Consider the following 72089-nt stretch of genomic DNA (forward strand, 5'->3'; position numbering starts at 1 on the left):
ATGATCAGGACTAACCACTTCCATCAAAATACATGGGAGCCCCTCCACCTGAACTCGACCAACCCTTCACCACATCTGAAATCCGAAGGGTGTTGAGTGAACTAAATCGAAAGTCAGCCCCTGGTCCTGATGGAGTAACAAACAGATCCCTCAGCAATCTCGACGAGTCCTCAATTGAATCACTAACAGACATCATCAATGAAGCATGGAGCTCAGACGAAGTTCCAGAAGAATGGAAAACCTCATAAGTTATACTAATACCGAAACCGGGTATACGGTTCGGTATTGGAGCTTGGAGAACTGCAATGAAGGACACATACAGGATGCTCTTACTGAAGCGATCAGGACGGTGGAGGAATACCTGAGACCCAGTGGACTCAGGTGCTCCCCACACAAATCGGAGTTGCTACTCTATAGACGTGAAAAAGGGGGTATGCCTAAGGGCTGGAAACCTATCGGAAAGCGATATACACCTACTCACAGAAAATGGTGTCCATATACCCAGAGTCAACGTCATCAAGGTACTAGGCTTTTTCATTGACGCAAACGGTGGAAACAATACGGAGCTCAAGAAAATCACCCTTAAAACGAATATAGCGTACAGGATGATCAGGCACCTGGCAGGAAGACACAAGGGCACGAAAGAAGATAGCCTCATCTTGGTTAATCAACTCTTTCCTACTCTGTCATATTTCATACACCGCTGCCATGTACAAATGGACGCAGGTTCAACTCAAGAAGCTTGACACGCAAATCAAGAAGGTTCCAAAATGTGCATTGGGGCTCGCATTTCGAACCAGTACTGAAACATTGCTTATGTTAGGAATACACAACATGACCACGGAGATATCAGAAATATCACAAATAGCGATAATATCTACAACCAGCACGGGAGGATCAATCTTAGACAGCATCATGATCAACCCCCTCACGGATCTATAGCAGTACACTAAAATTCAACAAGAATTCACCAGCAACATAATTCGCAGCGCTACCCCGGAATATGCACCCAACACATAACATCAACACGAGGGTTGCATGAGCCAGAGCATTAATCAAGAAAATGGATAAAGGGGGCAGAGAAGCCTGCTTTGTTGTTTCGGCTGCCTACAAGGGTCGCACTAAGTTCGCGGCGGTGGTAGTGGGTCACCAGGGCGAATGCATCAAATGCGCCACGGTTTGCACTAGTAAACCTGAAGTCGCTGAATAAGTGGTCATGCATTAGCACGAACGGACGATAGGTACACAGAAATATATATTGACACCAAAACAGCTATTAGAGCTTTCAACAGGAGCAAGATTGCCCCACAGGCTAAGAGGATAATTAACACAAAACAAACAAATGTTACACATTACATCTATTGGTTCCCAGCGCCCCTTGGTTGACTTGATGACATTACCGTCAATCCAAATGAATCGGCCATAAGTGTCGCCCGCGAACTTACAGACCGGGCCGCTTTCACATATGGCTTTGATTCTGCTGGATTGGAGAACCTACAGAGAGATATGCTCGTGATATACAATGTAATTACAAGACATAACTGCATGGCAAGGAGGCAGTTTGCAACCCCTCGCTATAGACTAAATAGAGCACAAGCAGTTACACTTAGGCAATTATAAACACTGTCCTATTATTCACCTGCACAAATGAAGGAAAGGTATAACACTGCAGACATGAATATTATATGCAAAGCATGCAAAAAGAGGTACGTATGCTCGAACATATGCTCCGGGAGTGTGGATCGTACGGCTCTGGCATTTCCTGGAATCGGTTTTCAAGAATGATCAAATCCCACGATCGTACCCTTCAAGTTCTAGCTGTCCAGTACGCGCGTGATAAGGCTAGGAGGCTTGACCTCCCGGTCCCAACATGGCACTAGCCAGGTAGGTGGCAACACTTTGTACAGGACCTGAATAAAGTTTTTTTTTTCCTCCCCCTCCTCCTCCGAGCACACTAAAATTACCACGTCGCAACCATTTTTAAAAGATACAGTGCCTTCAAAGTTAAACTATCAAATTTTTTTTTTCAAAATTCGGCAGCAAAGCTCCTGAAACATGCGAAGGAGAACGCATGCTGCACGCTTGGTAATGCACCGTCTCGCATCGTTGCCTTGCTGCTTTCGCAGTTCGGCTTCTTCGGCTCGTTTTCGACGCTTAGCTCAAACTCGCGCCAACGATATTTCTCTTCGACTTAACGTTGCATCCTCTCAGCAGGGTATTGAAACGTATGCTGTTCTGTGCGTTGTACGGGTGATTTCGATGGGGAGCGGCGCTTGTGAGCTGTTGCTTACGGTGGTATGAGCCATTGAGAAGGTCACGTGGTTTTTTGTACCAATCGCCTAGACGCCGCGTTTCTGTACGTTGTATGCGTGATTGTAATGAATGTATGCACTGTACGCGTCACTTTGCTGAGTGTTTCTAGCCTCTGCATTGCAAAAGGACTGAGCAATTGCATTTTTTGCTTGCTTAGAGGGGTATGAGCCATTTGTGATGATAGTGTTTGTACCTTTGGAACGGACGGCGTGTTTTTTCCAACGCCATGACGGTATGAGCTACTTAAGGCTTTCGCCTTAATAAAAAATGTCATGCCGGCTTTAGCGTCCACTTAGTGGATAATTGTGTCCACTTTAGTGGACGTACAATTTTCGCAAGCAAGTGAATGTCACGACTCAGCGTCGATGCGTTAGCTTCTCCTGAGTAGTGGCATAAGGGGGTGGAGTCTGGTGCCTGGCTTTCGCCAATTACCGTCGTGAAAGAGACAAAGGCCTGATGAAATCAAGTAAAGGCAGTGGTTTAATGTGATTGCTCAGCGACAAAAGAAATTGGCGTTATTAAGTATAGTGGATATGAATATGTTAGACGGAAACAGTGAAGTGACAATTTCAAAGAAGAGGTGTAACCAAGTTAAACAATTACTATGTGCAATCGCAACATGAACAATGAACATCAGTTCTAACTAGATTCCTAAACAGTAATCGAGAAGGCAAATATTTAGAGTCCCCAGACCACAGAATCAAAAGCGACATACAGTCAACCGGGCGCGCCGGCACTCCGTCCCAACCGATGCAGCCCGTAAGTGACCCTCAAAGTCGGCGCCTCGACGTCGGCGGCTGGCGGTGTTCGCTGTCGGGGCGTGATGTCGGCAGCTTATTTGCCCGGGAGTTGCTCGGCGTTCGTTTATCGTCCCCGGAGCAGACTGGTGAAGTGTAGGATCGGCGCGCTTTTATAAACCTCTCGAGGCGCCGGCGTTCACCTCTTGTCGTCCAGACATGGATCACACACGCGCACACTGGTTCTCGACGTAGTTCGGGCTCCACTGGCGGTCACCTTCACCGGCAATCAATTTAATCACACACAAAACAATAGCTGCGGACGAAGACGGCTTCACCTATAGGCCAGGCTTGCTTCCACCATGATTTAGACTCTGCTAGCGGTCACCTTCACTGGCAAGCAATTTAATAACCCACAAAACAACAGCCACGGATGCACCCGGCCTCACGTAGCCCGGGTGTGTAGCCACCACGGTTTCAACCCTACCAGCGGTCACCTTCTTCGGCGAACACATTAATCACACACATTACACTAGTCACGAACACACATAGCTCAACGTGCTCTGGATGTACACAAGATCACGTTCTCCACCGTTTTCGAAACTGTGCGGCACGTAGGCTTGCGGCCCACTCTTAAAGAAGCGATGCTTAATAGGCGACTATACATAGGATGCGGGGGCAGAGAATTGAAGAAATAACGCGACTTTTGTGACACAAGTGCACTCAACAAATACATAATTATCAAACATTTGTCAAATAGTTATTCTAATTTCTCGATTATGGCATATGCTCTGTGGGGATTTACGAGTTTGCCGGCGCCATCGCGCGGGCGCATTCACCTGTTCTGCCATCCCTATGCATCACCCCCTTTTCACCCGCAACCGGCTGTCAGCGGTGGCGCTCCACTCACGATGGTTCGCGGTGAAGGCGGGGCATTATTTTCGTGGCGGGAGCGTGTCTCTTCTCTCTTTAGACTGCGCCGGGTACGTACACGCTTCCTCTCGTCCGCCGACACCTTTGTGACTAAGGGCGGCTTGCACGAACATTTAATACCGAAAATAGTAACGGATTTAGGAACGCGTTCTTAAATGTTCCATAGACAACGCCTAGTCCGCACAAGAACGCGTTCATAAATTAGTTATTATTTTGAGTGTTAAGTGTTTGTGTAAGTCGCCCTAGAACTCGAGCTCGCGCACAGTGCCTTTGCCTTTGTGGGGAGCACGTACCTCGTGTTGATTCTGCCCGGACGCAAAGTCGAAGAACGGGTGCCTAGTGCTCGCGCGAGGTCGTACCACGCCGAGCCGCACTCATCGGAGGCCCAAGCCGAAGGAGATTGCCCGAGCTCTCGCGAGTTGGCCCTTTGGTTATCGCGAGAGCAAGTAGCATAGCCGCCGGCACTTTTCCTAGCGGCGTGTCGCAGCTTGAGCCTGTGCTCTCGCAGCGACGTGCTATAGGCGCCTCTGGCTGTTATTTTCGCCCTTGAGGCGGGACCCGTTTGGTTCCCTGTCGCCCCGAGACCGGGCGTTCGTGCAGTGTTGGGTGCTGTTGGAGACAATAAACGGTTTCCGTCAACTTAGGGCATTACTGTGTTCTTGCGTGCGTCGCTCGGTAGCCCCTTGCGGCCTGAGCTCGCGCGCAGCGGCGCGCTAGAGGCTGACGCGGCCCTGAGGCCAGCTAAGCTCGAGCCCGAGTGACCGGTAGTCCTGTGACACCTAGAGACCCCACAGCTTATATCAGAAACTTGAAGACAATAGTATTCGAGGATAACTGCATTTTCTCTTATACTTCCGGACCACCTGCTCTGTGCCGAGACATGAATCGTAAAATTTGGCACTGAGTACGCTAATTTGGCATTCACAGGAAGATTTCTCGACACAAAGGCTAGCCCCCTTCCCCTCATGGCATAAAGCTCATTCCTCATTGGACGTTTCACTCTAAAGAAACAGCGGAGCTAATAGCAGCTACGCTTCCTCTTTCGGCATGGCAAAAACAAAACTGACTTCCAGCTTTACCTCGCGATTAGCTTGTGTAGCGTTGGAGAGTTTGTCTTTGTGTCGAGACTGCGCGTCTGAATGAAAAATCAGTGTATTGAGTGCCAAATTTAATTATGAATATCCTGAAACAAAAGTTTTCTGGGAGCATTAAAAGAATGGAGCTGTTTTCGAATTCGATTGTCAAGTTTCGAATACAAGTATATAGCATAATCACGGAAAAATTAATTAATAATTTCTTTATACGTGTGTATTTACGTACATTATTAGCTGCACTTGCTCGCGAAAGTCGTGTCCACCAAAGCAGAAACAGCACCCTTAGAAGGAGCATTTGCGTAGCTAGTGGAGCTTTTCTTTTTTTTCTTAGTAAACCTAGTTTAACTTTGAAGGCCCTATACGTACATTCATATTATAGTAGAAAGCTACCTAGTGACTGAACGTATTATGTGTGGCCATATGTACACAGAAAACAAAATAGTGAAACATTTTGGTCCAGCTGCCACCAGCATATTCCGTTCATTCATGCAGTGAGCGCTTAATTTCACCCTAAATTCTGTTCATTCTTTCCAGATATATACTTTCAGGTACCGAATCTACAACAGAAAGGAATAGGGAAAGTAAAAAAAAAGGGACATGCAGCTAGCGGTATCAAATACATAAAAAAAAGATGCAGGGCTTTTTGCAAGGCGTTCTTGAATTGTTCAGCACTCATCGAGTTACGGCTTAAATGGTGGCGAGAATGGGGTTCCCTCCGACGCTTCTTTTATAGGGACAAAATAATCATTACACACATCTGTGCGACAAGATTGCAAACCCGCGTTGCAACAGTGATCGGCTGTAGCTAATATGTATAGCAATGGGGATTTAAATAGTGCCTTTGAGAGCACAGTTGTAATGGTAGATTTTATTAAAAACATTCAGGTGATAGAGCTTACCACGGAGGAAAAGTTCAGGTTAATTTAGTGGTAGCTTCATTTGCAGGACGCTATAATAACCTAGACAATTTCATAATATGAAATGTGCTGCCTGATTCGATGTGAACGACTTCCATGGATGCAATTAGTGTAATCCCACTGAGGTCATTTATAGGCGAACGCTTAGAGCACTTAGAACACTTAGAACACTTAGAGTATGCGAACGCACATACTCTAAGTTAGAGCAAATTGGGATTTTTTTTTTATTTTAGGTTCAGAGAGGCTTGCACAGTAGAATAATTCCGACGCAGATAAGTGAGCGCGCGGGTTGAGTTGCTTACCACGCGTTCGAAATGTACATTCCAGGAGAGATGAGAGAAGACGTGAATTCCAGGGTAGTTCTGTAACTGTCGACAGGACGTAACGGAATGTTGTCAAGGAATTAAGTACGCGCGCTTTGGTTAGAATAGTGACGAAAAACACGCATGCCTTTACATTTAGTTGTGTTAAGTATTATGACCCATTGACTGCACCATTCATGTGCACTATCTAGATCATGCTGAAGATTGCGGGCATTCGCGTGGTTAGTAATGTTTCGGTAGGTTACACAATTATATGAGAGAAACCAGGCACTTCAAGAAGAAAGACAAGGAAGGTCATAAATGTAGATTTATGACCTTCCACAACAACAGCCTTCGGTCGAAAACTGACTATATGGTTAGACAGAATTTCTTTAATCTGTGCTAGCGCATCAGGATTAGTTAGCAATAAGCTGACTTAGTTTCAGAATAAGCAAGACATATGAAACCGAGTCAACCGCCTTATCAAAGCAAGTAAATATGCAATCACTGTAAAATTTGATGTTAGCCTGAGTGAACAGGTCGTTAGCAAAACGGCGAAACATCACATATATCAGTTGCGTTTCACATGAAAACGTTTTCTGGAAACACATACTAAGAACTCCTAAAAGATGCATTCGACTGGAAAGAATCAATCAAATTATGAAGTTTTACGGGCCAAAACCACGATCTGATAATGAGGCACGTCGTAATGGGGGACTCCAGAATAATTTGGACCACTTGGGGTTCTTTAACGTGCACCTAAATTCAATATACACGGGTGTTTTCGCAATTTGCCCCATCTAAATGCGGCCACCGTGGCCTGGATTTTATTCCGCGACCTCATGCTTAACAGCTCAACACCAAGTGAGAGAGAGAGCGATAAAAGGAAGGCAGGAATGTTAACCAGTCAAGAATCCGGTTGGCTACCCTGCGCTGGGGAAAGGGGGAAGGGGAATAGAAAGTAGGAAGAGAAAGAGAGCGAAACACTAAAGACACGAAGCAACCACGGCGGGTAGGAAACAATCAATTAAGTTCGAGTGTATTTTCGCCGTTCAACCGGTCGCTCGGTGTGCTTAAGCATAGCATAAAACAGGCACCTAAGCGCGTACACAAACACGTGTGCATTACACTGGTTCGCCCTGAGATCGAATATGATTTTTTCTTTGGGATCTTGACCAAGCATACCCAATCAATGACACCGAATCACTTCAAGATCTTTCTGTACGTTTAATCTTTTAACGTTACTCGCGCAACACCAGTGTATAACATTTTCAAAAGACGTGTCGATTTGGACCTTTTATCAAACCACCGTGAAATCGCTCGTCTTTAGCTCTTCCGTAAATTCTACTATCATTCATCTCTGCGCGATGACATCTTCAAACCAACCTCAACTATCTTTCTGGGTCGCGATCATTCATCACGAATCACTTGTCGCACATCGTCTTTCCCCTGTTCATTCATACTTCGTACCCCAGTTGACTGGAATAATGTACCATTCCATACTGCCACGGAATGTGATGTTACTAAATATCAGGGACTATTGCGCACTCGTGCCGTCTATTACTTTGCTTTAGCCCATGGTATGCCTGTGTATTTTGGTAATTTTTGCGTGTGGTTTTATTTGTTACTATATTGGGGGGAGGGGGTACTCTCACCTATGCTATCTATTGTATAAATATATCATGATATATTACCCTGTAACTTTATTTTGCTGCAGCACTTGTCTCCTGCAATCATCTTGCTATATTTTCTTACTTTTGTTTTATTGTAAAGCACTCCTGTATTGTATGTCTCCCCCCCACCCCTCTTTCTATGTATTATCTTCCCACGAGGGCGTTTAGTATTCTGAATAAATAAATATAAACGAATATAATGTGCTCTACCATTTTGACAGCAATGGAAAATAATGAGACGGGACGGCAGTTGTTGCGAGAATGCGCATCACCCGATTTATGCAAGGCAACCATCTTCTTTACCTTCCAGTCTGAGGGCAAAACGTTTTTGACAGAATTAGTAAAAATAAACTTGCACTTCAGCATTCCTGATGAAATGCAATGTGGACCAATGCGGCAGGGTTTTCCTTTATTTTTTTGACCCCGCTTAATGTTGAAGATTTCTTCGATTGATAGTTCCACCAGCGCCCAATAAACGCCAATACGTGCGCCTTTTACGATGGGCAAAAAAAAAACAGAAATATAATGAAGAGACACGTAGATCCGAACGTCCAAAGCAGTCTACGCTGCAGCGTTCGTATGACAAACGATCAGCACGGAGCCGTCGTTGAAGCGGTGTCGACCGTGCTTGGTGCTGGACTAACGCGGTACGGTGCATGCGACGTTGCAATAAACAATGCGTGATTTCCCTGGGGTCCAACCAGTTACCGTGTATCCGCGTGCCCAAAACAGAAAGTACCCGGTCAAGTTATCTGCACGTATACCTCAGGCTCAGCAAAAAGCGACAAAGTGGTAGGAGGATTGCGTAGGATCGCATAACGACGAAAACCTGACTTTCTTTAAAGTGTACGTGTCTGACGTGCATACGTACGCAGCTGCATTGATGTTGCACTGAGTCAGAAACCACCTGCGTGAAGTGGGGAAAGGAGTTTCGTACTTCTATAGCTATATATGGACATTAAAGCGACAGAAGATCGCGGATCATCAAAGATCTAGGCAGTCGCCGCACTTATCTTTTCACTCTCTCTCTAACTCTCTCTCTCGCTCTCTCGGGCATTTTGTTTGGGTTTGGTTAGGTACAATACGCACAGCTGAGGTAGACTGTCGCTCGATAACTTTAAAGCCCATATACCCCATGTGAGCGATCTGTGCTCGACAGCGACGGGCAACAGCTTCGAGCGACGAAACGGGCCGTCGCGCGAACAGATCGCTCGTTCTTGTCGCTCGATCGCTCGGGTTCGACAAATTTAGAATCCGTCGCTCGTTGCCCAAATGTGCTGTGAGCAACAGGCCAATAGCGCAATGCCGGAACAGTATGTAACATCAGTGATATACTACCGGTTGTCGCACGAAACGAGTAAATGGCCGAACTCTGATACGTGCAAGGATAATGATGAAAAAAAATGACTTACTGCAAGACCTACACAAATATTTTATACTCATCTATATAGCTAATCAGATCAACTTAAATTATTAGAGCACGCGTCACACCACTTTCGGCGCTCATTTGAAGCCCTCAAACCGGCAACAGGTGCACGCGTCGCTTAATGTCGTCGCTCGCTTGGGTTTCGACCTGTAGGCGACGAGTGGACGTGACAGCCATCTCCATCGCGTCGGTTTTCGCGGTCGCGCGCATTATCGCTTACGCGGGGCTTATATTTCAAGCATGTGCTCTCGATTAGCGGTACTGTTTTGTTGATCCACGCACGAGGCCACGAGAAATGTCCGGTCGCTCGGCTTCTGGGCGCATGCAATGACACGTCGGTCGCGAGGGGCACAGCTAGTGATCTCAGGAAGGGAAAGACAAGAAAAGCGGAGGTGGAAAGCGCGCGAGACCCGTTGGCCACGCCCCCGTGTTTTCCCCGTTGTGCAATGCGTGCACAAGAGCGCGGCTCTGGCTTCGGTCCAACACGTGCGCATCGTGGCACGAGCGCGATAAACACGGCGGGAGGCCGGCGAACCCAACCACGCTCTTTCGCCGCTCTCGCGAAATCTGACCACGCGCGTCTCCATTCATTGTTGGCAATGAAAGATTACCTCGCGCCGACGTTTCTGCGACCACTCATCACTAGAAGACGGAACAGTTGCTATATATATATATATATATATATATATATATATATATATATATATATATATATATATATATATATAAACGAGAAGAAAGGGAGTTAACTGAGGGGCCTGTTTGTTGGCTTCATATGATGTGACTAGATATATATATATATATATTGTGGCGGGTAATATGCATGTGGCACTGTGCGGACTGCCACCGCTGCGGCGCGAGACACGAGCGCGGGTTGTTCATGCGAAGCGCTAGGACTCGTGATCTAGAGCTACCTGCGATCCCTCGAACGAGCTACATAAACCCCATTTCATTTGGTGGAGCTGCGGGGTAACCTCGAAAACTGGAACTCCGAAGCCGGACGCTACCGACTGCTGCGACCATGCCCGAAGAAACCACCCAGGAAGATGCACCACAGCCTCCGACGGTCATCGTTTCCGGTGCATTGCGCCAGCGTGATCCTGCCATCTTTAGCGGCACCGATGATCATGACGTGGAGGATTGGTTGTCATCTTACGAAAGCGTGAGCCAGCATAACAAGTGGGACGACGTCACAAAGTTGCACAATGTGCTGTTTTACTTAACCGGCGTCGCGAACCTCTGGTTCCGAAACCACGAACACGATTTCACAACGTGGAGCAGATTCAAGACAAGTTTCACAGAAGTGTTCGGGCGCCCCGCTGTGCGCAAGCTTCGCGCAGAACAACGCTTACGGGGGCGCGCGCAACATCACGGTGAAACGTTGACTAGTTACATCGAAGATGTCATTGACCTGTGTGAGCGCGTGAATCCGTCAATGGCGGAACAGGACAAGATAAAACACATTATGAAAGGCATTGATGAGGACGCATTTCAAATGTTGCTAGCGAAGGATCCGCGTACCGTGGCCGAAGTTATCAACTTGTGCCAAAGTTTTGACGAGCTACGGAAACAACGCATCTTACCTCGGCGCCCACCGCCTACGGAAGATTCGTTAGCAGCATTGGTTATTGGCGACAACCACACAACTTTGCTGACGCAAATAAAAGAATTTGTGCGCGAGGAGGTCGCGCGACAGCTCTCGATTTTGCCGACCACGGAGAAGCTTTCTCAATATTTGGCTCCAGCGATCCGACAGGTAATTCAAGAGCAAGTGACCGAAGGTCTTCCACCTCCGTGTCAGCCGGCTCCCGTGGCCGTGCCTCTGACGTATGCTGAAGCCGCTGCACGGGCGCCTCGTCTGCCGGTATTCCCTCCTCCGCCTTCAGCGCCTCTCCAGCCGGTGTTCTCTCATCCGCCATCGCCTCGCCAGCAGGTCGCTCCCTTTTTCAGCGCACAGCAGCAAGGCACAAATCCTTGGCGTACTCCTGACAACCGCCCAATATGCTATGCCTGCGGTACACCGGGACATGTAGTGCGCTTCTGCCGCCGGCGCTTGCCGGCCATCGTGGGCACCGCGCGACCACCCAGCTCCGGCTTCCGACCATACCGTATGCCTCAGCGACCACCACCGGAAGTCTACGCTGCTGATGACATACCAGCACCGCAGTCACAGCTCTACAATACTCGTCGCTCACCTTCCCCTCGTCGGCGCTCACTCTCACCCATGCGTCGTAGGCCCAGTGCCAGTACTACTGAGGCGGAAAACTGATTTCCGCAGTTCCTGAGGCACGAACTGCGTCATCGTCGGAACATCAAAGTCCTCGTTTTTCCCCCGCTAACTTTATTGAAGTGTCTGTTGATGGCATCAAATGTCTTGCCCTCGTCGATACAGGTGCTGCTGTATCTGTGATTAGTGAGAAACTCTGCCGTGAATTACGGAAAGTGACCATGATGCCTTCAGTATTATTGCTTAGAACAGCCAGTGCACAGCAAGTTCAGCCAGTCGCTATGTGCACTGCCAGGGTGTTGATTCGAGACATTTTGTATCCGATTGATTTCTTTGTGCTAACTTGTTGCTCCCACGATGTGATTCTCGGTTGCGATTTTCTGTCGCGCCATCACGCCGTCATTGACTGTGCACGTGCTGAGGTTCAGTTCTCCGTTCTGTGCGATATGCCATCTCACGACTTTCAAGTTCATGATGTAACCAGGATCTGTGTAGCTTCAGATACTGACCTTCCTCCTCACAGCGCGGTATTTGTCCCTCTTTCATGCGCATCGCTTGCCGAAGCGACGGTCATGTTTTCACCCGCTGCCGTCTTCATTCGCCGCCAGCCTATATTGTTGCCTTTCGCTCTCCTCACGGTTCACCATGGGGCTGCAGAAATACTGATTTCTAACCCAAATTCGTACACTTTGGCTTTGCACTGTGGCGAGACTATTGGTACCTTCCAGACTGTGGACGCTGACGTTATTGTGCATTTCCCTGTTCCCGACGACGTGGATACTGCCAACGTAACAGCACTGGCACCCCATGTGCCATCTAACCGAGTACCACCGGATGTTTTTTGTCGCTCTATTGCCGATGACCTCGAGACGACACAACGTGAGCGGCTTATTACTCTTTTAAATGATTTTCACGCCTCTTTTGACTGCAACCAAGCATCATTAGGCCGCACAAGTACCGTCTCTCACCGCATTGATACGGGACACCACGCACCATTACGCCAGCGTCCGTGCCGCGTGTCATCCACCGAGCGTCGTGTCATCGCCGAGCAAGTTGAAGACATGCTTGAACGTGGTGTTATCAAGCCATCCTGCAGCCCTTGGTCATCTCCTGTAGTACTCATTAAGAAAAAAGATGGCTCGATTCGTTTCTGTGTGGACTATCGTCGCCTCAACAAGATTACACGAAAAGATGTCTATCCTCTACCGCGCATAGATGACGCCCTAGATTGTCTTCATGGTGCCGAATTCTTTTCTTCTTTGGACTTGCGATCGGGCTATTGGCAAGTGCCAGTGGATTAATCCGACCGCTCCAAGACAGCTTTTATTACGCCTGATGGCCTGTATGAGTTTACCGTAATGCCATTCGGCCTCTGCAATGCACCCGCGACATTCGAAAGGATGATGGACAATCTTCTACGAGGCCTCAAATGGAAGACGTACTTGTGTTATTTAGACGACGTGGTAGTTTTCTCCCCTGATTTCACCACTCACCTCTCTCGTTTACGCGAAGTTCTTACTTGCCTTACCACCGCCGGCCTTCAACTTAACTTGAAAAAGTGCCGCTTCGGAGCCCGCCAGCTGACCATACTTGGCCATGTCGTGTCCAAAGACGGCGTCCTTCCCGACCCTGACAAACTTCGTGCTGTCGCAGAATTTCCGCGGCCGACTACAGTGAAAGAGCTCCGCAGTTTCGTCGGTCTTTGCTCTTATTTTCGCCGCTTTGTGCGCAATTTTGCCTGCATCATCGCTCCCCTGACGAAGCTCCTGGCTGGCTCTGGTGCCCTTCGCGACTGGACTCCGGCGTGTGACCAAGCCTTCACCACTTTGCGTCGTCGGCTTACCTCACCGCCTGTTCTACGCCACTACGACCCGAAGTTCATACCGACGCCAGCGGCGTTGGTCTTGGGGCCGTCCTTGCACAACGGAACCCTGGCTTTCCAGAATATGTGGTTGCATATGCGAGTCGTGCTCTCACGAAGGCAGAATCCAATTATTCTGTCACGGAAAAAGAATGTTTAGCTATAGTTTGGGCCTTAAACAAATTTCGTCCTTACTTGTATGGCCGTCCGTTCGACGTTGTGACAGACCACCACGCGCTCTGCTGGCTTGCGTCACTGAAAGACCCGTCGGGGCGTCTTGGACGTTGGGCTCTTCGGATCCAAGAATTTGACATTCGCGTCATTTATCGATCCGGGCGCCAACATTCTGATGCAGATGCGCTCTCCCGTGCGCCCATGCGATCCGACGAAAGGCCACCTTCATCCATAGAGTGCCCGGTTGCTACGCTTGCTGTTACTGACATGCCGTCTGAACAGAGAAAAGATCCGTGAATTGTGTCTCTCATTGACATTCTTAGCAGTTCTTCAACGTCTACATGCCCTCGAGCCATTCGTCGCCAAGCCACCCACTTCGTGCTACGGGACGCAATCTTGTACCGCCGAAACTATCAGCCCGACGGTCGCAAATGGCTACTAGTCATCCCTCGCCATTTGCGTTCCGACGTATGCACGTATTTCCATGCAGACCCACAACAAGCTCATGCTGGCGTCCTGAAAACCTACGAGCGGCTCCGCCAGCGGTACTACTGGCGCGGCATGTATTCTTATGTCCGCAAATACATTCGGTCATGTGCAGCCTGTCAGCGACGCAAGATATCTTCTCATACGACAGGCCCTCTGCAACCTTTACCGTGTCCTGCACGTCCTTTTGATCGGGTTGGCATCGACCTTTATGGGCCTCTTCCATGCAGTGCTACCGGAAATCGTTGGATAATTGTCACAGTAGACCACCTGACAAGATATGCTGAAACTGCTGCCCTTGCTTCGGCTACTGCTCGCGATGTCGCCGCATTCATCTTACGGCATTTCGTCTTACGGCACGGCGCAGCGCGAGAACTGCTCAGTAACCGAGGCCGTGTCTTCTTGTCCGAAGTTATTAATGAGCTACTCGCCGCGTGCCGCACTATTCACCGCACCACTACGGCGTATCACCCACAAACTAACGGTCTAACGGAACGATTCAACCGCACCCTTGGGGACATGCTCACCATGTATGTTGCGTCGGATCATTCCAATTGGGACGATGTCCTCCCTTTTGTGACGTACGCCTACAATACCGCCGTTCAGGCTACCACAGGCTTCTCACCATTTTTCCTTCTTTATGGGCGTGAACCATCCACTACCCTCGACACCGTACTACCATATCACCCGGATGCCTCTGAATTCACCCCTCTTTCCGAAGTTGCTCGCCATGCTGAAGAGTGCCGCCAACTGGCTCGCTCGTTCACGTCGGATACCCAAGGAATCCGCAAAGATCGCCACGACAACGATCAGCCCACACAGTCCTTCGCCGTGGACTCTCACGTCTGGCTTCGGCTGCCCTTCCAAGCTCCAGGCCTTAGCCCAAAGCTTGCCCCGAAATATCAAGGTCCGTACCGGATCGTCGCGTGTACTTCGCCTGTGAGTTATGTGGTCGAACCGGTGACGCCATCTCCGGACAAACGCCGCCGTGGCCGCGAGACTGTTCACGTCAGCCGCCTGAAGCCGTACTACGACCCCCTTATCGTATCATCGCCTTAGGTCGCCAGGATGGCTCCTCTTCGCCCCGGGGGCAGTTGTAGCGGGTAATATGCATGTGGCACTGTGCGGACTGCCACCGCTGCGGCGCGAGACACGAGCGAAGCGCTAGGACTCGTGATCTAGAGCTACCTGCGATCCCTCGAACGAGCTACATAAACCCCATTTCAATATATATATATATATATATATATATATATATATATATATATATATATATATATATATATATATATATATATATATATATATATATATACTCCCACAGGCTCTATGGAGGAAGTCTGCTTTTGGCTCGAAGCCATACCGAGAACTGCCCCCAATCCTTCATGTACACCTGTCGCGACAAAGGACAAGAAAAGGCGTCAGGTGGCGTCCAAGACCGTTTCAGGAAGCTGCCTGGAGCCCGTAAGTTGCTGACCGTCACATGTTCTCGGGCGACGCGTCGGTCGCTTTCCGTAATGTGAAGCAGCAAAACTGCCGGCCAACTCATGCGTATATTTGAGAGTTGCCAGGGACCCAGCATTCTACCACCCTTCTAAAGAAATGTGATCTTCGTCCACTAGTTTCTACCGCCCTTTTGTTGAAATTGCTGCTCTATTCAGTAGAAGAGAAGCAATTATTATAAGGTGGCATAATTTTACGGGCTATAGCGCCCATGTAAATGTAACTGAAACGAAATGATGATGTCAAATATACGGTATTATTAAAAATAGGGTACACGAAACTAGGCTTGGGAGGGAATGCAGACAGTGCAAAACAGTTTGGGTTTTGCGGCAAGCGAAGACAGTTGGAAATGTTTTTTCTTTCTTTTTTGTAAAGCTCCATATTCATCGAGCTTCCCTCTTATTTGATTCACACTCAATTAAATAAGCCTATATTTGCCGCTTTCAGATGTTCGCTTGGGGCTATGGAGGTCTCCAGGATGACACCAGCCACCAAGGCGAAAGATTTATTCGAGCTGCGGCCTCCTGTTCTATTTTTAGAGCGTTACATTTAAACGGTGCATTCGCACCTGTATAGCTGTTTCGCCATGTTTTAATACAACTGAAAGGAGATTCTCTTCTGCAATGGGCACACTTTGCACATATGGAACCTGCTACTGCTCCGCCACGAGGCGCATTGAATTTTTTGTACGAACATAATTTACGATGCCTTATTTTTATGCTCTCTGTCAGTTTGTCATCTTACGTGAAGTGTTGGCCGTTTGTGGAACACATAATATGTGATCCCCTTACGAAATACGTCGTCTTGAGGAACAGCGTATAATTTCTTTTTCGGAACGACGTTATGGGGCTATTGATTTCATAGCCACTCCTGCTGCCTTCATACTGACGTAGGATTTTCAATCTTACGTTTGTGTGAGCCAACAAGACTGTGCGTGTAAGCCTGATAACATGCAGAACCCTTGTTATTCTGCCATCAATTTATGATTAAATAAACTTTCCTGCCATTATTCCAGTTACTCATTTGCGCGCTCTTCTGTTCAGCACGCGTTAGTTTGACTCTGCTTGTGACAAGTACCGTGTATCTGGAACGGCACACATCAGCATTTCTACGGTTGCCATTTTCTGTCATTTTTTTTTATTTTTAGAAATAGAAAACGCGCTGCGTTTGCTTCGACATTCGGAGCCAGTTTGCTATTGTGACATTTGTGTTTCATCAAATTGAGAATTTCGACTATTCGCTAACCCCGTGCGACGGCTCTTACGCTCCGCAAGCATTAGCCCCTCCGCTTCTTTGCGAGCGACTTGTACAGCGTGATAATTCATAATTGAGCGCAAGAAAAAACGAAGCTATTTAATCACACTATTTCACGTGAATTCGTTGGATAATGATATATCATTTGAGCGATGCTGCTGCATTTTTTTTTTCACTTTGCTATACGCGAATAGTATGAGGTTTTCGCAGAATGTAACTTTTTTAATGTTAGGCAAAGCACTCACTTTCAAAAAAAAGAAAGCAGGAACAAATGTACTATGTTTAACGGGACGCTAAAAAAAATAAACCCTTTGGAGTTCAATTAGTAAACTACCATTCTGGATTAACAACAAATCAACTCTTACTTAAGCAGGGGCTTGGCAATACAAAAAAAACAGTAAAAACGAGAGACAGGTGGCGATCCCGTCTTGAACTCCGCGCACAGGCAAGCTGCGACGTCATGGATATCGATGGCGTCATGATGTGACTTAGTGAATTATTTATGGGCGAAGAAGGATTACATTGTATTCTAAAAGATTTAATTGCACGTCGTTATGCACCACAGCCAAATACTGAACTTCGCAAAATTCAAAAGCGTTTACTAAGCCGTATATAACGGCCCAAGTACGAACACAAATTATTTTTATGCTATTACAAAATACTTTGGCTGAATTCATATACAACTCAGGTATTACAGCAAGCACATAATACACACCAAACATCGTGCCTTAAGGCAAGCGTCATCTCACGCAAACACACACAAAAAAAGATGACAAGAATGTTTTTGTTTTTTTCAAATCCACGATGTCGTGCTGACGGTGTCGTGATGAAATATTGCTTACTGCCGTTATATTGTCTATTAATTACTTCATCTACTTAGATTTGTATCTCAATATGTATTATTACTGGAATTGTACCAATTGAGCTGTTGTTGCTTGCTAAATGAACTTTTGTGTTAACCATGAACAGGAGGTCCCAATTGAGTTTTAACTATGGGACCTCCTTGTGTATACTTCTATCTGTATATTATTTTTGTGTAACAATAAAATTGATTGATTGATTGATTGATTGATTGATTGATTGATTGATTGATTGATTGATTGATTGATTGATTGATTGATTGATTGATTGATTGATTGATTGATTGATTGATTGATTGATTGATTGATTTACATACCGGCGCTGCGGGTCCATCCAGAAGTCCGAATAAATGTACCTTCGAGATTAATTTATCTCTTGTAATGGTAAACCTTTTACCGTGTAAAAGCAAAAATAGAGCAGCTTTGTTGTCAACAAAAAGAAGAAGCTTCATCAAGTCAAAATAATTTTGTGTGCTTCTTCGTTGTCCCTTTAACCCTGTAATAAGCAGGATCGTGCATGCTATACACCGAGTTTGGTACCTGCGAATTCTGATTTAACCGCGTGAAACTTAACGCATACTTTATGGTAGCGTTCTTGATTAACGCATCTAGATTCCATACAGCAAATGAATGAATACTTCATTCTCATTTTACGCCGTGGACACGCATCCAGCTTGGCAGTCGCAGTGAAAAGACCTTGTTTTTCTAGAGAAACAAATCTTTGACCGTGTTCCTTGTATTCGATGGTAGCTGTTGAACAATTAGACGTCATTTCCTTCTGTCCTTCGCCGAAATGTACTAACCCTTACGGTATGCATACACCATGCAGGTGTAATCATCGGTAGCTACGTCTTACCCGTTTTCCTCGCACAACCTTCGGGTTAGGTATTCTTTAATCAACTACCCCTAGTGAGAAGAAACTTCTTCGAGATCTTGTGTGCTATTAATTACTGAGCCCGGGAGCAGGAGGGTGGTTAGCCGAATAGCGATTCAGCACTGTTGTTCTTCGCCATCAGGTAAGGCATAGCAGGCTTGGTATAGCGCCGTCGATGCTAGCTTCCACGATATTAAGTAGTGCGAATGCTTCTACTGAAGTCAGTGGAGTTAGGTGTCAGGATTGGGGGCTCAATCCCATCGTCCGTGGTCCTTTGCCAAGATTGGAGTACGGCATGAATTCGGAGGTAGCTGGCCCATGCCGTCGTCCAACTTATTTACGCTGAGATCGTTGATGAAGTGAAGAACTATTTCTCATCGAGAACGAGGAAAAGGGTTTATTTACAGAAATGAAATCAGTCTAACATGACTGCTTGAGAAAAAGAGTATCAGTCCAACATGACTGCATGAGAGAAGAGACTCAGTCTAACATGACTGCTCAAGAGAAGTGTATCAGTCTAACATGACTGCTCAAGAGAAGTGTCCTCAGCATTCGCACAACCACAGTTTTTATACACTCGATCCGCCGGTCATACGACGCGGCGACTGTTCGTTTACTCATCACCAACTCGCCGCTGCTCTGCAGATCAGTTTACGTACACAAAGCCAACCGCGCTCTGATGCCCGACGACGGCGTTGGCGGGGTGCCGTTCCGGGAACTATCGGTGTCGATCGAGGGTCGCTCGTTGTTCCGTGCCACGCCGAAGCGTGAGAAGCACAAAAATACGTCGTTCCCGCGGCAGCTTGTCCATGCGTGTCAAATCAGCTCCGCGTTGGGGAACTCCGGAATCATTGTTCACGCACCGAACTAGTTCCGTCACAATGTCGAAGGGGCTGGAGGAAGGCGGCGGATTCCAGCGCAAAGGCCGCTTCTTCGAACGCCTCCCAGCTGCAGCGACGGAGAGGGAGAGGTGCGCGTCGTGTCGCCCTGTCGTAACTGTGTGGCAATCTTGTTTCGCAGCTCGCCATTCTTAACATAGGTATATGACAAAATGCAGGCGATTTCCTGTTTAGTTAGTTAACGCACTGTAATTTTCTTTCCACAGTTGACATTCGTAGGGATCTACGAAAAGAAAATCGCAACGACATAATGTTGCAAAAACAAAAATTATAGGAAAGAAGCTACAATTTCTTTCCGGCAAAGTTAAAAAGAAGTGCAGATGACAAACGACACATTTGTGCGAGACGTCTTTCTATACTTTTTTTTCTGCGGTAATGAATGATCATGAACAATTTATTGAATGACTCCCTTCTTTTACCACTGTTTTGGTTATAAACTATTACGTTTTCATGACTTTCTTAGCTCCTGCCGGCAACGCAATGTTGATATTTTGTCTCCTAAGGTGCTGGAATCCTGTCTGAACAATAAAGATTGCCGTGATTTTCTGCCAATGTTCATTCTCACAAAACCCTTGGTTTTTGTTTGTTTTTTCCCTTGGAGTCTTCTTCCTTGCCAATGGACAGATAAGGCTGTTAATAAGCAACCTATAACGAAACTTTGACAGGCTTCTGCGCCCGTCATGACAGAAAGCTTTTACGCTAGAATTGTTCGTAAGGGCAAATCCAAGCCAATCCTAATGCTGGCCATATGGTTAGCTAAGGCCACCGGCCAATGGAAAAGATCCCTTAGGAACGGAAAGTTTTGTGAATTGGGCGCCTGACAGTTATTTGCAACCGCATTTCGAGATAGCTACTTAATAACGAGACCAGTGCAACGCACCTAACCCTGACGTTTATGTAGCCTAAAACCTTGTGTTCTGAGAAAGTTTGCAGCAGACGCGTATGTTTCCGAACGACCCGTCATTGTGCGACACATTCCCGCATACGAGCTGCGGTCGTGAACTTTGTTGTATTGATTCTAAAACGTTCGATTTCATTTATGGTCAATCGCATTATAAATGTGATCTGCGTTGTCATTTCAACAGCCTGACCACATCCAAATGGTATATAGTAACACCTACATAAAAAAAAAGAAACGTAAACTGGCCCTTGGCGTTAAATGTGTTGTTGTGCCAAGCCAAGCAAAACACCTGCTGTTAATAATTCAACGGTTTTTAGTAGCAGCACTGAAAGAAAGGCTGTTACTACAGAAAGAGAGAGAGCAACTTACGCTGTCAATATAATAACTCCTTAGAGTTGCCACCAGTCGTCCTCGTGATATGGCGATCTCCAATTTTCAGTGTGAATGCTGTAGGTAGCTCGATTTAATTTTCACGCGCTACGTACAAATTTATTATTTGAAAAATTATATAGAAGTGTCTCCAGCTGCAGCAACAACGGCTGCGTTAGTGCAGTTGAACTGTTTCTCAAGGCCGACCCCAGTACAATTTAGGGATGCTAAGCTCGCAAGTGGTTAATAAACTGACGGCATTGCTTGTCATTAGTTCTATGACGAATGAATTTACTGTATTCCACAATTTTATACGGCATGTCATGAAATCTCGTTCAATGCTCGTTAGCCTATTACGTGCCTCAAACAATACCACAACAATGGAGAGTACTTTTAAGCTGATAACCCCACAAAAAATGTATGAATGGTTTGTGCGACTGGTTGGGTGTTTTGTTTCTTTAAGCAATTTTTCTGCGCGGGGATTTCAGGGAAATTGCGTAGAAGTGGTACATTGCGACACGCGCCTTCCCAGGCGGGCTGCATTACCGAAGTGGCGCAGACGGAGCAGGAAAATGTGAGACCGCGTCGGTTACACCCGACATTCCTACGCGAGGCCAACGCGAAACTGACAATTCGGCTTTGAGTGGAGGCCAACACGAGTGCCTCACTGTGCTGCCCTCAAGGAGCCCAGACGGGCTCGGGCATGTAGCTGAAGGGAAGCTGCATCCTATTCTAGGTGCATTTAATTGCCAAGCGCCACTAAATGCGTCTGTTAGTCGCCATCGTGCCTGCCAAACTTGCAGGAGGTACAGTTCGTAGAAAAAAAAAAGACAAGAATAAATGGGGTTTACGCTTGTCAAACGCTATTAGGTTCTAAACACGCACGAGATTATGAAGCGAGCGCTCTAACATAACGTCATCAAGTCAGCTGGGCCCAAGCAGCATTTCCTGTCAATCTACCCAAGTAGATTGACAGGAAGTGCACTAGAAAAGAATGAATTAGGTACAACCCTGTTGTAAGGTCACTGGTGATAGCGTACCGAAAGTTCATATCAATTGACATAATAAAGTTTACACGAGGCAGCAGTTTAAATTTTAAAAATACTAACCTGCAGTTTCCCTGATACAGTCAACTCGTAGGATGCTGAGAGTTACCATGCATCTTTACAGGACAGTTCTCTGTGAACACAGATAGCAAACTGGTATCCTGCATCCCTTCGCGGGTGAATTTATACTGGTCAACATTGTTTTTGTCGCCAACGCTTCCGTGCAGTGTGGTAGCATGTTTAGAAGATGAAAAAGAAGTTGTTGAACAGAGCCCGATTGGCCAACTGCAGGCGGTGAAACATTTGGCCAGCTGTTCTGAAATACGCAGCTCCAGTGCTGATCGTAAAGGTCTAATGACATAGCCGCGCGATTTCTGACTGAGGAGCCAGTCTACCGGCATTGTTTTTCTCGGCGCTGTCCAATTGACTTCGCAGACGCGGGTGAACATGGAAGGCGGTGGCACCGTCGGCGGGGGCCACACAGTGTCCGGCACGGTCGAGCATTACATCTACCACAGCGCCAATGGTACCACCGTGACCGGATGGGGCCATGGATCGCGGTCGGGTCACATGGGTCACATGGGCCAAGTTGGCATCCGCATCGCCATCCCCATCGGTGGCAACCGGCATCGCCATCGAAACGTCACCAACAGGCGGTGAGGACCGGATATGATCGGGAAAAGCACTGTCCTCACGCTATTTAATAAACCCGGCCTAATTATATTTTCATTCTCATTATAATTTACCATGTGATTTCTGACTTGATCCTAACATCGACCCCAGCCTGGTTGATAAGCCGCGTCGGTGGAACTGGGGCTTAGGGCAACACCAACTACTGCGAGTTCCAGCGAAGCAATAAAGAAACCCAATAATGGGTCATACATGCTTGCGCTGACCATCCAGTGATCATTGGCAGCCGCTGTACACCAATATCTCAACGATTTTCAGAAAGAAGCACAAAGTCCCAATAGTTTGAGAAACGAAGACGTTCTTTGGGTAAAGGATATGCTATAGGCAACACAAAGACCACATTAATACAATTTGTTTCATGAAGCCAAGATTATAAAGCCGAGCAATCAGGAATAACAAAACGTTACGAAGTAAGATGATAGTATCTTTCATCTCTTCATCCTTGTTCTTCTTCTTGCTTCTGTTGTAATTGTTGGTATTTTCGAAAAGTACATATTGTTGCTTATATAAGTTTACTTGTGTTTTTGTGTTTCTGCGGCGAAGTATAGGCGAGTGTTGTGTTAGGAATGTGGCACTCGAAAAATACCTCATTTGCAACTGCCCAACGTTTTTATTTTGTGAACAGTCATATGTGTTGTACGCCGACATTGGAAGTGATGTCCCTGTGGTTTTTTTTTTCGTTTTTTTTCTAATCGTTGTTTCTGTTATGTCCATTATCAGCACTTATTCCATGTTACAGAAGACGAATAGTCGACGCGTGTTCTTACCTACACCTAATCATAATAATATAAAAAAGCATAAGGGATCTCTACTGAATTTCCAAAGGGAATGTAGAAGTTTTAGGGAAATGAAAGTGAACGAAACGACAACTTGTGGGAACCGAACCAACAATCTCCTCGTGACGCCTGCGAGGCTCCAGCCTTTAACTGCTGCGGCGGCTGCTCCTCTGTGTACCTTCTTTGGTGTTTCTGTAAGTTTAAAAGACCACGTCTTCGGAGTGCTAGCCAGCGCCACTCAACACTATGGCGGCAGACGTGGTGCATCATTTCAACCACGTGCGTATATTGAAATTAGGCGCAGGTCCCTCGATTACCCAGATTCTTGCTTAGGTGGTGCAGTGAGTAGTGCTTTCTGGTGCATGCTTCTTTAGGCGGCGCGAGATCCTCGTGTAATTCATTATCATTATCATGATCATCACTATTATTATTATTATTATTATTATTATTATTATTATTATTATTATTATTAACGTAACCATGTAATTTTATGTTACCGGTCGTGCTCACCAATTTTCGTGCTGTGTTCTGTTACATTACATTAAGAAACTGTGCTAAACCTTACGAAAATATACGCGCACTTAGCCTCCTACAACTAATGGCAACTGTTCTCCGAGTTCGCTCAAGGTCACGGTGCTGAAGGGCCTGCAGCGGTGGACGGAGAACCGTTTCATGCCACTTTGCATGATATCGCCCATACAATGGCACTTAACTGGCGCCGCTGTGTGAGGGCCGTTTAAAGATATGAGATCAAGCTGTAACCTCTGTGACTGCTGGCGTACTATGGCATTAGCAATCTCTGAGGCTATTATTTTTGTCAAAAAGTTTGGCGTACTGGTCAGTAGATGTCGCGCAATGCCCGCGTTAGTTTTCAGCTCGTGCATCTCGCGGCTGAGCGCATCGGAACACTACTCTGCCTGTGCGTTATGCATCGTGTATGTATCCTTAGAAAGTGTGCAACGATCTTGAGCATCAGCAACTGCGTCTTAAGTGCGTAAGCGTTCCTATGCCTTCACAACGAGCATACGTGTCCGTCCGTCCGTAACGTAAAACGAATCGCTATGCAGGAATGAATGTATAAAACAAAATACATACTAAAGGAAAAGCGTTGTCGATAGCAATTAGAGAAACTACAGAACTCAAGCTCATAACCCGAGTGTCTTGCCACGAACCCATGCTTACAGAAGATGAATACATCTGAACCATATCAATGTGTTGTACCGGTGGTACAAAACAAATGCCAAAAGAGAGCAGTTTCTATGAAGCCTTTCTGGAAAGATTTGGTGATAGTGGAAGAAAAGCCATCTCTAGGACCACAGCTAGTGTCGACTTCGAGCATTGTAGACATTGTAGACATTGTAGGCATTGGAGAAAAATTCCGATTTTGCGGTGTGGATCAGAGAAGGGTGTGGATCAGAGAGCAAACGGGGATAGCCGATATTCTAATTGACATTAAGAGAAAAAATAGAGTTGGCCAGGTCATGTAATGCGTAGGGTAGATAACCAGTGGACCATTAAGATTACAGAATGGGTACCAAGAAAAGGGAAGCTCAGTGGAGGACGGCAGAAAGCTAGGTGACTAGGCGCTAGTTGGAATCGGTTCGTGCAGGACAGGGGTAATTGGAGATCGCAGGGAGAGGCCTTCGTCCTGCAGTGGACATAAAATATCCTAATGATGACGATGATGATGATGACGCCACATCCACGATGATGATGACACGACATGTGTTTCAGTGGTCGAGGGATGCGCCTCCCATTGTGGCGTTGCTTCACCGCCCGAAATGACACCGATCCGATCTCTGACACCGGTCATCGATCTCCGACGTCGGTGACACCGATCACCGACGTCGCGCCACGGAGATAGATGAGCAGTCAGGGAGTTGATAAGGAGTGATGAAGGGTTATATGGCTCATATCACGGTTGATAATGGTTCGGCTCGAATGGATATGGTGCTAAAGAGTGATAAGGGCTTATAATGGTCTGAGCAATTCTGATAAGGGTAATAATACTGATAAAGTCGTATCAAGTCCGGTAAGGACCGATAAGAGCTGATAAGGGTGGAAAGTGTTCGGTATTGTTAATAAGGACAGATAAGAGTTGATAAGAGTCGTATTCAGTCCGATAAGGTTGATAGGGACTGATAAAGGTTTATAATGGTTCATACTGGTCGGACCAAGAAATATGGGGCTTTACGTACCAAAACAACTTTATGAGGCACGCTGTAGTACTGGACGGCCGAAAATTTGACCATTTTGCGTTATTTAACGTACACCTAAATTTAAGTACACAGTCGCGGCCGCCGTGACCGGGATTCGATCCCTCGGCCTCTTGCGTGGCAGGCCAACACCATAGCCACTAAGCAACCACGGTGGGTCTGGTCGCACCTAATTTCATAACATTGACAATGAGACAGGGCTGTGTGGAGGTGAGCAAGTGACACAATGTTAACGCATATTCAGACAACTTCCAGAGGAGTTTATCCGTGAATTTTTTTTCGCGCTCGTTGCTACAGTTTTTTCTATTATTGAAATCGCACAATAACGACATCCTGCAACTTTTGGTTACGTTGTACAGTACTCACGAGTTCCTACATACATTACACCCTTCAGTGCGTAATTTTTTATGTTGCACAACAATCTTTAAAAAAAGAAGAAAAAAAAGTGTGCACCCTTTGGGTTTTATATTGTCCCACAACGATAATCGTCGTCTACATTGCTTGCGTTTCCTTTCTTAAACTCCGCGTTAGCTACTTTCTTCTTGATAGTCGTATGTCACGTTGATACCCCGCGTGCCGTTCGTGACGTGGAAGTACCGGGCATGCAGTGTTGAAGAAAGGAACTGTAGACAAGATAGATGAGAATAATTGTTGTGGGACAAGATAAGCCTCAAAAGCTGCAAACGTCAATTATTGTTGTGGGACAAAATAAGCCTCAAAAGGTCCAAACGTTTTTCAGAATGAACGACGACCATCATCACTCTTTCGAGCATTTCTTTGACGGGGTGTGCCTGCTACTTTCTTGTCAGGAACGCTGTGGGATTCTCGCACGAACATGGCGTTCCTAAGAGCACGGTACCGGGCGCGCAGTGTTAAAAAAAAAAGAGACGGTGAATGGACGCACAGTTGAGGATGATTTTCGTGATGTAACATGGTTTAACCATAGAGGCTGTACAATTCTTGTGAGTGTACAAGCCATCATCTTGTTATTGTGGTGTACTTTTGACAATCATGTGCAGTAACAGGTACAACGAAATAGTAAAACGTCGACCTTTGTCTTATTGGAGAGCATAGTGCCAGGAGCGGGCGAAACGTTTTGGTGGTTGAACAGACAAAATCCTATGGTACCGTCCTAGCATGGTTTTCATTTCATTTGCCGATGCTGACTTACGCGCACTGGCACTATACAGTGTTGCTCGCTCCCCTGAATGGTAGGCGCGATATGTATACTTCCTACAGTCTGTCCCTGTTTGGTCTCGCTACTGCTCTCGAAGCAGAAATTCATTACACCGTAGTTGTCCGCGACTATGTCGAGGAGGTAACAAAAACAGCCGAATAAAATTAAATAAGTTTAATTTATTAATATTAAGTAAAATAAAATTTTTAAATTAATAAATTTGAAAAAAAGACCTGAGGACACCTAAGCCCTTATGAGTTGTGAATGCGAAAACAATAATGTCCATTGAAAGCCTCTGAGCGGTCCATCGGAATATGAACGCCTCGCGGACAAGAGAGCGCGTTGAGACGCTTGGCGCGTTCTGATTGGGCCTTACCGAGGCGCACTTAGATGCAGGCGAGAGCGTGCCCGGACAAAGAACGTGCCGATAACGCAGGCTTCCGAGAGCGAGGGTGACGTGGATCGCCCCATTGTCTTTCTTTCCCTTTCCCACCTCTTTCCTTCGCGTTTCCCTGCTCTTTCCCGGTCCCTTTGCCTGCCCTCGCCTGTCTTAAGTCAACGTTTCAGCCTCCCACGCAGCGGACACTCGCCGGGATGACATCTGCCCGGACGCATGCTGCTCTGCCTACCTCTTGGCATGCAAGTCCACGTTCCGACATAATGGCGTGGCGAGGCAAGAGTGTACAAGACAGCCATCAACACGCCTTTCTCGGAGCTTACTGCTCTCCTGGCGACTATACAACGAATGGGCAGCAGTGTGATTGCTGCGGATCACTGCCGATCCTGCATTATGATTAACTTACTCGAAGAGCTCGGTACCATGGTATACGTCGTTCCGATTTCTATTTCCAACCTCTTCTTATGTGTACTGCTGGAATCTGGTCACAGCCCGTCAGCTTAATCTGCGATTTTTTTTTCTTCTCTTAGTTGGCTAGTTTTTCTAAAGCACGTTTGAGTTGTTATCGCAACCCTTTTTCCTTTATTTTGCAATTGATGTTTTTGCCCGTTACCCCTTATGAAAATATGAGATGAGTTTCACATGAAAGTCTGACGAGTTTTGACATCACAGCCATTAGACATTCTGATGAGTTTCTTTGGAATTTTCTGATGTATTCCTAATGTCATTCTATAACATATTGGCCACCGTCTTTCTGTAGAACTCTTGACGAGTGCTTTTCTTGTGAGCATGAAATGTCTTCCTAATGTGCACTCCAAAGCAGTTTTCTTGTGACTTTCTCACGTCTTCCTAGCGAATCTCTAATGAGCTTATACATTAGACTGCCGGTGCTCGTATTACTCCTATAACAAAATTGGCCACCACGTGTGGTAACATTTTCTCATGTGTCCCAATGGCAGTCAGACCTTATTTAAATATGTTACCTGTGCGTGACTATCTTTGGTGCTCTATATATGCAGCCTGTATGCATGTATGTCCAGTGAAGATGCAGCACTTCTGACATGTACATGGGCCCTACATATGCTGCATGTTAGACATTACTCAACGAAAGAAATTTAACAAAAACATTTATTGGGCATATCAATGCTTCCTTAAATGCAGAAGGAGGTTAAATGAAAGGAAAACACAGTATCAGCCTGGTTACGGATGTGATATCTCCCTTTCATTTAATCTCGCTACTTATCACTGAGGAGAGGCTGTTCTTGAGGTGGAGTGTCGTCATCTTGAAGTAAGTGCATGTGTACCCTGCATGGTAGAAAGGACAGATAATTAACAAAACTTGGCAATCAACCACAGAAATACACGCTGTATCACTTGCTGCAGAACGGTCTGGAGACGTTATAGCTAGTTCTGCGAAAAATTTATGTGGTGTCGGTTCACACAAAGTTGAGGAACCACTGTGTGGCCTTTGGGTGCAGCAGTAACTACAGTAAGCAGAAATTGCTCTTGGCTGAACAAATGAGCAGCATGGATCAGCTGTGGCGTGTGTACATGTCGTGAACTACTTCAGCTATATCGGTTTCCACTTGACAAAGGACAGCAGTGTCTGTGGATTGCTAGCGTGAATGAGAAATTCTCACTAATTACTTGGCATGGAAACGAGCGTAGGAGTGTTTGTGTATGGGCAACCCAATGCATCCCAGAGACATCCAAGTGCTAGTCGTTATAGAATATTTGCATCAGCTACGGGCACAGTTCTCATACATTCCAAGCCTACTATGTCATGCATGTGTTGGCCTCCTGAATGATGGCATATATCCCATTCAAGAAATACACCACACCATGTCTGGGGTTTTTTATCATTTACACCCGAGCACTGCTTTCAGAAGGAGGGCACAAGTTAAAAAAACAAATGCGTAGAAGCATGACAAACAAGCTTGCATAAAAATAATTTAATAAATAAGCATGGTGGTTGCTATGCCACGTCATTAGAGAGTATTCCTCTTTGTCATGCAATCATAATGAGCGTCGACTGACACACGTCCCATTTTTGGCTGTGGTATTCTTCGCTGATTTTGTTGTATCAGTCGGTTGCCATAGGCGAACGAAACAGATAAACAAGCTAAATCCAGTGCACAGCTTGTCGTGTCAATGCATGGTCAAATAAGACGAGCACACTGGTCCTTTGAGTGAATTATGGTGCTCTCCTAGGCACATGCTGAGGCACCGGCTAGTCAGCGTGCCCGATGTACAGTCGCGGTCAAAAATACGCGGCCCACGGCTCCAGTCGGCGGAGCGGCCGCGAGCCGCACCGCGGCGCTCGCGTCGGCGCTGCGAGAGTTTGCGCTCTGACGACAGGTATCTCCCTCGCTCTCGGGCGGATACGTAACACGGTTGATAAAGTTCAAGTGCATCGTTCAGCTGTTTCGAGATAGCGAGGGAGATACCTGTCGTCAGAGCGCAAATTCTCGCAGCGCCGACGCGAGCGCCGCGGTGCGGCTCGCGGCCGCTCCGCCGACTGGAGCCGTGGGCCGCGTATTTTTGACCGCGACTGTACATTGGACCAAATATGCACGTGATCAAAAGAGTAGCCTACATTAACCCTGAAAGATACGAGACAAATTTTGGGTATTTTTAACTAAGCAAGCCTCCAATGCCTGGGTGCCTTTGTCAATTCACTTGTGGACTGCAATGCACGTATATTTTCAGCAAAAATAAATTAGGCAGCATATGCACAACAGTCATGTTGTATGGTCTCCCTTCCCTCGCTGCGCAAATTTTGTCCTGAATAGTTACATGAACTGATTGAATTGAAAATTGAATCGAGAAATGCAAGGAGGCAAACGAGGCTTGCTTGGTTAAAGGTAGCACCAAATTTGTCCAGTGCGTGTCAGAGGCACTGTGCTGTATTCCTTTCACATGTGGTCAAATGTACATAGCGCAGACTGGCTGGTGCCTAAATATGTACCTGTGAGATCACCATATTTCATTCAAAAGACCAGTATGCTCGTCCGACTTGGCCACACATATCTGCAATAGGGCTTCAGGCCAGATTAGGATTGTTTATCTGTTTTCACCCATGGCTGAAAATTGGCAAGAGAAATCAGTCAGGCGCACCACATAAATAACAATAAGTGTGAGCCAGCCCCCATTATCAATGCATGAAGAAAGGCATCCTTTGTAGATTACAAGGGATAGAAATTAGTCTGTGCCTATTTACTTCTTTTTATGCAGACACCATTTACCATGATTTTATGCCTTTGAATTATAACTTCTGCCATCCCTCTCAAATTAACTGGTGCACAACACAAGTGCACATCCAGTGCTATTTTTGTTAGTCCTTCCAACAACTTAAACAGTCAGTTGTTAGCCAAGGTCATGTTGCATAGTCTCCCTTCTCTCACTGCGTAAATTTTGTCCTGAAATGTTACATGAACTGATTGGTAAATTCAAATGGACACTACAAGTTTCGCCGAGTGGACACAGCTGGTTCTCAGAAATGCACAAAAACAGTGATGGGTATCTGTTGGCATCCTGTAGTGTGTGCAAACTAGCTGTGACATTGCTGCAGTAAACACACTCACAACTGCTACAATGCCTACCAGCATGAATAAGGGCAGCTTGCAAAGAAAAGAATACGAAGAAAGTGAGAGAAAAAATAGAAAGCTTACCAGAAAACACCTCACTACTTAAGTAACTGCAGCACAATGAATACTGGCCTTCCTATTTCATTTCAAGAAATTCTAGTTCATCAAATGTGTATTTGCCAGTGACAGTTATTCTGAGAACAAGACAGACATGATTGTAAATATCAATGTTAAACAATGGTAGGCACACTGCGTGCTTAGACCTGTGACATATATGACACACTACACTTCGAATTCTTACATGGACAAAAACAGCACATGTGTGTATCATAAGCAGAAAGGAAAACAGGGAAATATGGGCTACAGCATAAGAAACAGTTCCAAACAAATAAAACCAAGATAAAAAGAAACATGCTGTGTAATAGGCAAAAATAAAATGGACTTGCAGCCAAGCAATTGATGCGAGAAAAATACTAAACGTCAGGACATGCGACGTGTAGTTTTAACAGAACAAGATAATGTGTGCATAATATCTACAAACACAAATAAGCAGCAAGTGGAATGATGTTGCAGAAATATTTAGCCTATTTAGCAAGATGCATTAAGTAATATGTCGATACACTTATCCACTAATGATACCGAGATCCTACTTTTGTGAACACGTACACTTAAAGCATACCTGACATATCCATCCAGATTACACGCCGTGTTGCTGCAGCCATGGCCACGGGTTATGTGGACACTGTTGTGGGTCACGGCTTCACCACTACAAAGAGAATTCTGTGTTAACTTATAGCTGTGGCACAGTAAGACTATCACATAGTGAACACATGCAAGGAGCATGTAAAAACAGTCATAAAAACAATGCCTGCACTGGTGCAGGGTGGCAACAGAGCACAAAGTCAAAGTTACTGATGAATGTCACGATAACAGGGACCCCTTCAACAAGGCAAAATTTCACACGCAGGAGCAGCAGCGCATTACATGAATGTTTGTTTACATAACGATTCTAGAGTTTCTTTCATAACTTTAAGTAACTATCCCTTGTAATGTTTACTTACGTCGAAGTTATGGCAACACCCCTTCAAAACAAACCTGTACTAGTAGCACGCTGTGATTGCTTACGTAAATCGAAAACCTTGTAAGCAGAGATTATCTACAACGTCGAATCATTTATAAGCGAGGAAACGTCATAGCAGTAAGAATCGGTCAAGAGGTAGATGAGTCGTTATCATGCGACTTCAGCAGAAAAACGGGAGCTCACGCACAAGCGCGCATGATGAACACGATTGTTCCTGAACGTAATCTTTCTCATCAGAAGAAAACGCTTATCAAGATTTTCAATTCTGCATTATGGCAATTAATTCGCGCAACTAAACTCTGACACCCAGCAGGCATCGGCATAGGTTTCACTGTTGTCGTGGGAGTTCTCTTTCCTACGTTCGCAAGGCACCCTATGCCCACACGAGAAGCACGCACAACACGTGTGTAGTTAGCAAGCACGGTTACTCACCTTTTGAACGGCCCGACGCGGTCGAAAAGCGCCCTCCAAGTTGCCAGTGCTTCGATGCTACTCCCAGCAGACATACCGGTGCATAGTGGACGAGCAGTGGCACGCTAACAACACGCATTATTTCTTCGCGACGTCCACCCAACTTTCCACGACAACCAGAGACAAAGGGAACGCACTCGACAGCATGAACATCGTTGGTCCACATTTCGCTGGCGCGCCACGCACACGGCAAGTTTGCAGCGAGACACAAGCTGTCTGTGGCGCTTATGCGCACGCGAACTAAGTCACATTTGGTTACAGCAAACACAAAAACACACGATCTAACAAGCACATAGTTGCAGCTCGCACACCCGACCGACTCGAAAACAGAGCGACAGACTGATTGGATTGGATTGGATAGGAAACGGGACGGTAGGTGGCGCCACGAACAGGTCGGTTGGGGCCAGCCAATGTCTCGGCTAGCGTCATCTGAGGATTTGTGCGGCTGCCTAATTGCGCATAGCTGTTGCAAGACAAAGAGAACCAAAGATAAGTCTATATTGTAAGCTATAGCTTGGCATAGAAAGAAATTCTATAACGCATTTTCAATTTGAATCGCTTCGGCTATCTGCAGCCAGCAAAAGCATGGCCTTCGAGATCTGAAAATGTTAACCCTATAGAAAGCCGTTGCGGTGACGCTATTCGAACGATTTTCACTTCAGTTACCTCTCATAAAAACCGTGAATTACGCATTTCGCTGCTCCCCGTGCTACCTGCGCCGTCACTTCAATTTAAATAACTTCCTGCTGTCGTTCACATCAACTATATAGCCTCAGACATCGTTGACGCGATCTCCGAGCGACACATGTGCAGTGTGCGATGTTTTAGTGCCCGTTGCAACAGTGTCAGTCGGAAATCATCAAATCTGCTCGTGTGGCGCAGCTTACACCCCTGTCGTCCGTATCTTGCTTTCGTGTTGGCGTGTTTAACGTGCGCGGGTTGCACTCCTGTCGCTCGTGCCTTCTGTGTTGATCGTGCTACCCACGAAGATTCCTCGAAAAACCCACATGTCTCGGCAGCGTGCATTTGTCTTATGTGGTATATGCCAGAAGTGTGCGCTAGCGTACGATGTGCGTGCAACCAAGTACTACAGTGCGTTCCAGCAAATAGACGCTGCCGCTTACCCGCAGTTTCTTTTCTTTTTCTCCCCGTCGTGGTTGCTCAGTGGCTATGGTGGTGTTGGGCTGCTGAGCTCGAGGTCGCGGGATCGAATCCCGGCTTCGGCGGCCGCATTTCAATGGGGGCGAAATGCGAAAACACCCGTGTACTTAGATTTAGGTGCACGTTAAGAACCCCAGGTGGTCGAAATTTCCGGAGTCCTCCATACGGCGTGCCTCATAATCAGAAAGTGGTTTTGGCACGTAAAACCCCATAATTTTTACGCGCAGTTTTCCATGTCATGATCATGTCAATCTGCAGAATTGTCGGTTTGCCACTTAAAGACTAGTAACACATCCGAGTAATCAAACTGCCCAGAACAAGGCATACGCTATAGTTTGGCACTGTTTACCAAATGTGATAACGGAGTAACACAATCTTACAGTGCTCTTTAAAAAGGAAAGAAAATGACGTCGTTGTTTTGTGCCTAGCCCTGATATATCGGAAGCGTTTCCAGAGTACTCGGCGCTCACGCTGTGTTATATCGTTTTCTTCATTTTTGTCTCTTAGACTGCCCCCAACGATGAATCAAAACCACTCCCAGCAAAGGCCAAGGGTCCGAGTGTCTTAATTAACTGTATCCTAATTAACGGTACCTTACTTAACATCGTCTTCATTAACACCAATGGTCATGAGTTCGACTCCCACCAATAGTCGTGGGTTCGAGTGCTTTCATCAACTATATCTTAATTAGCTGTACATTAATTAGCATCGCCTTCATTAACGACAACGTTCGTGGGCACAGCTCCTACACAAGATCATGGGTTCGAGTGTTTTCATTAACAATATATTAATTAAATATGCCTTAATTAACATAAACTTTACCAACTAAGGCCGTGGGATCGAGTGCCTTAAGTGACTATATTAATTAACAGTACCTTAATTAACATCGCCTTCATTAACAACAAAGGTCGTGGGTTCGATTCCCACCCAAGGTACTGGGTGCGAGTGACTTGACTGTTAGATCTTAATTAACAGTGCATTAATTAGCACCATCATCATTAACAAAAGTCGTGGGTTCGAGTGCCTCAAATAACTGTATCTTAACTGTGCTCAATTAACACCGCCTTCATTAACACCGAAGATCGTGGGTTCGAGTGTCTTAATTGACTATATATTAATTAACATTACCTCAATTAATATCGCCTTCATTAACAACAATGTTCGTGGGTTCGATTCCCACACAAGGTAATGAGTTCGAGTGACTTAATTCCTAGGTCGTAATTAACTGCGCCTTAATTAGCATCGTCATCATTAACAAAGGTCGTGGGTTCGAGTGCCTCAAATAACTGTATCTTAACTACGCCTTAATTAACAGCGCCTTCATTAACACCAAAGGTCGTGGGTACGAGTGTCTTAATTAACGACATAATAATCAGGGTCACATTAATTAACATATTAATTAACATGCTTCGACTTCCACTAAGGGTGGTACGTGCGTTCGAGTGCATTAATTAACTATATCTTCAATAACTGTCTTAATTAACGGTATCTTAATCAACACCAAAGGTCGTGGGTTCGTAGCCTTAATTACCGCCAAAGGTAGTGGGTTTAACTCCCATGAAAGGTTGAGAGTTTGTAACCTCTTTGTACATCGAGTGCTCAGGCCGACAATGCCGGATTTTCCGGCTCATGAGCCATTTAATGCTATCGCATTACAAAGAATTTTTCACGACTTGGCATCGTACACATTCATACGTGATGTACTTTGACATTAGCAATAACACAAAAAAGCTGTATACTCCTCTCATCAGAAATCTTAAGGTGCATTGTCATTTGAGTCTCTGATGTACTTGTGATGCCAAAAAACATTAGACGATGCATTTCTTATGCATGTCTGATGTCACCTTAGGAACACATCACGTCCTCTACAGAAACTCATGGTTCATTTTCATAAGGGACACCTTGTGGTGGTGCGCGCTCAGCCCCACGTATCCTTTTGGTTTTCTTTTTCTTGGGGAGAAACAATTTAGCCACACCTGGCGCGCCACTGGCGCAGCATGTTTTCCCGCGAGAGTCGTGCTCGTGCCGTGGCATCGCAGCCAATGGGAATTTTAAGTGCTGTTGCGCTGCCACAAGCGCCGGACGCCGGCTTTTTCGCTTAATGCACCATCTGACGCTTTCGCATAGCAATATATAATTGCATGCTGTGCAGCTGTGCAACGTCTATTTTAGTGATCCAGCTCCGTGAGTTGTTTGCCTTTCAGTGAACCCGGGCAGGGGTTGTTTCATTTTTTCCCCTTTATTCGAACTGAACACTACATGCGAAAAATACAGAAATTATTCTTACGGAGTCCGCACATTCGAGCACACGTACCCAAATTGAGTAAAATTAGAAACAGTTTTCTTTCTGCTCTACACTACGCATTATGAGGGACTCCTCTTTACCCTTGAACACTGTAGCTGTAACCAAATTTTATACGCGTGCCACGTGGTAGATGTCAATGCCGTTAAGGTTAAAGGAACGGGACTATTAAAACCCCCCTTATGGGTTTATACGTGCCAAAATCACTATATGATTTTGAGCACGCCGTAGTGCGAGACTGCGAATTAATTTTGACCAACTGCGGTTGTTTCTTGTGCGTCTAAATCTAAGTACGCAAGTGCTCTAGCATTTCACCCCCCTTGAAGTGTGGCAGCCGGGGTCGGGGTCTATCCCCCGACCTCGGACTCAGCAAGGCAATGTCATAGCCAACAGGCTTCCGCGGCGGGTTTAACCTTAAGTATCATAATAGGGAGTTTTAGAATAGGGGCCCCAATATTTTGGGGCCCCAAAGAGCTTTGCGGGTGTTAGCGTTGGGGCACGTAGGAGTGAAGAGTTGTAGAATAGGGTTTTACGTTTGCGGATAGCGTCTTGCGCTGACAGCGCCAATACGGCGTCAATGAAAAGATATTAGAAATAATTAAATAAAATATACCATTTTATGATAGGAATAATAATTTTGAGTTGCGTGTATTCGCGTTTAATTACAATTTAGAGGTTATTCTGTAAGCAGCAAACAATTAGTTGCGCTTAGTTTTGAGCAAACCAACTTTACTAGCCTTCACCAGCCAAGCTTAGCCGCGTTAGGCCTACGAGCCATAAAATCCACAATCGAATTGAAAATCAGCGGCGTCTAATGAGCCAATCTTCATAACACACGTTAGTTGAGAGAAAGCGATAACCGCAGTCACTTCTCCTAGCTTGCGAACTTCACGCGTTACCGCGAATCGAACCGAATTTTGTGCTAGGTTAGAGCCGTCGCTTCGATGGGTGCCGCCATGTTTGCCGACGCAAAGCTTTTGGGGCCGCTATTTGGGCTCCCGCTAAATCGGTGAAATAGCGTTCCCAAGGCAAAACCCAAACGGAGTTCGCGTCTTGCGCATGCGCAATGGCTTCGACGCTATTCCTTTGGGGCCCCAAAACGTTTCGGCCCCCTATTCTAAAACTCTCTAATGTCATTATATCTGAAGTTGCTGCTACCTGAGCATTCTAATTGCATTGAACGGTGCAATGACCATAAGTGTACTAAACGCAGATAGTTCCTTTGCTAATTGTTGTAATATCAAGAAAATTTTATTTCACCAACAAAAAACAAACAGAGCACCAAAGCACAAATAAAATACACGGACGCCGCAAGATGGAAGGCAGGGAGATATGTCACCTGCGTAACAAAGAAGCAGAACGAAGAGATAGCGGCTGGATCAGTAGTTGCGAGGGGAACTGAGGAAGCCGAACTGGTCGCCGTAGCAATGGCCATACGGACCTGCCATACGGGTGGGACGCGCCGGTCACCGTCGTCACAAACTGGGGGGCAGCCTGTCGCCATTTTCGGGCCGTAAGAATTAGAAAGACGGCACTCAACATCAAGAACCATGACATTCCTGAACCGTACGTAGTCGGGACCCCGGGACACGAATCCTTGTCGGTAGACCAAGCGGCTCAAGCTGCCGCCCGAGAATATGTGCACCGAGCAACCCCACCAGGTCATCGTCTACGCCGCCAGAACAAGATGAAAGGATGCAAAGCAAATGCTACAACATTCTGGAGCATTATAAGATGAGCAGGCCGGAATACGCGCCACCACACTGCAAGCTTGACAGAGGAAAAGCTGCCATACTACGCCTACTTCAGATGGGCAGTTATCTCCACGGCACTCTACTACATGCTATGTACCCCTCAATATACACAAGAGACCGCCAATTCTGTAATAGGCCCAACACCCTTTACTACATGGCCTGGGAATACAGAAAGAATCAACGGACAATGCTCATCCAAGCACCAACAGAAGACCAGTGGGAGGCCCAGCTGACAAGCTCAAGTCCTGAGGACAAGCTACGACTGATGAACAAGTGTAGGCTATCAAGCACGCGGCTTCGGCTACTTGAAATAGGGTAGCCGCCCACCTTCGGACATGAACAGCTTGGTCTCCAAAACAAAGTTCGTTCACTCATTCACCAACAAAAGTTCAAGAAATACCACTATCCAGGACAACATTCATTTGGGCTAGATGGTGCATACTTGAATTAGGAAGGAACAGCGCCAACTAAGACGATCACGAAATGGAGAACGACACAGGACAAGCGCTTGTCCTGTGTCATTCTTCCTCTCGTGATCGTCTTAGTTGGCGCTGTTCCTTCCTAATTCAAAAATACCACTAAAACGCAATAATGTGCATCATTAATTAGGATTATTTATTAGAATTATAATTATTTAGTACAATTATTTTAGATTATTTAAGAAATATTCTGTCATGGGCAGCCGTAACTGCCAACATCAGAGCGACAGTACGCATTCGACGGCCGAACGAGTTCTGAGAGGGCCCTACGCCGCAAGCGACACTAAGTTTAAATGCACTTTAAGCACTAACACGAAATTTCCCTTGAGCTAAATTATTTACAATTCTATATGCCACTAAAGCAAACTTGGCAAACCCGCAGCGCTCGTAATTGCATGGTGTTCTATGTTGAAGCCTTTAAGCGACACCTAGGCAGACGACGCGTACACCTGGCGGTTATCTCTATGACGCAAGTGCGCGGACGCCGCCTTATCTATGAGGTCATGCCGAGGAGCCGCGCGCTAGATGGATTGATGGAGGCTATGAGCGTCCCCTTTGAAACGGGTAGGGTGGGTTGCGCCACCAAGCTCTCGTTCTTATTTTGCCTCATGTCCTACCTATGTTTTTGAAAAAGGCACAAAGAAAAACGACTCAGGTCATGTATCGCTTCCGGCTAGCGATACTGTCGGCGTTTTTTTTTTCGGTGTTATTACAAAAAACGGCTATTCTACGAGCTTGTCGTGACGCATGTGGTCGTTTCTCAGACGTGATATTTTGTATGGACGCTCGTCTATGCAGGCAGAAGTATAATATTTTGTGTGCATTCAGAACCGTCAGTAAGTGCAACGCCACGTACACCCTGAATGAACTATAAGTGACCTCATTTCAACAAAAGGGACCCTGAAACATGATGCCGATATGAAAGCCACAACCGCCAAAATACACAACCGCATCATTTAGAGGGTAAGCTTGCAAAATACGCTAACAAGCAGGGAGGGGAAAAAAACAGACATTTCATTAGTGACGGCAGTTCAAAGTAAAAAAAAAAGAGCCTGGGCTATATTAAAGCTGCGCTAGTACTATTTGAGAAAATAAAAACCGGAACAATGTGGTATCAATTTTTAATTGTGAAATAATAGCGGCTGGCGGCTTGCGGTTGGTTTGGCGCCGGGCGCACTCATGAGCCGCGAGCAAGCGGACATCTTTGTTATTCGTGGCGCCACGCCCATCATGTGGGCGTGTGCTTCAAAGCTCGCACAATGCTAAAACACTCTGTCTCTGTGCACAGTATCACCCTTCGCGACGCAATTCGAAAGCGTTCGGATCACTCGCGCCTACACCGCCACCTTTCCTCTCGAGCAGAGACACCTCTACCCAGTCTCACACATGCAAGCGCGATTCCCAGCCAAGCTTTCAACTCATGTGCGCTTAGGAGTGCTAGTTGCGCTTCCATGGCGAGGCGGTTTACCGCAAGAAGTGAGCGGGGCACCCTACGCTGCCTTCCCTCTAGCGCACGTTAGTGCGTCGGCGACGCGATAACTCCGCGTGAATATTTAACGCCCACATGCACTTTATGCCGCCACATACTTTCTCTATCCCCCATCCGTGGCGTATTGGGCTTCGTACGTAGTAGAAGCCCCCGGTGCAAGATCTCGGGGTGTTTGCCGGGCCACCGCCGCCGGTCATATTAGCGAGATTTATTGGGTCAGTGAGGCAGCGGCAAGCGATGCCCGCCGGGCGTCCGTATCTGTCGTCGCACGCGAGGTTGCGTCACGCGGCCGTTTGGGCGCGTGATCGGAGCTCGGGTTCGCGCGCGATTCGACTCACCGTCTCCCCCCCCCTCTCTCTCTCTCTCTCTTTTCGCGGTCGGGTAACGCTGTGGCGCCTAGGCGAACTGCGCGATGCGACGTGAGAAAACCATTTTCTTTTTAGAGGTGGACAAAAACAAGTAGGAAAGAACGGGCCTTATGTGTACACGCAGTGTGTTGAATGTCGTCGCACGTGTGGTCAGCTGTTTTGTCATTTTTCTGCGGTCATTCCAACCGCGCGCTGGAGCCAGCCTGTCGATGAGAGCCTGGAGCGGACTAATTCTGCCCCGCCTTTCCCCAAGCTTGTCACCTTCGGCCGTTGTCATTGTCTTCATTGAGGCTCTGACTCAACGCTATCGCGTCAACACGCGGTGGTGAAACGTAATAAATTCTTGCGAACACGAACGTTACCTCACGTCATCTAGGCAGCGCACAGCCATGGTATAGTTGCGGTGCGGCCCGAGTGCTTTCAGTTAGACCTAGTTAAGCCAAGAAAGACTGTCGGGGTATCTGGCTGTACATCAAGTGGAAGGCGAGTTAAATAGGCAAAGACAAGAATACGACAGCGACAGTGCCAAAGACAATCTTTCGTCGAGTTACCTCTGCGTTCAGTGTTTGACACGCTCTCTTTAACATGATGGTCAAATAAAGCCGGTGGCGCTCATCTCTTGCCGAGTGCCTTATTTTGATATTATTAAGTATGCATTCGCAGAGGTTGGTGTCATTGGTTATGCCGTTTACTTTTGTCGTAGCCAACAATACGCATAGAAGCTCACCCAGTTCAAACAAACAAGCAAGAGAAAATGCTAAGGTCAAGTCAAATAAAAGATGAAAGATGCTCACGCAAGGTTGACGAAAAATTCAAGTTAACAGACTGTACATCGCAACACATACAGTTGCACAGCAAGAAATGACATATTGTATAAAAATAAGGAAAAGGGAAGTAAGAATATCAGTTGAACGCAGCAGCTGGTACTTTGCATCCATCTTGAAGTAAGCACGCTCTACATTTTAACGTTCTTTTACTAAGCTAGAAGCCCTGAGAATTACTGGTCCAGTACTAAAACTCCTAGAAAGTTACCTGCATTATAGCGAACAGTTTTTTTCTGGAGGCGCTTATTCTGATACTAAAGTTATTAATTAAAACGTACCACAAAGCTCCAGACTAGGTCCCTTACTATTCTCCATTTATATTGATGATTTACGCGCGTGTATTAAATCAGCACATTGTGTACTATACGCAGACGATAATGCTATATAATACTATCTCGTTGTATGATAAATCTTTAACAACCTTAATCCTTAAGCTAAACAATGAGCTTGACCATATGGTATTCTTCCACTGATTTAGTTATCAATCCTACCAAAACTCAAGTCATGGTTTTCCGATCTAGCCAAACAATACTACCTGGCTTGTCTGAGATAACTCTAGATGGTCATCACATTCTCGTCTCTGACTGTGTATCATTATTGGGCATCAAATTAGATTCTAACCTAAACTTTTCTCAACACATTGCTTTCATTAAGCAAAAGTGTGCCTTCGGTACTAGAGCATTAATCAAATCAAGGGCATATTTCTCCAATGACGCATTATTAGCATTATATTTGCTTTCATTCACATTTGCATTAATTACGGCATATATTACCTGGGGAAACATATACCGCTGTCATATCTCGCCTATTCAGCACTTAAGAAACGAAGCAATACGCATTATCACTAACAGTGGGTTTTACTATTACTTCGTGAAAATTACATCCTTTTTGTAACGAACTTGTTCAACTATCATCTACTAATTATCTGTTTTAGATTACTTACTAAACAGCTTTCATACCAATTAATTTATTCCAGGTACCTGATCAATAATAATAATACCAGGTTTGCACGTAACTCTAATTTTCTACTGTCTATAGTTCATTCTAACTATGGAAAAATGGCATCATCACTCGCTTATAAAACTGTGGAATGGTTTACCCAACACCTTTAAGTCTTCAACCTTTCATGCATTTAGTCATGACTTTAACCTTTTTTACATGTATAACTAAGTTTGTATCATTCATTACACTACAACTGCCATTTGTATGTAATGACAGATTTTGATGCACTATGGGCGTGCATACAGACAATTTGATTTCGTTTATTTAATTTTTCTGTTATACCTTTCGCGATTGTGTTTGGTTCTTTTACTTAGCTTGCTCATCTTTCATACATCTCTCCATTGTTATTATTAACCACGGGTCTCATTGCGGTCTTTGACTTTGGGATCCTCATCTGTATATTGTCTCTTACCCATTGATTGTATTTAAAGAATAATAAACTGAAACTGAAACTGAATATTCAAGGTACAGCACTACCTAATACATGTTCAAGTAAATTTTAGGCACGTTTCACAGGAGGCTTAAACTGCATTATAGAAATATGCACGTAAACTTGGATCGTGGCTAACAACCCTTACATTTCTCTAGTAGTTCTCAGCAGTTCTTGGCACTCGCAGGAATTCTTTTGAGGCTCTAACTGCACTCATTTGCCGATCACTTGTAGGCCATGGCACAAGTACTTTTTTTTTTATGCAGTGAGAGCGTCCTTGTCCCAAGAGCGCGGAATTTTGCGTGTAAGATTTTTTGTACTATGTGGACCATGATTAGTACAACACAAGGTGTTCACCGCCTTCCGGGTCCGAATTGACAAAGCTTTTCGTTCGTAAGTGCTGTTTGCGATTGGCCGGCCACCTCCAAGAATAATATGCCGAGCATCAGGATTGGCTGTAATTTGCTCTTACTAACTAGCATGAAAGTTTTTTTTTAATTATTTTTCTGACTTTTTCTTCTCTTTTCTTATGAATGTGGGTCTTGAATCCGAGCAACCGCATACTGCAGTGTTGACTCATGCTGAAAACACTGCGCATGCACTATCTAGACGCAGTACCTAGGCGCAGTCTGTATATTACTGTTTAGGTAAAGCGACTGGCCATTATTGGAATATTAAACTGTAATATAGCACCAATGCGAAATAGAATGAAGTTTTAGCCATAATTTTCTGTATATTCGAGCATATCATTTGACGCGCACTTCTTTGAAAAAAAAAAGGGGAAGGGAATACATACGTCTCATTTTAAGCATGTACCGTGCGTGCTATATATTATCGAGATATGTGTTGCTGCAATGGGCCACAGAGGTTAAGAAACCGCTGCAATTCAATTTTGTCACAAATTTTTGTCGCATTTGTAAAATATATTTTCTGTCCCTTATTATTGACTTGGCATATTATTGACATGATCCTTTTTGGTCATACTCGTAGAGTTATTGCTCCGAGATAATGCTTGAGGGTAGTGTAACATGACCAGTCTGAGTGGATGTGTTTTGCAGTATATGAAGCTCTGTGGAGAGATTGTGGCGTAGAGTTCTGCTGTTGTGAGAAAAAAAAAGAGTGACGTGCGATATAGCTTGCACGTTATTTCTCTGGTAATGGATAATAACGCACCTGGAGCTTTTATGTTGATGCGAGCCATCCGTGTACACTTGAATGGGATACCCGAAGTTAAAGTAAACACAACACCGCGCTAATTATTACATTGCAATTTCCGACAGGTTGTCCCTATTTCTAGAGGAGCCCGGCACTTTGGCTGAAGTCTCACGAACAAATAGAAGCCACGGATTCCGTTTCTCTAGTTCGGTTTCTGGTTCTGTGGAAGAATTGACCTTGAGTGTTCTTTACTCGCATGCATATCTCCACCGATACCATGATTTATTACCAGAAGAAAAGATTATATGCCCGCTGTGTTGCTAGGCAAAAGTAATGACGTCACGTATCAACAAATCTCAATGCCCAAAAGGACGGTTAGCGTGCCTCTGTAAGTACTAAAGTGCTTGCAAGTGCACGTAATACCCTGAGACGTATGCGCAGGCTTCTGGCCGGGAGGAAATGGAAAACTTTCGCTGAGAAGCGGGACAGATAATGAAGGAGAGGGGCAGAAAACACTCTTGTTTATCTTATGGCAGCACATTTTACACAAAGCAATGATGATGCCTAACAGCCCCGTTTTGTTTTCGCCGATGCGACGGAGAACATTCATCACCGTGGTATTGTTCTGTTCTACGAATTTGACTTCTAAAGTCCATGTTAGTCCTCTGTTGAGCATGTGCGAAGAACGCGTGCTCCCTGATCTGACTCAGGGCCAGTATTCACAAAAAAGTTCTTACGCTAGAATTGTTCGTAACAGCATGTCCCGGCCAATAAAAATGCTGGGCATATTAGCGAAGGCAGCCGGCAAATGGCAAAGCATACTTGCGAACTTATGAATTCATGTGTGCACTTTTTGAGTTCGACCCTTAATCTATCTTTCGACTAAACTTCTTCAGAAGTTGTCCATGTCAATACAGTCGCGTTCCCAAATGAGAGAGCCATGTCTCGGGGGTTTAAAACATCGTTCATGGCATTTATGATATTTTGCAGATCGAGCTGTATGATATGAATACTTCAGACTGACAATGTGCACAGATTACCTGCATAAATACTTCAGGGAAGTAAGCAATGCACAGGGTAAGTAGAAATAGACTTAATGCATTTGTTCGAGCCATACAACACGTGACCTCGGGCCCCTTAATTGCTCCTTCCGTCTGCGGCATTTAAGGCACTTAAGGAATTCTGCGTCTTGATTCAGAGGCTGGTCAGAGATACCTAATTGAACCAGGCCGTGCAGCACATGCATGTGACTTGCTGTATCAAATGTTCGCCTAATATTCAGGGCCAGTATTCACACACAGACAAAAAAAATGCTCCTGCAGGCTAGAATCGTTCATAAGAGCGAATGCCAGCCCCACATTATATGCTTATATATTACATATTATAAATATATTGTTACAAAGGGTTACTGCAAGAAAATACGCGGGAAGCGAGAGTGGAGAAAGAGGAGGATGGAGTTGCTCCTACGATTTCCACAGTTATTTCTACCTTGGTGATCATCATCATCATCATCATCATGAACGCAGCCCCTTAACCCTCTTCGGAGAACGTAACAGATTGGTGGAAGGTGCGGGGTAAGACAAAGATGAACCCAACGACAGAAGCTCTACTCCCTGGACTTCGCCGCAGCCGCCGCCTTGGCGGACTTCCGCCTTCGGCGATCAAAATGATGTCACAAGTCCAGGCCAGTGATGTGGTGGGGGCAACTCCTACGGGTTCCTTGTCATACTATCGAATGCCGCCAAACTTCGGTTGGACCTCAGGAAAAGACGTCTATGAGTGGCTCAAGAACTACAAGTGGGTGAGCAGAAGCGACGGCTGGGACTCGGCAGCGCAGCTCAGTCGTGTTGTGTTTTCGCTAACTGACACCTCTGTCATGTAGTATGAAAACCACAAGGAAATGTTCACAACTTAGGGTTGTTTTGTTGAGGAAGTCCAGAAGTGCTTTGGCGATTCTAACGCGAAGAAAAAACGAGCGGAGCAGACATTGGCTCAGAGTGCACAGCTTCCAGGGCAGACATGTACAACATATATAGAATAAATTTTGAAGTTGTGCAAGATAGTGAATCCCAGGATGCCTGAAGATAACAAGGTTGGACACGTGCTTAAGGGGATAGCCGAAGACGTGTACAATTTCCTGATTGGCAAAGAGAACCTGAACTCCGTGTCCGAAGCACTGTCGCACATTTGAAACGCTGAAGATGCGACGGATAGCTCCGAAATTTCGCCGTCTGTCGAACGTCCCTACAGTGGCCAGTGTCGATACAATGCCGGCCGCTGACCTCTCGTCGACAATACTGCAGATTGTAAGAGAAGAATTGCTTCGACGACAGCAAATTTCTCATTGCCCCGATGGCTTTCAGAAAGGCTATGCAACAGAAACAGAACGCACGCGAACGCCGGCCGCTCCGGCCCCATGGCAGCCATCAGTTAATTCAGCAGATGTCTTCGATGAATACCACGGAACACTTCGATCTGGGTACTCATATCGACCACCCTCCAATTACGAACGCCGTTTTCGCTCGTCGCGCTTCTCTCAACGAACGTCGCCTAGCTACCGTCCCCATGAAGAGCGACACTGCCATTCAATTCCTTCTGAGAGGCCCGGTTACTCCGAGCTGCCGCAGATGTCCCGACCCCTTCCAGTGTGCTACAGATGTAGCGTCCCGGGCCACATCTCGCGCTTTCGCAACTACCGACATTCAAACCAGCGAGAGCCCTTGCACATGTCTTCCCAGCTATTCGACCGCCCGTTCTCTACGCCATGGCCACCACGCACACCTGCCGGTTTACGCTACCCCTCGCCAGCCTCTGATCGAAGCTTAACGCCGCCACGAGCTCCCCGTGCTCCATGATCCCCATCGCCGCGGCGACGTACGCAGTCACCGCCGCCGGAAAACTAGTCGGTGCGGCCAATGCGGGTGAGGCCGGAAGATACCACGCACTATGGACAGACATACCCCCGTCAGTGCTTATGCTCAAGGGCAAAGTTCATGTACTTGTTCATGACGAACTTGCCATGGCACTTGTGGATAGAGGCTCGAAAATATCTGTGATGACTGTCAATTTTAAGAGGCCTCTTGAACTGAAAGTGATGTTTTCTTTAAGCCGTGGTGCGACATTCCGCGGTGTGGGCGGTGATGCGTTGTGTCCTGTGGGAGTCTGTACTGCGGACGTGTCTTTGTGGGGCAAAGTGTTCCCCACAGAATTCGCGGTTATTTCACGATCCACACATGACATTATTTTGGGAACCAATTTTTTGCAGGGGTATGGGGCAATTGTTGACTGTGGAAGTGAGCACCTTTCCATGCGCGGTGGTTTCCCAGCTGCGCTCTTGGAGAATTCATCACGTGATGAATGCATCTTTGTCGTCTACGAAGACACGGTCGTTCCTGTATTTTCTGCTGTGTACGTTTCAGTAACCTCTTCTAGTAACGACCTTGCCATGTTCGAAGCCACGCTCTAACCGATTCAATTGACTTGTATGAAAAAAATAATATTTTAGTTCCCCATTGCGTGGTGTCTGTAGTCGAAGACGCGCAAGTGTGTGGACCACTAACAGTGCAATGGAGCCTGCAGTGTTTCCTCGTGGCATGAAACACGCTGTATTCAAACCCGGATCCTCTACAACGCTGGTTGCGCTTGTTGCTGCTACAGGTGAGAACAAACATCTAGATTCTAAAGGTCCAGAAAATACACAGCTTCTAGAAATGATCAGCAAGTCATTTAGTCAAAGCGAACGCCATACACTCTTAGGCGTCCTCTCCAAGCACTCGAAAGTGTTCGAATTTTCGAAAAGCAGCAAAATGCCTCTAATTCCAGCGTCTCGAATGCGTCATCGGATCAACGCCACTTCGGCGCATCCCATACCGCAGAAACCTTACAGAGTGGCACCGTCAGAGTGCAGCATTATCAACGAGCAAGTGCAAGAGATGCTAGTAAAGGGAGTAATTCAAAAATCGGCAAGTCCCTGGGCCGCTCCCGTCATTCCAGAAACATACCCAGGAATTCTGGACAAGCGTTTGGTTTCCTTTTTCGCCACCACGTGGCGTATCCACCTTAATGATTTGAAATTCGCGCCGTGACGTATGCCATGACGCAAAACAAAAGAAGAAATAATAAAAAGAAGCGCACCCTGAGACTGTTGCTTCACCTCGGTATTTGAAAACGAGTGCGCTCATGTATCGGCCTTATCTGCTACTTGCCCGACTGGCAATGAATCGACTATTTTGCTAGACACCTTGCCAGACAGCTCGTCAGCATTCCGTGTGAGATGTCTGGCCGAGATAACGGCTCCCGCAAAGCTTCCCTTTGGTTTCCTTCGTTGTATTTTCCTATTATTTGTTCACCACTGCAGCCGTGGGCGTCCATATAGTCAGCTTTGTGCTTCGTGGGTTTCCGATAGATCCGGAATTATTGAATAAGAGGAAGCCTTAGCTAGGGCCTATCTTCGATGCCTGCCGCTCAAATACATGTAAAAGGCACGATTTTGTGAGAAAATGGCTCAACGACCTGAATGAGAATTGCTGCATTCAAGAGAAAACGTGTAGCATTTGAGAGCGAACGTTAAGTCACAGTGATTGCACCAAAAATAATTTTGATTTAGGCCATAGAAGTATTGACAAGACGTCGGAAATCAGTAAATCTGAAAAAAGAATAGAAGTACCAAGTTTACAAATCCGCTCGTTAGCATCAAAAACTAATATCACATCTCTATATTGGAGCATCTCAATCGGGCAAGTTTGACGCATGAATTTTTGACGTATGTGAGGTTGTTACAATGTTTGTCAAGGTTTTGCGAATGCCACATTCAGGAGTTAGTGACGTATTTCAGGGTAGGATATGTTGTGTCATTTTCGTCTGCAATAAATGAAATATTAGGTGCAGCTTAGAGAATTGCGACATTATTTTTAGTTGGTGAGGTGCGGGGTTGTATACTTCAGGTAGCGTTTTTGTTTTAAATTTTGCATTTTTCAGAATTTTAAAAAAGTGGAAGTTATATAAAAATTCGTGGTTTCTGAAATCTCATTTTAACGGTTTCTTTTGGGTTCAACACAACTAATTAATTTTGGTGAGGTGATTGTCAGAAGAAACCATTGCTCATTTCCCATGCAGGAGCTAAAGCTTCCGGTTAGGTTCAATTTAGAATATTATTGCTGAAAGAATAAGCAAGACGGGTAGCGTATTTACAGTATGGGGGCCGCAATTCGATGGGGGCGAAAATGCGAAAACACCCTTGTACTTAGATTTAGGTGTACGTTGAAGAATCCCACGTGGTCGAAATTTTCCTGAGTCCTCCACTATGGCGTGCCTCATAATCAGATGGTGGTTTTGGCAGGTAAAGCTCCATAATTTAATTTTTTGTAAGTTCCAGAATCTGCAGTAATTTACAGTAATTATCAAAGACAATTCTACTACAGTCTAGTTTCTGAAGCATTCTCTTTTTGAGTCCCAAGCTCGTGCTCATCTTCCTCAGCGTTGTGCAGAGCTGTGTAACGTATTTCCACCAGGCGTGGAAGCACCATTCCGCTGATTTTTATGCTGAAACGGACTAGTAGCGTTTTAGGCAGCTGACAAGTACGACGTCATGGGATGTCTGGATGGAGCGAGTAGTAGGTGCGGCCGGAGAGATCTCATAGGTTACGTCGCTTACCTGACAAAGGACCCGGTAAGGCCGGAATAGCGGGACATTAGTTTTTTCGAGCGGCCGAAGCGGCGGCTGGGAGATCGCAGAAGGACAAGATCCCTGGGTACATAATCGGCGTCCCGGTGACTAATCTCACAAATGCTTTTCTGCGTTTTCTAAGAAGCACAAAGGTGACGGTGAGCAACTTGGCATGTTTCTTGGGCTCGAGCAATTACATGGCGGGTATACTGAAACACGGGCTGTTGAGTGGTAGACAGTATTGTATAAAAGGCAATACTGGATCTCGGCCGTACAAGAAATAAAATGGCGAGTAACCTATAGTGTCGTAGCGTGACTAATTGTACGCGGAAGGACAAAAGTGAGAGCAGTATCTGAATCAAGATGGTTTTCAGAAACACACATGGAGAGCTTGTCCGTTATTGATTGAATAAGCCGCCCCCTAAGATCGTTCGTCTGAGGGTGGGATGCTGTGCGAAGTTTATGTTTGGTAGAACAGGAGCGGAGCAAGTAGACCACAACTGTAGCGAGGAAGGAGCGACCCCTGTCGGTAAGAAGTTGACGAGAAGCGCCGTGGTGAACATGGTGTTGTGCAAGAGAAAGTAGGCTACGTCTGTTGGAAGGGCTCTGGTGAACCCGAACCAAGTTGTACAATCATTTGCGACGGCAATCCGTTTGTTGCATCAGCCAGATGTGGGGAAAGGGGCCAACAGACCTACACCAACACGAAATAAGGGTTCGGTAGGATAGCCAAGAGGTAGGAGTAAACCATCAGTGAGAACAGATGGCTTCTTCTGTAGTTGACGCAACTCACAAGAAGCGACGTAGCGGTGGGCCGATCGGTACAGACCAGGACGTAAGAATCGTTGCCGGACACAGTCGTACGTACTGATTCCCCGAGGTGACGAAAAGTTGGTAGATCGTACAGCTTGGACAGAAGGATCAACAAGAGAAGGATCACATGATCTAGATGCGAGCTTGTACATGATACCACGTATACCGGATCTCAGCACTGTTCGGTAGCGAGGTCAGCGAAGCACATAGCGAAAATGCAGAAGCAGAAGCATAGCTCACAGGAACATCAGGAGCATCGTCTAGGTGGTAGTACTAGCAGTTGGCATGTTGGTGTAAACTCGTACAAGCAACCGTTTGTACGGCACACAACTCCACAGTCGGTGCCTCTCTCCTCTTACGAGTCATGTTGTATGGTTGTACATACATTTCCTCCTATGCATATGCGGCAATGCCTTCTGCGCGTGAGACCATGTGCGGTTCACAAATGATTCCAGCATGCCCATCGACGGCAAACAATGCATCTTTATTATTATTATTATTATTATTATTAGTAGTAGTAGTAGTAGTAGTAGTAGTATTGGCGGAGCACTTGAAGCCTGCTTCACCTCCGCCGCATGACAGCCCGATACTTCGCAACCTCCAGGATCGACCAAAATTCTTGCTCCCTGACACGACAAATGCATTTCGGGGCAGAGGTACACAGCTCCGCTGCGAAAGCGCCTGTACAGTCAGTATTGCCACCCTGTATTTTGTCTCGATGGCACCATCACCATTGGCACGGTCCTGCTAGGAGCTACTAGCGGTTCGCGTTCGTTATCTTCCTTGCGTCTTGACGGCGATGACGCGCTTAATCTGTACTATCATTGCGTCGTGCACCCCTACTTCGACCAAGCCAGCTTTCGGCGGCACACTTTCGCTGTTGTATTGACATTAAAGGTTTAAACTGCTTCATTTCGAAAAAAACAAAACAAATGTACACCAAAAGCGGACTGGCCGCAAGGAACGTACTCACGGAGTGATGCTATTGATCACATTATCACAAAAGACTGGGCTCGGTCAGGTCGCCCTTAAAGACGGTCTTTTTCAGCGTCAGTTATGCTTTCAGAGTTTATCTGTAAAAGATTTGTAAAATAGAAGCATGTGTATTACTTATTCGCTCAGCTAGGTAGTCTCGAGGACTGGCTCCAAGCTACTCATGTCCGTTACCCGCCTAAGATCAATTATTGACAATTTAATTATCGTACCTTCGTTTATTACGCGAACAACTGCTCAGCTTACTCCGTATGTAGAGGCTACCAATTTCAACACTGGAATGATAGCAATAATGTCAGGAAGATTTACATTGTTCTATTAAAGTTTGGCGCCGTTAAATAGTAACCGCCTGGATATTCATGGTGCAGTACGCTTCTGTTAAAGCAGGTGCAAATGCTCCGACGGGTTTTCTTGGCGCAATTCAAGTTCATCAACTTAAGCACATGCGCCCAACAGTATACGGACTCTCCTACGTCATACAAGAAGCACTTCAGTGCTACGGTATATCACACAATGTGTGCGAGAACATTGTGCGCACTCCCGATTACATATATGAGCGATGGTGACATCAGGCTCGGTTTCCTGGCGTCATTAAGAATAAGAACAGCTGCCTGGTGGAAATCAATGCAAAATTATTATGGTGCATTGTATCAAATACAGCACCGCGCACGTGTGTGTTAGAACAAAAAGTACTGAAGTATTGGGATGAGTGCTTTGCGGAATATATTTTAACTGGCTATTGTTAACACATAAAGAAAAAAATACCGCTATTTTTTTCTAGAATTATTGCTGATATACGTATGCAGTCAACGCAAACATGAGTTCCGACCTAGTGCCCGTGGTGGAAGCAGCCCCAAACCGCACGGCTACATTGGCAGACGAAATATTGGTTGATAAAGGCGAAAGTCTAAAGTGGCTCGTTGCAATGGCTCATACCCGAAAAAAGAACGACATAATCAGGAATGGCCCATACCCTCGTAAGCAAGCAAATATGCAATGGCTGAATATGCATATACATTGTTTGACTATGCGTATGACTTGCTGTTGAACTGACACCATGTAATTATTCGTCTTTTCATTAAACATCATAATTCCAGATTTCTCTCTGCTAAACTTAAGGCCTAGGTTTGTCGCTGCGTAGCTACAAACATTCGCTCGTGTATAAATCACATTCATTCTCGATAGTGGCAGAATGTCGTCATCACACATCATTCCGGGAACCTTCTGTAGCGCGATTTGTCAATTACTCATGCAAGATAAATTAGACCCTAATTCACTGTTCTGATTCCTGATAACGCCAGAAAACCAAGCCTGATGCCGCGAACGCTCAGAAATCTATTAGGGAGAGCAAATAATGCTACCGCACACCTTTTGTGATGTACCGTGGCGCTGAGGCGTTTCTTGAACAATGTAGGAGAATACATTGTAAAGACAGAGGTGCATGCTTGGATGCATGTGTTCTAAGTTCATCAGCTTGAATTGTGCCAAGAAAACCTGTCCGAGCATTCGCACCTGCTTTATTAGATGCCTACTACACTATCAATATACAGGTGGCCTTTTTTAACGGCACCAAATTTTAAGAAATAGATCAATGTAAATCTTCCTGACATTATTGTCATTCGAGTGTTCAGAGGGTAACCTCTGGATACCGAGCAAGTTGAGCAGTTGTGTGCGTAATTCACGAATGTATGTTGATTATCTTTTAAATAATTGATCTTGGGTGGCTAAAGCGAATGAGTAGTTTGGAGCCTGTCTTCGACATTGTATAGTTGAGCGAGTTTGTGCTTATTAAACATGATACTGTAAGGGTAAGAACAAATATCTTGCAATTAAGCACTCTCTGAAAGCCTAACTGATGCGGAAAAAGGTCGAGGGTAACGTCGACCAGACCGCTTCCAGCCTTTTCAGATATTGTCATGAATGACACGGCCCCGTGAGCATGTTCCTTGCGGCCAGACGACTGTCGATATTTATTCACATTGTTTTTTCCGAAGGCAAGCCGTTTAAAGTTGAAATGTCAATATAGCAACAAACGTGCGCTGTCGAAAGCTCGCTTGGTCACCGAAATTATACACGATTGAATGATAGTGCAGGTTCTGCGCGTCATTGCCTTCAAGACATTGCGCTGCCACCGACGGAAGCAAGATAACGAAGTTGAAGTGCTTGGCAGCCTCTTACGGGCCGTGGCAGCCAAGGGCGGCATTACTGACATCGCAGGCGCTTTATTTTTGTCGATTTCGCTTTCAGAAAGAGATAATGCTACAAATGCAGTGTCATTCGTACTTGTCTCGTGGATTTAAACACGGGCTTTATTGGTCTCCACATCGCGTTTGTTTCCAAGAGTAGGTGTAAGCAGGAAAATGTTCGCTCACACCCGCACACACGCAAATACCCTCGCACGCACACACACGCACTCTCTCTCCCTCGCACGAGCACACACTCTCTTCCTCACACGCATTCACATGCCCTCTTCATCGCGCGCATCGTACGCACAGTTATGTCCGCAGGCATGCATGCTGAAACACGAACAAGCACGGTCGCACATGTGCACATTGACACGCCGCCATGCATGCGTCGAAAGCAGGCAAGTGCACACACATGCAGATGCACTAACACGCAGATGCAGGCATGCACACACGCCGCGAACGCTCACACACACATACGCGCACTCGCATGCAAGCATATGCACATACGGAGGCACTAACACGCGCACACACTCTCTCCTGGCACGCACACACACGCACACTATCTCGCTCCCTCGCGCATACAGACGCTCTATTTCCCTCGCGCGCACACACATGCTGGAAACAGTGATAGGTGAGCGCGACAGCGATTATACACCGGCTGTGCGAGATTGATAACACAGAACTTAGTTTAAAGGAAAAAAGAACTTTAAAAGCACTTATATTCTGGTCATGCAGTACAGTTTAACAAAGGAAAACATCGCAGCGTAGTACGCAACGTCCGCTTTGTCTGGTCTCTAAACAGCGTCTCTCTCTCTTCTCACACACACACACACACAAACACACACACACACGCACGCACACACACACACACACACACACAAACACACACTCTGTCTCCCTCGCACACAAACGCACTCTCCCTCACACGCACGTACTCTCTCTCCATCCGTCATACGCATACACACACACGCACGCACAGATATCCATGCGCACACAAACACGCACACATTTTTCGCAATCCTGCATGCTGAAACTCGAAAAGCACACGTTGGCACGCGTACACGTACACACACGCCGCATGCACCGCAAGGGCGCGCACAAGCGCGCACACACGCAGGCACGCACATACGCCGCGAACGCTCACACAAGTCGCGAACGCTGACACACGCATACACGCACTCGCGCGCATGCAAACGCAAATACGGAGGCACACGCCCGCACACTCATACACAGAGCGAACATGCGCATAGAACCATACCCAGGCACGCTCAAGACATGCACATGCATAACCACTCTGTACCATCTCGGCTGCTTCTCAAAAGCCTGCACGTGCCAACAGGCTGCATAACACTCCCTCTACCAATACCTTCTCAATGCTAACTGTAATAAATCGCTTTATGGTTTAAATTTGGCGCTTCTTCAAGCCAATTTGCCCTCTGGCGGGAGGGTGCAAAACGATTTTCTCCTGTCGTTGGACTTCATCGCCCCTGGTTCACTTTCTTTAACTACTTTAACTTACCACCAATGTTCCGACTAAGTGCCAAAATGCATATGTTGCTAGAAGGGACTACCCTTTTGTTGTAGTCATTTGAAATTTTTTGACCCTCGCCCTATATTCTGAAATATAAATTAGAAAAAAAATTTTCCCATTGAGTTACACTTGTGCGTTGCTGTGAAGTTCCGAAGGAGAATGTCCAGAATTCCTGGACATGTCAGTAGTTTCAGTGCTCGTTCTAGTACTTATACGGAAATTAAACTGCGCCAGTGACAGAAGTTGCAAGCGTGGTTGCGACATTTACCAGGCTTTCGTCGGTTGCGGTAGGTGTATTCGACTAGCTCCACCTTGAACTCTCTCGCCACCCACACACAAACACCTTCAAGGAAAATAAAAAAAAAATGCATTGATGCCCTTTTTTTTCTTCAAAATTCTAGGGTGTAAAGGTGCTATGCAATGAAGGCAAAACGCGAATCTGCTCCAAAGGATGCTGTGTGCCCCGATTTTAAAAAAAAGAGTTCAACACAACTCTCTATGAGAAAATTTTCATGATCAGATGTCAAGAAGCGGCATAGTCTCCAATGCACTATCCTTCATGTTTGGCTTCCCTATCATTCGTGTTCTTAAAGCGCAAATAATTATTTAAGGGGCCCCTCACAAGGTCCGGCCATTTTGAGTTGACAAGCTCAGAGCATACATTGCGTGGTAACAATCGTGTCTGTACAGTAATACATCGCCAAGTGCCGCGGAAAGATCTGAAATTTCAAGGCGAACGCCGTTTCCCTTTTCACTCGCGGCCGCCGCGCTCCAAGCCGGACGGTGACGTAATCGTGCTTCTGCGCCTACGTAATCGTGTCCGCAATGTGACGTCGCTCGTGGTGACAGGTGGCTTCGAGAAATATTCAAGACAACATCTGTTATCTGTGCGATCTGTTGCTTGAATTCACAAATGGAAGTTTGGAGAAATAAAAAAACATAGAAACAGAATGCGTGTGTTTTGTTTTACTTCGCGCAGGAGCAAGAGAGATGTACTTCCGCTTCGTCTACTCTTTCCCACGATTGTGTGGTCTCGTGCGCAGGTACCTAAGTTATGCTATTTTCTACCATGTTCCAGCGCGTGATCACGCTCTGCGATCCGCGTGTTCTGCTTCAGTATTCGTGTAACACTGAATTATGCCTCTAGTGACGAGTCCCTGAGCAAAGCGCGCAAAATCACGCGCTGCGCGAATGAGACAGCAGCTCGCATGTGACGCCGTCAGGGGAAATGCGTAGCGCCGAAAGAAAAACCACAAGCAAATATATATATATATATATATATATATATATATATATATATATATATATATATATATGAATGTATGTGCAGGCGGAGCTGTTGGCGTATGCGTCACGCGATTCTCGAGGTCCGGTATGTGAGAACGCAGGGAAGGCATTTCGCTTGCGTAGGCTAGACGGGGCAAGAGGAGAGAGCGTCTTGCTTGGCAGTGGAGCCCGCCTGCTGAGGTTCACGGTACTGAAATATTTATACCTCGGCAATTAATTAGCCCATTTGAAAAATTCTTGCGGCAGAGCGCTCCCTAGAGGACACTTAACAAGTTCCAGCGTATAACCAAAATGTGCTATGGGTCCTGGTGAGGGGCCCTTTAACATGAGCAAGAACGTAAATGTTTTCTCTGTTTTTTTAATGAAACGTCGTAGTCGTATCAGTTAAAAAAATATTAGCTATGTTGTTCTCTCAGGATTTAGCTTGCCTTTTCTTTTTTTCCTTGAAATGCCCAGTGTGTTGTTGTTTTTGCGAGTTTTCTTTGATGTTCAGAAACAAATCAATTTCATTGTAGCTGTATAAATTTTATTACACGAAAATTTATGCAGGTGTTCAAGAGAAAGGAGGTGACCGCACTCCTTTTCGTCTAGAGTTGAACACGACAGGGAAAAGCATGGGAAAATTTGGGATGCACTGTATAAGGGAACCGAGGTCTGAAAGCGAGGCACGCTCCCGTTTCCGCGAAGGACATGAAAGGGGTGCCAGAACTGGTTCGTTGACTGACCGGAAAGGCGTAGAGACGGCTCCAGCAATTCAATCAACTAATGGGGCTTATTCCCAAATATGTGCAATGCGTGTCATGGTTAACTGGAACACATGTTCAAATTTTTTCGCGCAGCATATGGCTAGTGATTAGTGCCGTTTGCACCTTTGTACACACCTGTAAAGTGAGAGCCACCCAGTAGTGTGTTCCATTTAGGAGTGGATAGCACTGAACAAGAGGCAGGTACAACCAAGGACTACAGCCCTGGGCTGGTAGTAGATATTTGGAAGTGAAAGCTCCCCTGAGAGCCCGCAACGAGCTAATGCTTTGCTAAAAAAAGGGGGGGGGGGGACGGGAGTAAAGGGAGCTATAGGTCCACCTTCGTATAGGTGGACCTATAGCTGGCACTGGTGAAGCTACGCGTTTTCTAGGTACGTTCCGGCTACATTGTATCTACCGATGACCCCAATCTGTGCAGTAGTAGCTAGTGAAATTGTTCAGGAATCGTGCGTGCGGAGAATCAATAGCAGCAAGACACCCACATATACAGAGTGTCCCGGCTAACTTTGACCAGCGTTTAAAAATATGCGAATGCCACTGGTCGGAAATGGTAGCCAAACTGGCAATGTGTTCGTCGCACGATGAAGGGCGACGGGTCAACGATCGCTGCCTGGGTAGCTCCTCGTAGCTTTGGCATAGAGTGGCGATGTCGGTAACGGACTGAGGGTTCTTTGAAAGACACATGTTGAAAGCACTGTTCTCCATCGCCGCGTTGACCTTCTTACTTAAGTCCAGAACATCCTCAATGCAGCTGGTAAATGATTTACCCGGTTGCTGTGCACGTTCTCGCAAACGCGATTCCGCACGCAGTTTGCGCACAGCCGCGCGACCAAACAAAGCCACTAAAGATGTCTTGAACGAGGACCACGCCGGAAAATCGGACTCATGGTTGTTGTACCAGAGGCGGGCCACACCCGCCAGATGGAAGAGCACGTTGCTCAGTTTTACGGGGACGTTCCATTTGACGTGGGCGCTTATCCTCTAATATGTCGTCAGCCAGTTCTCGACGTCGGTGTTGTCTGCGTCGCTCAAAATGGTAGGGTTCCTGTGGCGAGGCACACAAGAGCACGTGACGGACGGAGGAGGCGTCTGCTAGGATGCGTCTTCAGCCATGGTTGAGCGTAGGGTACGGGATCGCAGTTCCAGGGTTGACGTTGTAGGCCGAAGCACCCTGCACCACTTGTAAAGGCGCTTATTAGTCACCGGCGTTTGGGACCTACCGTTAGAGCATGGCACGAGCGGCATTCCCCAAGCAAAGGCGCTGGCACGTCGCAAAGGCACGTCGACAATCTGCGCCCCATCTCCCTCACGTCGTGTGTAGGGAAGGTGGTCGAGCGTATGGTGTTCAAAAGACTACAGAGACATTTGGACGTCACTGATCAGATGCCACCGACCATGTACGGACTCCGGAGGCACTTGAGCACGCAAGACGCCTTGGTGCAACTACACGAGCTGGTTATAAGGCAAGCCAATAGACCCCTACGCCAAGAGCTATCCTAGCGCTCGAGATCTCAAGGGGGCCTTCGATAACGTCACACACGAACGTATTATCCGTAACCTGCGCCAAAGGGGATGCGGAAAGCGAACATTCAAATATGTGCAGGATTTCTTAAGCAATAGAACGGCAACGGTCAAAATTGGAGAGGAGAAATCAAAACCGATAGCCCTGGAAGACACAGAGACCCCGCAAGGATCGGTTCTTTCACCGCCTTTCTTCAACCTGGCATTCCTCCCTCTCCCGGGTTTGCTTCAAGACGTTCTCTATGCAGACGATATACCTGTGTGGACGTTGAGGGCATGGTCGCAGAGTTGGATGGAGGAGAACCTTCAGAGAGTGGCAAAGGCCGTGCACGAGTCCGCTAACTCGTGCGGCCTCAGTTGCTCGCCACAGAAGTCACAGTTAGTCGTCATCAAGCCAAGAAAATAGAAAGGAGACCAAGAGAACGTCCGCATCACCATCGACGGGACGACCATAACGCCAACCACGCAAGCGCGTATCCTGGGTGTCATCTTCCAGAACAATGGCAAGGTGGGGGGTCGATCGACAAAATCAAGGTTTCAATGGAACAAACTTCGAACATGATCAGAAGTGTCACAAACAGACAAAGGGGATTGAAGGAACACGCTGCGCTGACGCTGGTCCACGCCTTCGTGACGTCGCGCATCGTTTACGCGGCGCCGTACCTCAAGAGACTGAAGAAAGACGGGGACCAGTTGAACGTCATTATACGCAAGGCAGCCAAGATGGCGCTGGGCATTCCGAAGCACTCTTCGGCCGCCAAGCTTCTCGGCATGGCCAAGCACAACGTCGTCGAAGAGTTAATAGAAGCTCATCTGTCTAATCAAAGAGTTCGACTCAGTCAAACGTCGGCGGGACGTCGCGCTATTGCCAAGTTGGGCTGGCAAGAGGCAGAGCGTAAGGAAACGGGGCCGTAACCCAGGTTGTGGGCGCATAAAATCGAGAGTAAGCCACTGCCTCGAATCATGAGGTCGGGTCGTATTGACGGCCGCAGAGCGTCTCGTATAGCGGCCTTGACGGAGACTTTGGGCCAAATAGGAGGAAAGGAAGAGGGGTCACTCTCTTCACAGACGCTTTGTTACCCAAGTTTTCATCGAAAGCCACGCTGGCAGTTACGACGCGGAATGTGCTCGTAACCTGCGCCCCCATCAAGACGCCTTTTCCGGAGGTGGCAGAAGAGGCCGCGATAGCGCTAGCACTCGTGCTGCCCAAGGTGGGAAGAATTGGCATTGACTCGCAAAAGGCGTATAACAGCTACAAAAAGGGGTGGGTGTCCATTGCCGTACTAGATATTCCAAAGAGTAAACGCCACGTACCTGAAAGGAAAGTTGAGTTTATATGGACACCGGCTCTCTGGGCTGGAGGGCAACGAACTTGCCCACCAGTTCACCCGAGAGATGGAACACCGGGTCGAGGAAGGTGAGCCACAGTCCATAATTAGTTATAGGGACATTACGAACCATTACAAGACGGAGAAGCGCCGTTACCCCGATCCTCAGAAATCGCTTAGCAGAGAACAGGAAGTGATCTACAGGCAGATACAGGCAGGATCCTTTCCGCACCTTTACCTTCAAAACAAGATGTACCCGGAAAGGTACGAGAGAGATTGTGAGAGAGAGAAAATGATAAATGAAAGGTAAGGAGGTAAATTATGACTGAGCCCGGTTGGCTACCCTACAATGGGGAAAGGGAAAGGGGGACGGAATGATTAAAAGAAGATAGTCCACTGGGGCTATCAGTCGGTCACTCAGCCCGGATCACAGAAGAAGTATTGTAATTTCTGCAAAACACAGTTAGGCACGCCCCAACACGTCATTGGAGTATGGGATTCCATCAAGGCAATCTCCCCACCTCTTACCTGCCCCTCTACCCTACCCCATCCCTCATCCACCCTTACCGAGCGATGGGAGGCCTTGCTATCCAGCACCGCCCTGGAAGACCAGCTGGTCCTGATCTCCAGGGGCCAGGCGGCTAGTAAAGCATATGGGTTCCGTGAAGAAGGAACCACTTCCATCGACGGTAAGAAGATGTCAAGCTTGGCTGAATAAAGTTGTTTCTCTCTCCCTCTCTCCCCACTGTATAGCGTGCCCCTTCGTTCAACATAGCGTCATGTGCTCTTCCACTGAAGAAAGTTGCCGTCAGGTGCAGGCACGTATCCAAGGGGGGGGGGGGGGGAGGCGCAGGGGGGCTCAGGCGCCCCCCCCCCTCGAAGTTAGGACGCATGCGCCTCCCCCTCCCCGCCCACGCCGCCACTTCTCTCATACATTCGTAAAGCGCCGCCAAATAAATGTTAAAACTTGACAGCTATTCGGCGATCAACATTTTGCTTTCTTTTTCACTCCTTTTGCATGGCGGTTGTGATCGGCATCTGCTAGGGTCTGAAGACCAGTTTCCTCATCGATGCGGTGCCCGCGTGATTAACTCGAGATGCATTCAGTTGTCACCGTCTTTTCGACGCTCACGCGCATCGCTGTTGCTTCGTTAGTTCAACCTTTTTGGTTTATACTTAACCAGGGACCCGGAAAGGGATTCGGTTCGTGGTGAGCTTGTCTGTGTGCACGTGGAAAGAGTTGCGGCCAGAGAAATCGCCAGTTGCGTTCAACTTTTCCTTTTGCTTCATTATTTCCTCGAGTAACGGCTCGCCGCGACGCTCACAGAGTCTCGGAACGATATGCCAGCGATATGGGTTAGAAAAGGTGGAAAATAAAATAATACGCGACAGCGTCCATCATCAAACCTTGCAATGACCCTTAAACTTATAGGCAATATGAGTGTTACCCGTTAAGTCGCCTGGCTTTTCTCTAATTGTGGAGTTGGCAATTGCAACATTGCCAACTGGAAACGAGTCGCAAGGAGATGAAAAATGAGGCGATCTGCTGAGGGAGACAGCCGAGGCAACATCAGAGGCGAAGGGAAAGCTAAAATTTAACCGTTGTTTATAAAAATATTTATGGATCAACATCTTTTTATTTAGAAAGGAAGTAGAAGAGAATAAAGGAAGTGCAGAAAAGTTCCGTGTGTTATGAATGGCGCTTCTACAGTTATCATTCGAGCCGCCTAACGTAGCCACTTCTCTGCTGTGCGTATGTACGTGTTTTTGTAACCTTCCGCGGTGGGCGTACTACGTATAGAATCGCACCGCCCTGCGCCCTACGTGGTTGTACGGGATTGGCAGCCACGCATAGTTAGGTAACTTTCCAAATAACAATACGAGTCGGTTGTGGCACTTCACTTCATAGAGCATAAACGAGGGATCCAAAAGAACTGTGATTGTTCCCCAAATATCTATTTCTCTATAATTTTTCCAGAGCTAATAAAAAAGAACGCTCCTGCAGTGGGATAGAAAGTGAGTCTGCAGTGAAGCCCCAGCCCCGCCCTCATAACCGCCAGCTACTGTTCCTCCGCGAGGCTGCAAATAATTCGTACTTCCAACTTTTTCTTTTAGCCAAATAAGGTGGTAACCGCATCAAATGAAATTATTAGAGCGTAATTTTATACATTTTGCCTTGCCTATTAGAGTGGAATGGCCAAATCCTATTCTTTATTGAACTGAAATAACATGCTTGCTTTGCTGCAAGTATCTATTGTCAAGTTTGACTTCAGTTGGCAGTGACGTTTCATGACTGAAACGGGTTTAGCAGTGAAATGAAGGTCACCGCAGACTTTTGAAGAGCTAAATGCTCAGACTCAATACACTTTGTCCATGTATGTTGCGCACCTCATTGCTTCCGCCGATGAAAAGACTCTTCAAGAAGAGCAGACGCTCCGGAGGTATTAAGTACAACGCCATTTCGAAAAGGCCGCATGACAACGATATTGTTTGCTTCTGTGATTGGCTGGCGAAGTGACACAACTCCGCACGGTTTGTGTGCCTTGGTTGCCAACTGCAGTTTTTTTTTAATTTGTATTCTACTGAAGTAATCTTTATTTTACACTTAAGGTTTTTGTTCTTGGGTGCTAGTCTCGACACGCATGGCGGCTGCACGGCCGCCATTATCCGCCATGCTGACTCTCTGATTGGCTGTGCAGAGCTCACGTACCTTGATATTGGCGCTTGGAAACGGTAGTTTTGCAAAATGCAATTTTGAGTTTTCATCAACATGACGAAACGTGACGTGTAGTTGCAAATTTTATCGGCTAATACAATTTTTTGGTCCTTGGCAGCTAAATTGCTACGTTAGCGTTTCAAAAAGAAAGTGAGCGGTAGCGTACAGCAGCCACTGCAATGATTCTGTAATTTGGCGAATATGGGGTGGCGATCGAAGATATCCGCCATGCCAGCTTGCTGATTGGCTGAAGGAATATGCTATGGGGAGCGTCACAGGAAGGGCTGTTTCGTAAACGTCAATTTGACGTCGCGTGAAGTTGCGCTGGGTCGCCATTGCAGAGAATTTCCCCCATAATTTGTGGTGGGACGAGCCGCACGAATTATGCTAATGAGCAGCCATATGCAATGACGGCCGAGAGGAATGCGTATCGCCACGTTTTCCCTGTCCTTTGGCGCCATGAAAATCTTTTGTTCATAACGCGTGCTCATAGTATTTGCATCGCTCTCGGGTTGTGTTGGCCTCTGTGTTATGGGCCATCATCTTTTAAAAGAACGCATTTATACAAAATAATATTGGTTGAACATGGCAAACTTTCTGCAACGTTGTCCACTTTTCACTACTGCAGTTGTATTGTAATCAAGATTACTGCCTTTTCGCAAAATCAAAAGTTATGACAACGGCGTGTCCTTAATTAATAAAAAGAAATGTACGTAATGCGGCGCCTTGAAGTTTCCTCCCGCGGTGCGAGTAACGAGCGAAGTGAACAAGAGATGGCAGCGGCGGCGCTTGCGTCACGCTAGCGTATATCTCTGGCGCACGCATCGCTGTCGGTGATATTCGGCCTTCCTCAGCAAGCCGAGTCGGGCTGAGTCACTTAAGTTTCACGAGACCGCGATAACGTGGCGTAGAACCTGCGCGGAGTGACCACTGGTAGGTCGACAATGTTGTTTCAAGGATGAAAACCAGAGCGTTGGCACCAACATGCGATGACTCATTCCATTTTCCGGGGACACGCATGCTAGCGAATGAAGCACACGACGGCTTGTACACGGGAGACGACGCAAGCGAGAAGCGTTTTCGACGGAATAATCACGCGCTTTGAGCTAGCCGGTTTATTTGTACCGTGCAGGAAAACTGCTTTGCTTTACCGACAACCTTACGTTCAGCGCCTTCATTTCAGTTTTTTTAGGCAAAACGTCAAGTTGGCGTCCCGTTACAAAACAAAGTGGGGCCATCAGCGCCATTATAGTTAAGTCGCATCTGCGTCCCGGATCGAAGAAAATGGCGGAATGTCCAAGATAAAGACCCTTGACGGTGTTGTTTCTGCGCTTCTTTCCTGCGCAATTCCATTTGACGCAAATCCTTGTTTGCCAAGTGAAGGAGAGGTGTATCGCACAGGCATACCTGTGAAATACACCTTATTTCATTTTTATTTTCTTGGTTGATGCGTTGTTACGGTAAATGGTGGATGTTATTAGGCAGTTTTAGTATAGCGTACGCTATTCCCTTGCGTACGCTAAAAAATAGCGGGTCGTCATTGCGCATGCGCTGAACGCTAAACGAAATAGCGGGTATAGCGGGCGTACGCAACGCAAACGAGTTAGCGTTAGCGTTCTTGAGGGTTTGCGGAGTTTGCGGAGTTTGCGGGAAACATGGCGGTGATCCCGGCTGCCCGCTTCGAAATGAATTTGGCGTTGCTTTTGTAAAATGCACTTCGTTCCTAGCAAATGACTGTGTAAACGGCTTTCGCTTAGTCTCAGGCCGCTTCGACGACAGAGTATTATGGATAACTTCGTGGTGTTTTCGAGATCGCTTCTCGTTTCAAACGAGTCGAAGCCTAACAAAAGAAACGTTTGAGATGTCAGCGCCACCTATCGCTAAAGGCGCGAAATAGCCGCAACGACGGAATATGGCCTCAGAGATCCGAAGATATCGTCGGCCAACTAAACTTGTAGAAAACGTGCGCTGCTTAGCGTACGCTATTTTATAGCGTATAGCGTACGCTATAGTTGCGTACGCTAAACTAAAACTGTCTATTCACATTTGTAGTTGCAAGCTACACCCCCCCTCCCTCATTTACATGGAAGTTACCTTGGGTTGACCCCCCCCCCCCCCTCCGAAAAAAATATTCCTGGGAACGTGCCTCGTCAGCTGGAACAAACGAAGAGCGGTGTTGCGCGGAAGCGACAGGGGTCCGCTCTTCGGAGCACTGCCTGTATACGCAGCGTACGGTCGGGCAACAACGCCCCATCGCCTTCAGGGAATGCAGTACGCCAGCCGAAACAAGGGTGGAACGGCCTTTCCCTGCACTGATCGGTCAGGACGAACGCGCAGAGCTCTGGCACAGCAGGTTGAGAAGTTGGCGAAAACCTACCAAAATGATTCGGAGCCAGCATTTTCCGCTAAAATAGTTCAGTTTGCGAACTTTCTGCACAACTCTGTGTGCGAGGGCACAAATTCCCTGGGAATAATGAAGTTGCTGCACGAAAGAAAGCTTATTCAAGTTAGTGCTAAGAGCATTTTAATAAATGAACAGCATGACTTTGTGTGCCGACAACTTAAAATTATTTGATACTGTGAACAGTGTTCACCACTGCATCGACTTCCAAAAATACATTTTCTCACTCTCAAACTGGTGCAGAAACAATAAGTACTCCTAAATGCTTCCAATACTATGGCATTAGGTTATATGCAGAAAACGCACTATGTAAAATTTTGATACACCCTATGTGATGCTCCGCTCCTTGTGGTCATGAAATGAAAGATCTTGGTGTGTACTTCGACAACATGCTAAGCTTCTCTTCACATAGACAATTACACAACATGCCCTTCACGCTATTGGAATTGCATGCCGCGTATTGCATGATTTTCACTCGCCTATTGTGTTTCTGAAATTCTTTAGTGTGCCGCCAACTACTAGAGTATGCCTCTGTAGGAAGGGTTGAATGAGCAAATCTAATTCTGACCTCAATGAACGCATCCAGAATAAATTGATATCTATCTTGAAACATCACTTTTGCCATTCTGGCGACTACATTTGACCTTCTCAATCATACTTCAACTCGCACCTCTAGATTCAAGACTTAATCACGCCTTTTGTTCCTGTATAAGGTGGTCCATGACATTATGCATTCCCTAAAGCTTCTTGATCATATACATATGTTCGTGCCGCAACAGTATACCAGGTAGCATTCCACATTCGTTGCCTGGCATGTTGCAAGATTGTGCTGAATAAGACTCGACTCCAAAACATGCTTCAGAGTTCGTTTCCTGTATTTTGTGCATCTGTAGATCACGCAGCATTACCTCCCGTTTACTTTTTCTCTTTTCCTTATTTATTTCGCTATCTTGCATTTTTTTTGTCTACCACAATCATGTTTTCTGTAGATTTTGTCTCGCATAGTGCTCGTTAAGTGCACCCGTACAAAGGCTCTCTAGCTGTTCCTGGGCACTACAATAAACATTTGAATGATTATTATTATCGTAGTATAAAATCGTGCTTTTTAAGTATGTACTAGTATACTATTTCAGTTCAGTAGCTTTTGTGCAAAAAAAAAGGGCATGAAATAAAAAGTGCAATAATACTGTGCTATGCGCCTGATCATATGCATTGTGCTAATAATTTCGTCTGAGTAATAATAATGGTTAGCTACTGTTCCAGTGTTGTGCAATAAAATATGCCACAGCAATTATTGCGTGCCTCACAGAACAAATTGAATATTTCTTTCTCAGTCAGAACATCATAGGAGGCTGAAAGAAATAAAACATTTTTTTTTTGTGGTGATGAAGTGTATAAATTGTGAAAATAACCTATTTATATATTTCTTATACTAGGCAAATGAGCTGCTCCCATTCGTTCGAATAAGCACTTCAATAGTACGACTTCACAAAGGGCAACGAAAGACCCCTATTGTCTCCATCCAATTCTCAAGCTTGTATTATCGGACGGTATGTCACTTCATTAATGTAAAGAAAGACAAACTTGACATGTGGAAACAGGTTACAATAGAACATGGCCCTTACACTGTGAAAATGTTTTGTAGCAATACACTCAATACGAAAACCTCCGGATGCGGTGTTGATGCATCCAAACAACCCAGAATAATAGAGGTCATCCATGGCCTAGATTTAACAGAATCAAGAATCGGGGGGGGGGGGGGGGACAAGCTATGAATTACCTAAATTTTAGCTATTCTAGACTTTTTTTAATGCTATAGGTGTTTCAATTCTTTTTTGTTGATTTTCTGAGAAGCCACTTTTTCACGTTCTTTTCATGCACCAACAAACATAACTATATTGACACGGATGCTTTATCTGTATCTGCTCACCGTATTTCACCGGCTAAAAGTGTTAAACGTTATCGCTCGGTGCAGGATGCGCCTGAACGTATAGGAAGTTTCGCGAATGCTATCTATCGATGGTTCTGCTTGTTGTCGACGAACCCTGTTATTCTGAATGCATACGCGACACGAATTGTGTAGTAGTTTGTGGAAGGCGCACGGGCACCAGCGAATAGGCTGGTACTTTCGACGACTGATGTATGCAAACTGACGCGCTTGACCTGCAGCCGAGATTTTCGACGATTGCCGACATTGCTCGCCGCTATCGTTGTGATTGAGTCTGCACTATTTAATTACCGGCACTACTGCATGACAATATTTCCAACACAGATTTTTTCAGTGATGCTTTGCACGCCTGTGTCTCACATAGTTGGCTGTGCAATGAGCTACCAAAAAATGAAATGGTACAACAGTTTTTGATATGATATGGCATCGTCGTGCAGGTGTTCGCAAAGCAATCTTGCAGGCAGACGACGCGCGAGCGCTGATGTCGATATTTTGTGCACTATTTTTACTTCAAAAATAAAAACAAACTGTTACGGCAGGCGTATATTCATTATTCAAACGTGCTTTTTATATCTAAAAGCGCATAAAGATCACTAACTTATTGTATCAAGCTTAGTTTACAGCAGGCTGTTTTAGGCCGGGCTTTGACGGATGAAGATCAAATAGTCCAGCAACAGTGCGCCACAGCCGAGGAGCGAGCTTCGGCGGGCGTCGGAGCTTCGCTCCAGTGGTTTCGTGCCCTCTTCCTCCGACTAACGCGAAGCGTTCGCTTGTCGGCGCGCGCCGAAGCATAGAGAAAGAAATTACAAGAGCGGACACTCCCATAGAGCCCAGCGGCCGAATTGACTGTAGCACACCAAGCGGATGTTATTGACGCCTTCCGGTTTTGGTTTAGGGCGCGCGCGTTTAGAACACCAGTTGGTACACGCCGCGCCGGCTCCGCTGCTCGGCGCGGCATTCATGTTTTTTTTTTTTTTCGCTTCTGCTCAACCTCGCGTGGCCTTGGGGTGGAATCGTTTCATTATTAAGTAGAAATGATTGCGATTGGCCTTTACAAGACTGCGCCGAATCTGTCAGGTGCAATTTCATAGAGCAAACGATAGACGTCTTCTGAAATGATGAAATGTTTATTTTGCTCTATATAAATGCTCGTTCCGGGCTTCTTCTGCATCATCCAGAGTTGTCGCACCAGGTAAGCAGCAGTCGTTGCCGTACGATGCTTCACCGGATGCCAAGAGCTGAAAGTAAGTAAATTACAAGCATGTATCATTTCGGTATAGTGACCTAACAGGAGTATTGTGTGTAGAGGCGAAACGTGCGAAAGTGGTGGATGAGCGGCATTACAGATAAATTCACTTTTACGTACATTTCGTAGCAAAGGCTCCTCCCAAACAATGCCATAAAATCTGAACATCCGATTTTCAAGCACCCCTCCTTTCCCGGGCATTATTTCCTGTACTTTAATGGTATCTTCGACTGGTCACCTGTATCCCCGAAGCAGAGTCGGGTACATCGGTCGTTTGCCGAGCTCAGAGGTAGAGGACAAGCGCGCAAGCCGAACGTTGTTAGATATGGAGCTGTTTCCTGCGATTACTTCGAGTTCCCCAAACCACTTCGAATCGCAGCACAGCTAATTGAGGAATGCCGAAGCAGGAAAGCACATTCCAGAGGAGCGGCCGAGCAAACAAGTTTAAGGCAACAAGTTCACGTGCCAACAAGTTCGTGCGCCGCCGGGATTAGCAGGTGGGCCTCCGACAATGGAGCATGAGCAACTCCCCTTCTCCTCGTTAGAAGTGCATTGCCAGTCTGCGAGGCAATACCACAGGGAGCCGCCAGGTGTGACACCGCGACACGGGCGCCTACCATTGGCTGAAAGTGGCGTCATCGGAGCGGACTCTCCCATTGGTCAAACATGACGTGACTTACAGTGCTCGAAGGGTTTATAAGAAGCCTTCCAGAGAGACCTGAGGATTCTGGGACACGCCCTGATTCCCTGATTCACCTCTCTCGAACATCTTGCCGCGGGCCGCAGCGTCCGAGTTGCTGCCGGCCCGTAATGACTGTACGAATGTTACTTGACGGTCACCTCCTTGTAAATAATGTAGAATAAATCCCTCCCAAGTTAGGGGTTTTCATCGCGACGTCCGTCCTCCAACCCCTACATCTGGTTGGCAGCGGTAGGATCGCCTCCGAATGCATCAGCTGGTGGCAGCGCTACGGATAAACCTTCGTCGAGAAAGATCCTAAGGAACCGGGAAGAGCGAAGAAGACAGAGCCTTCGTCGAAAGAGGTCCGAAGAAACTGGGAGTAGCGAAGAAGGAGCGAGCCTTCGACCCAGGGAGTCCTGAGGAACCGGGAACAGCGGACGAATGAACCGGATGGCAGGGTGCTGCAACCGTAAGTGAGCGCGTGGTTTTTTTCCTTATGATTCGCCAGACTCAAAGGTTGTGTGTTCAATTTTGATAGTTCTGGGAATCGGGAGTTTGTTGCATTGTGTGTTTGCACAAATTAATTAAGGAAAACAGTTTTAACCACCTGTCGGGGCAGCTGCCATGGATCTTAGAAGGTTGACGAGGTTAGACTTGTTGTTGGTGTGCGACGATTTGGGAGTTGAGGCGGACGAACGGATGAAAACGCCAGCTATCATAAAGGCGATTAACGATAGTGGCAATGATGATGAAAGCATTAAGCTTGCTTGGGAGGTGATACAGGAGCCTCGGCAGCGTGAGCGTCGTGTACGTTTGCGAGAGCGTCGTGAACTTAGGAGTAAGCGTCAGCGTGAAGAACGCGAGAATGAACGGAAGCATGAGCTTCAAGAACTTACTCTTAGGTGTGAGCGTCACGGACGTGAGAATGAACGCGAACTTGAGCGTGAGGAAAAGTATGAGAGAGAGAAGGCAGCACTGATCAAAGAGATACAGCACTGTGATCAGTTATTGGCACAGAGACAACGGCTGTCTGAGAATTCTGTAAGTAGTACAGAGCGAAAGAATGAGGAAGCATCTAGCAGATTTTCGCCAGAAGCCGACGAAAAGAGTAGTGCCTGTGAGATTAGCTGCAGATTCATAAGTGAAGGGAAAAGGCTAGCTGCTAACGATGCCTTAGTGGCAACAGAGGCCGTTAAAGGCCGCAAGGAGAGCGACGAGGTGCTGTGCCAACAGATGACTGTAGAGACAGCTAGGCCAGCTGCGAACAAATTGGCACAGTTACCGCGTGTGTGCGTCGCTGGTATGGTTAGCGAGGTTGCTACCGAGGAAAAGGGTACTGTTGACGCGACAGACGCGAGCACCCATGTAGAGCCAGATCTGCGTGCAGAAATGAAGTGCGAGCTGGACGATGCAGTTGAGAATAGTTCTCGGGGTGGCGAGCTCCGTAGCTCACGAGAGAACAACTGCATTGTTCAGGGATCGGTGCGGCTCTCCGCCAGTCTAGATAGCCTAGAGAGGGATGGTTCAGTTAATAATCATTCGGACTGTGCGCGTGAGACAGCGATCGATACCGACGGGCTGTGTGCCGATGCACAGCGTGAGCTGGGCAATGTAGTAGAGGGCAGTTCGCAAGAGTGCGAGTTGTCTTACTCGAGTAAAGCCTGCTGCATTGTGGCAGAGTCGGTTGAGCTGTCCGCCAGTCGAGGCAGAGCGAGTGTTGATTTAAGTGAGAATCACTCAGACTGTGCGGGTAAGAGACCGATCCGGGCCGACGAAATGTGTACCGGCCAGCACGAGGCACGAGAAGGCGACATGAAGGCGAGTGCAAAGAGAAAGCGCCGTAAAAAGAAGCGCGGTAAAGACCGAAAGTCGGTAACTAATGTAACGCCGCCAAAGATGGCGAGAAACCCAAATGGGCAGGGCGCGAGGAAAAAGATGCGGTCGTCTCGGACGATGTTGACGCATCGAAAACGTTCGAGCCACAGGTCAAAATGGGACCGCGAAGAATGTTCTGCACGGACGCGGACAAAGGGCACGAGGCAGTTAAGCTCCTCGTCGTTCCGTAGTTCTTTTCACAGCTCAGCGTGCAGTTCGAAGAAACGCAAGGTGGCAGGACGAGACCAGGTGGGGAGCAGCGACGCGGTCAATCGAGTTTGTGTTGAAAGCGGGGCGCGAGGACGCAAATTGGCAGGAGACCGTAACGTCTTGGGGGAGCTGATAGTTAGTCAGCCCTTTTGTTGTCTCTCGGCAGCCAGAGTAGTTTTCAAGCCGCGACCACCGCGAGGACGGCTCAGAGTATGAGTCAGACATAAGCGTTTGGAAAGGGAGGCGAAGAGCCCTTCCGTAGAAATGGAGTGTCTCGTTTTTTATTTTTGAGCATCGGAAACTTTTCGCGATTTGAGACTAGGATTTCTTTCAATGTGTAAGGTTTGAGCTTTGTTTATGTTTTCGTTCGAGAAGCTCGAGATTTGAAAGGTGTGTTTTAAGTAAACCTGTAGTCTCGCGAAATGCTCATTAATAAGTAGATAGGCTTTTTTGTGTGTGTGTGTGAGTAACCTGAGGGTCAAGGTTATCGTTGAGAGGCCTATCGTAACGCGCGTGTGAGTTATTTAACCTTCTTTCCTTTTAAGTGTTGAATTTTCTAAGGTTAAGCGCGTAGATTTTCAGTGAGTGCATGATTTGCACGGAGAAGCGTTCTTAGTTCCATTAGCGCGTGTCCTGTGTGGACGGAAGGAAGCAGATTTATGACTGGGTTGCTAGTGTGTGTTGAGGGCAGCCGTATTCTGACTTCTTTGATAAGTACGCGTGGAACGAGTTATTAAAAGACGCATTAGTTTAAGGGTTCTGCGGAGTGTGTAAGTCCCGCCAGTTTAATTGTTCGTTTAAGTCCCGTGTCCTAGAGGGACTAAAAGAAGAAACGTGAGTAAGCGTAATGAAGAGTTTGCCTACAACGCAAGTACGCGTTCTGTTTAGCGACCACAAGGCTAGTGCGCTTGTGATTACGTACTTGTGAGGTTGACCAGATTGTTCAGTGGCACCATTACGTGCGATAAGTACGCCACTGCGATAGATTGGAAACATGCTGTTCGTGTAGTTAGGCCACTTAAGTTATGTTCGGCTGTTTTCATTTGTTGTTTGCATCGTCAACGACCCTTTTGTTTTGCAACAACAATAGTACTCTGGTCTTGTCGGCATTCGAGGAGAAATGGATGGCTGTTTGGAGGGGTGGTTACAACTGTTTTGTCAAAATTGGGGAACTAAAAGATCAGGGTTGATTTTGACTCAGTAATAGCCTGGCGAGTCAGGGGTGAAGAGCCTGCGCTTACGCGTGGTGCAGCGCTGTGTTGTTTGGTTTGTTTGACGTATGTTCTCCAGGGCCCAGGATCCCGAGGGTTGTCAAACGAGGCTCGACCCCAGTACCCTGCAGCTTCTTTCAGCGTTCCTCATGGCCAGCGAATTGAGTTCACCGGCCATTCAGAACAACCGGGGCGAGGACGAGCTGTTAGATATGGAGCTGTTTCCTGCGATTACTTCGAGTTCCCCAAACCACTTCGAATCGCAGCACAGCTAATTGAGGAATGCCGAAGCAGGAAAGCACATTCCAGAGGAGCGGCCGAGCAAACAAGTTTAAGGCAACAAGTTCACGTGCCAACAAGTTCGTGCGCCGCCGGGATTAGCAGGTGGGCCTCCGACAATGGAGCATGAGCAGCCCTCCCCTTCTCCTCGTTAGAAGTGCATTGCCAGTCTGCGAGGCAAGACCGCAGAGAGCCGCCAGGTGTGACACCGCGACACGGGCGCCT

The 72089-nt window shown here is 46.5% G+C and overlaps 1 long non-coding RNA gene across 1 annotated transcript; it reads right to left on the reverse strand.

The window, feature by feature from the left end:
* Positions 1–28215: 28215 nt before the first annotated feature.
* Positions 28216–32455, reverse strand: LOC139055641 (uncharacterized). Its single transcript, XR_011511901.1, has 3 exons — positions 32206–32455; positions 31372–31458; positions 28216–28410 (listed from the first exon to the last, which is right to left on the reverse strand). It is a non-coding gene; the product is annotated as an uncharacterized lncRNA (long non-coding RNA).
* Between the last annotated feature and the right edge of the window lie 39634 nt (positions 32456–72089).

This window comes from Dermacentor albipictus, chromosome 2, assembly GCF_038994185.2.
Source record: "Dermacentor albipictus isolate Rhodes 1998 colony chromosome 2, USDA_Dalb.pri_finalv2, whole genome shotgun sequence".
Classification (NCBI taxonomy): domain Eukaryota; kingdom Metazoa; phylum Arthropoda; class Arachnida; order Ixodida; family Ixodidae; genus Dermacentor; species Dermacentor albipictus.